This window comes from Macrosteles quadrilineatus, unplaced genomic scaffold (assembly GCF_028750875.1).
Source record: "Macrosteles quadrilineatus isolate MER2022 unplaced genomic scaffold, UCM_ALF_1.0 Scaffold_4__1_contigs__length_99947679, whole genome shotgun sequence".
In the NCBI taxonomy this organism is placed as follows: domain Eukaryota; kingdom Metazoa; phylum Arthropoda; class Insecta; order Hemiptera; family Cicadellidae; genus Macrosteles; species Macrosteles quadrilineatus.
In genome coordinates this window covers 52125303-52192591 of record NW_026542597.1, presented here as the reverse complement: position 1 = coordinate 52192591, position 67289 = coordinate 52125303, and the positions used below count along the sequence as shown (strand labels likewise).

The window sequence follows — 67289 nt, the reverse complement described above, 5'->3', positions numbered from 1 at the left end:
AGTGTTCATTCAATTTTATTTTTAGCCTATATCAAATTGTCCAAGATTTCTCGCTCTTTTCCATTGTATTAATTACACCAACCCAAATTTCGTCTACAGATGCAATATGCCAAAGAATATCACCTACGTACAATCTTCAAGAAGTGGTAAAAAAGGCAGAAACCAACCCATACAATAGATATAAGTTAACTCCATAAGAAATAATTTTAAGAGTCACTGTGATATTAGGATTTTCCACTGATTTGGTAATAGAACATTATATTGCAAAACATGACACGATGCAGAAGAAAATCAATTTTAAAATCAGCAAAATCCATTTTTGACAAATTCAATAAATCACAATTTAAATATGAACAGCTGTTGCATTAAAAAGTAGTGTAGAATTGTGCATAACGAAATTTACTCCATGCATCTTGAACGAAGCCGTCTCGCTCGGAACACCACCCGCCACCACACCATCCCCCACCACCGCGCCGCCGTCCAAACGCTACTGCTGTCAGCTCCTCAGCTGTCTGGAAACGGCTGTGTTCGCGGCATATTGTTGTTGTTATGACAGTGTCAAACTCAATCGGCTTAAAATCACCTTTAATAAATACTGATATGAACGAAGTAGGCTAGCCGTTTAATGTTAAATAGGTCTAAATAATGTGTAATTAATTTTTGAATTATTTCTAAAATACGTAATTATTAAAAATTACTAATACCTAGCCTATATAAGTGAAAATAAACATTAATTAAATTGATATCGTAACTTAAATATAAACTTATTACTTGTTATTTCCATTCATTAAATAACAAATTACAAATTGTGCAGGTTATCAGAGGACTAGGTCTAGCTTTTCGGTTTCTGACTCTCATCGGCGGTATACTCGTGCACTTCACGGAAGTGACGGTTTACAATCCACCGCCTAGTATATGATTTGTCACAAATTGGACATACAAACATTTTAACTTAACTTAAACGAGATAATAACTAACCAACACGCCGCGAACACAATAACACATAGACAGACGACACAGACGACAGAGACGACACTAACTAGTAGCGTTTGGACGGCGGCGCGGTGGTGGGGGATGGTGCGGTGGCGGGTGGTGTTCCGAGCGAGACGGCTTCGTTTATGCATATGTCTTATTTATGGAAATATTTTAGTAAAAATGTAATCAAACAAGTTGAAATTCGCTTTTTCTGTAGGATTGCTGCGGCGGGGGTATTGTTAATGTTAACGTCATCATTCTAATTAATCTATATAATTAATACGCTACATGAAAATTTGTCGGTTTGAACTCCTCCGCCATTTCTTAACCAAATTTATCCATTTGACGTCTCATTGGAAAGAGCGTGTCGCGTAGCTTTGCAAACTGGCCTTACATTTTTGAAAAAGTCCCTTGGGCTCTGCCCCAGTGGCTTTGAAAGTTCCCATGTTATCCTTACGAAGAACATAATTGTTTACATTTTGATCAGCTGTACAGGGTGAATAAAATGTCAAGACCCCCTCTAATATTTTTCCAAGTAAATATACAGAGATATCCTTTTGGTGGTCGTGCAATCTTAGCAGGAAGTTTCATTTTATGATTTTGAAATTTTTGAGTATCTCCCCAAAAGGGGGGATTTGGGGGGCAATTCAAATATTTTAAATATAAACCCCCTTCAAGTGACACCTCATTTTGAAGTGTTTACAAAAACGTAAAGAATGGTGAAAACTATAGAGGTCGCTTTCTCTTCTCTATCCAAAATGGTAGCCCGTCAAATGTTGTGGAAAATCAATGGTAAAATTGGTTCGTAATTGTAATATTGGCTACCATTTTGGATAGAGAAGAGATAGCGAACTCTGGTTTTCACCATTCTTTAAGTTTTTGTTAACACTTCAAAATGAGGTGTCACTTGATGGGGCTTACACTGAAAAAGTTTTAGTTGCCCCCCAAATCCCCCCTTTTGGGGGGACACTCAACAATTTTAGTTAAAGATGGCCGTGGGTGTAGCGTGTAGCGTAGCAGAAGCCATCCAGCCATCCCATGCGGTGTTGCCACTTCGAACGCCGCGGCCTGTAGATAAAGGTGGCCGTGTCCACCTACACAGCCACATACAGCTTCAAAGAATTAAATTTGATGGTTCGCCACATACAGCTTCAAAGAATTAAATTTGATGGTTCAGGTGGGTCGCTGTCAATGCGCCACCACGTCAAACCGCCACCTCGTTGTTTTGGTCAGAGGCGTCAACCCGCCACCACAAAAAAACCGTGGTGGCGGGTTGACGTGTACGTACAGGTCAACCCGCCACCTCGACAACAGGCCACCACGACAACCCACCACCACACAATTTTCCAAGGTGGCGGGTTGTCGTACACACTCAAGTCAATAAGCCACCACGACAACATGCCACCACGACAACCCACCAACACCAGTTTTTATCAGAGGTGGCGGGTTGTCGTGAAGCTCCATGTTCGATGTCGGCAACCCGCCACCTCGCACGTAGGCGACAACGTGCCACCCCGTCAACCCGCCACCACTCTTTTACGAGGTGGTGGGTTGACGGTACGCTCCGTGTTCGGTGCCGTCAACGCACCACCTCGCTCATAGGCGACAACGTGCCACCTCGACAACCCGCCACCATGCACTCTTGTCGTAAATCGGTTAGATTTATATTCTGTAGCATTAAATATATTGTACTTTGATTCAGTTAATTTAGAGAAAGTTAATGTAACTCTTAAATAGCATTTCTGGAAACAATTATTAACATGGTGAAAACCAGACATTTGATAGGGTCTTACGCCCTTAGGGGTAGGAACTTTTAAATTATAAAAGTATAAAACCTTAATTCAAAACTACGAATTGAGCCGAATCTTTTAACACCTTAAACGTTGAAATTTGTCTACAAATAAGGGAGGAGTAGTGTTCACAAAAAACAGTATAAATTTTTATGATCTCTTATATTAATACATGAGATATAAGAGATCATAAAAATGTATACCAAAAACAAAAATAGAATAAACCATTTTTTTCGTTAGGCGTATAAATATATATATATATATATTAGTTTTTATGCTTACCTACCACCACGTGCGTACGCAACATGTGAAAAGCGTGCATTTTATAAATTTAAACCGGCGATAGTCAGGGATTGCCCATGTGCCATATAAATGGTGATTGCGAAAGCAAGACGCAAAGAAAAGTGTATTCACTTGAATTCAAAAGGTAAAATGATCGGGTGAAATGATCGGTATTCTGTGATTAGACCACGAATAGTAGAAAAAGCCCGGTATGGATTATAAACATAAACAAATAATGTTTTAATCCCGAAATTAAACAAAACCATATCTTAGTTAATGAATTAGTATAGGGGTTTTGTTTAATTTCTGGCCAAAAACGTAATTTGTTTATGTTTATGATAAATACCGGTATTTTTCCAGTATTCGTGGATTAGACTATTTCACCTTTAAACTTACCACTGATGATTGTTGCTTCGTCGATCAAGTTTAAAAAAATCGTAAGTCTGGTTCCGTTGCACAGTTTCCACCGTAGTGACTTATTCTGACTACTTACGGATTATTTACGATGGAGACCAGGTCAAGTCCCTTCAAACGCACGCACCCCCACAGGTCTCTATCGGCACTCCCGTTTGGTTACGTAGCGCGAGCGCCGAGTAGTCCGAGCGCCGAGTGGCGCGAGCGCCGCGCGGACTACCTGCTACGTTGTGACAGATTTGACAGCGCTAATCAAGTATACTGTACACTTATAATCGTCAAATTATCCATGTTGTAGATAAATTGTGCCGTATATGCTAGCTTTAAAACCTTTTTTAAAACTTAGTGTTTAGAGCGTTCTTGTACCTAATTATAATAGCATAAACGTTTAATATTAACCTAACCTAACCTAATCTAACCTAACCTAACCTAACCTAACCTAACCTAACCTAACCTAATCTAAACTAACCTATCCTAAACCTAACCTAACCTAACCAAACCTAACATAACAGCTGGCTCTCCGAACTTGGACATAGTGCCGCGGGGAACCCGAAGTGACCACCGCGCGGAGTTAGAATAAGCCCTACCACAGAGGCTCGCGTTAACCTCGTCACTTCTGCTTCATTGAGCAGACCCTTACAAGATTTATGGCTTCGTCGCTCGCACCACTAATTAAGCCGCGGCGCTCACGCCACTCAGCGCTCGAAGCACGACACCCTCCCGTTTTGCTAACACTATACCTGTACATTAATTTTTATTTAACATATGATATGATTTTTTTACTATTCATTCAATTATTGTTCACTTTATCTTTCTACTAAATACACGTATTTTTTATTATCATCTTGAATTTGTGAGTTTACAACTTCATTTTGGTGACCCCGACGTGAAAGAACTTAGTTTCGTCGACCATATGATCCCCGCTAGAGAAAACTGGGTTTCGATTTGTGCAAACCACAATAATTCTGGATCTGAGAGCCCGAAAGGGGGGTAATCTTGACTTGAAAATTCTGTCTACTGATTTTTCTCCGTTTGACATCACGTCGGGGTCCACCCCTGGCAAGGTGCTGAAGTTATGGCTCTTTTAACTTTGAACAAAATGGTACAAAACAACCCCCATGACTGTGAAGGTTACAGTACAATGGTTATTATCATGTAAGAATGGTCAATGTTATTATTAACTTTTGTGATTTAAACCACAAAACTAACTAAGCTGAATTTTTATTTCCTCATTATCGAACCACAATTTCTCGAATGCTAAAATACGTATAATTCACTTATCTTAAATTAATAAAGATGCCTTCTCACATACATCTTGCAATTCTCAACTTCATTTGATATTTTGTAAAATAAATTTGAATAATCTAAAATACAGTTGATATGATCTGAAATTAACACGATGCTTTCTTTAGATTAAATCGATCGATTGTACCTATTATATCTATTGTAACTTAAGCTCATGTTGAAATTAGTCACTTTACGCCCTAGTTTTAAAATGTATTATAAATTGGTTATAATTCGATCATTTAGTTAGTCATTACGCCTTTTTTTATTTCGCCAAAATGAAAAAAAACACGAATCAACAAAGACACCAGCTAAGAGAAATGAAAGAAGAATTATTGTACCTCACAAGCGGGCCCAGCAAAATGTTTATATGTTACGATTAATGTTCATATTTAGTCCAGTCAATGAATCATCCAAAAGTAGGTGTAGAGTGCGTGAGCAGGTAACTAAGCGATTCCTTCAGAAACTTGTTCAGGGGGCTTAGGGTGTTAACATACCAAAAGTCCTGACTCCTAGGTGGTGAGCCAGTGGGTGGAGGGGGGAAAAAGGGGGGGAAAAAGGTACGCATTTTGGTTTTTTTTATTATATCTCGAAAACTATCAACTTTTTGTATACTATAGTAAATTATAAAATTGAAGAAGATTAGATTTTCTACAAGAAAAGTATATAATGTGTTTATTTTGGTTCAACAGATTACGAGTTATAACTTATTTAATTGATATCTTATTAAAATACTCCTTCCATAAGAAATACATGTAAATTAGTATGCGAAATGGGGCGAATCCTATCCGCCCAAAGGAAATATAACTGATATTCTGGAAATATTGACAAAATTTCCAGTAATTTGACACTTTAATCATGAAATTTTGTCAAAAATTAAAGCGAGGGTGAGCGTTTAAAAATGGGATGATTTAAGGATTTTTTTTATATTTCCAATAAAAAAACACCAAAACTCGAAATTTTGTTACCTCGCCCTCGCCTTAATTTTGGATCAATTTTAATGATTAAAGTGTCAAATTACTGGAAATTTTGTCAAGATTTCCAGAATATCATTTATCCATTTCTCATACTCATTTACATGTATTTCTTATGGAAGAAGATTTTAATTAGATATAAATTAAATAAGTTATAACTCGTAAACTGTTGAACCAAAATAAACACATTATATACTTTTCTTGTAGAAAATTTAATCTTCTTCAATTTTATAATTTACTATAGTATACAAAAAGTTGATAGTTTTCGAGATATAATCAAAAAACCCAAAATGCGTACCTTTCCCCCCCCCTTCCCCCCCCACCCCTGGCTCACCACCTAGGAGTCAGGACTTTTGGTATGTTAACACCCTAAGCCCCCTGAACAAGTTTCTGAAGGAATCGCTTAGTTACCTGCTCACGCACTCTACACCTCATTCCTTGACTGGACTAATTAAGTGTTTCATGACAGTTGTTAGTCCTGTTCTTCTGGCCGAACACGGGAAATGCTGCAGGTGTTACCTTTTCAATCATTTCAATTCATTTATCTTTGAAATATTATTGAACGGCTTGCGAATTAACGGCTATTTTATTCTCCCCGTCAGATATACGGACTATATAACCTTTTGTGTTTATGGAAAGTTTTATGTCAGGATTTATAATGAATCTCATAAAACCATGTTTTGACGTTTAATAATGTCACACCATTGTAACAGTACATAACTTACAAACCAACTAAAACAACTTGTTGAAGTATTTGAACATTTTAAACCAGTGCTTCCTCCAGATATTATCACTGGATAAATTAATCACAATTACACAAGGAAATATTTCATTGAACACCCCATGTTAACTCTCGTCAACCCGCCACCTCGCATGTAAGCGACAACGTGCCACCGCGTCAACCCGCCATCACTATTTTATGAGGTGGTGGGTTGTCGTGTACGCTCAATGTTCGGTGTCGTCAACCCACCACCTCGCACGTAGACGTCAACCAGCCACCACGTCAGCCGCCACCACACTAAAGAGGTGGCTGGTTGACGTGTATGAACACGTCTAAGCACCACCAGGACAACGTGCCACCACGACAACCCGCCACCACACAATTTTCCGAGGTGGCGGGTTGTCAAGCACGCTAGAGTCAACGTGCCACCCCGACAACGAGCCACCACGTCAACCCGCCACCTCAAACTTCTTCTTCTTTTTGATGGCGGGTTGACGTGGTGGCTGGTTGACGTGGTGGCGCCTTGGCGCGTTCCCGTTCAGGTCAGCGTGGGGTCCCAGTTTATCGACATCCCAAAAGATCGACACTGAAATAGTCCCACTTTGTCGACAACTCAAAATGTCGACAGTGTCGGTAATATGGGATGTCTGTAAAGTGGGATGTCGGTTATGTGGGATGTCTGTTATGTGGGACGGTTGTGTAAATTTTCCCACTTTATCGACACGCAAAATGTCGACAAGCAAAACAGATCGACAAAGAGCGGGAGATTCAAATTGAAGGTGAACAGCTCTTGCTGAACAGCTCGGTTGAGTCCGGATGCATATGTAATGGAGAGTCGTTCTTTTTCTTAACTCCGAACGACTTCTATTCACCGCGCTTGCAGTCTCCTTCAAATTTGGCAATGCTATCCCAACTATCATGTGTATATAAATGAGGGGTTGAGAGGCCAAGGGAGATATGTGACTTTTTTAAAAATGTTGTCATGGTAACGGGTTTTGTTAAAAAAGGGTGGAATTTCAACAAATATTTCACTTATATCCCTTGGCCTCCAAACTAGACACCTAAGAGTTGGAAGCCAAGGGGTATAAGTGAATTTATTTTTATTTTTATTTTATTTTTTATGACTATGAAAAAAATACAATGACATTTTTTAAAAAGTCACATATCTCCCTTGGCCTCTCAACCCCTCAAATTGTTTTCTGTTGTTTGAAGGCTTTAAAATAATCTGACATTTTGTCAAACTTGTATTATTATACTGGTTTTTTTTCGTGTAAGAAGAAGGTAGTTAAGACTTGCTATCTAGGCCAAACTTTGCTTGAGGATGATTATGATATCCATCCAAAGTTTTTTCAATCATAAATTTATATGAAATAGAAATATATAACGATATAGTAAATAGCTTTTTCATTTAACTTGCTAGCTTAGTGTTAAAACAGATCAACCCAAATAACAATTTTACGTTCTCCAGAACTTACATCGGAAATGAGGAAATGAAAAACTGCGTTAATTTTCCTAAACAAACTGCAGATGCTTTGATTCTTTTGTTAACCTTTCCATTACCAATATGGCAATCCATAAAAAGCAGTGACAACATAACATTTTGCAATTTCTTTCCAAACTATTTTGGAGAGCTTTAAAACAAATTATTTAGTATATTGAAGCATTGTTATGCGCCTAATGGATACGGAGAAAACTCAAACAGTTTAAAACTTAAACGGGCTCGAACGGGAAATTTCGTTACAACATACTGACTATACATCACTGCATTTACCTAGCAGTGTAGCCATGCTGCGGAAGGAAAGTTGAAATCAGGGGCGTAGTCTAGCTGAATTGAATTAAAAATCATTATTTTTATCCTTAGCCAATCTATTACCGACCCTCTACGACCAACACCAAACTATACGTGACATTTGTTGTTCTACTACTTTTACTGAACCTCTTAAATTTTATCTCTAAGGTAGTATGTGTTAAAATGAAATTGTATTAGTTAAATAATCATTTGTCTAAAGAAATTTAACTTAAGTTAAATTTAGCGTTCGTTGGTACCATTTTATTAAAACGAAAGGTTCGTAATTGTTTAAAAGTTGTTATTTGAGTGGAAATTAAATCGTAAAAGAAATTCATAATCATATTCTTAATTCATTTCTAAAGATTTGGATAGTTAAAAATATACTGTAATATGCTAACTGGCTAATGGTTTTTCATGATTTTTCACAGTTAGTAGGACTGCTGTCGGTGGACACGGTCATACCGATTATGACGGAGGGTGAGGAAAATTGGACCTGTGTGTCACATTATATCCAGGGTATTCTCCGCGCCAAGAAGATCGACCTTGACCGGGATGCGGTGTAGGTCATTAAGAATCTAAATGCCGGAAACGGTGCGAGCCCTGTGGGCTTAGGTCACATGTGGCCTGACTTGAAGTAATGTGACAAACAATTCCAGGTCTGTGTCCAACAGAGTAGAGGGGGTTTTTTAGTGAGTAGTCTGATAATTTTCAGGAGTCTCACACTACAGGCTGGCTACCTGTGTGCGTAAAAGCATTTTTCCTCCTCTCCCTAAAAAAAAAAAAAAAAATGGTTTTTCATGATCTTGTATTTCTGTAGCAGTCAGTCTTCCAGTCACTTAACTGCATTCTCCGTAAAAAATATAACACTTTATAGATAAAACATTAAATTTAATGTACTTTTTCCATAGGACGTCATTACAAAATGTAACAACGTCTATATGAGTTTTGCATGTGTCATCATAATGAAAACGAAAACTATGTTTGCGAGGGATAGACATCAAGTACATTTTTTTTCAGAGGCTTTTTGGTCGATGCGCCATACTTCCTTAATAATATTCATCAATTTCGAAAATTAAGGCGCCACTTCAAATTTTGTATTAACTGCCACGCTGGAAAAATATTTCAAATACTTACATTTAGAACAAAAATAAATGTTATATCACAGTATCTCCATTCCGCCTTTTTTACTGTCTCCCCTATACACAGTATATGGAGTAAGTATTGATGTAGGCCTATTTGTTATTGATGCACTATTTGAATCTATGGTATTGTTTGCCAAAGCTGTCGAGTTTGTGGTTTGAATAAAAATATCCATTTTCGGTCTCCTTTAGCCCAATCTAAATATTCATAGGCAAGCATGTTTGTTTACAACTTTTTTCATCTCGTGTGCATTGCAGGGAAATTTTACGCATACTGCTGAAAAGATATTTTCATGTAGATGTGTAGAATCTTTTAGCGAATTTCCCATATAGGGAATAAGCTATTACCGTTACTCATGGTAAGACCTGGACCCGGGACCGATATAATTTTTCGTTTTGAGGCCCCTAGAGGTAAAAACACCATCCGTTCAAATTGATATATAGGTATTAAATATGTGTGTCCTTAACTCGATAACTCGAGCAAAAATGATCCGATATTGATGAAATTTGGTACAAACGTGCTAACCTACGTTTATTCGAACGAATTCACGAACCAGCATAATCCGACCATGGGAACGGGGTTTATTGGGTAAAAATAGGACTTTTCCATTTCCCCCCCAAAACAATAAAAATTTGCAATTTATTTTTAAACCGTTTTGTAGAGCTTTAAAAAAGGAATAATTTAGTATATTGAAGCGCTGTTGTATGCCTAACGGTCACGGAGAAAGTTCAAAAATAGTGTAATTTATACCCATATGTTATTCTTATGGGGAAAATGAAAACTGTTGTAGTTTACTTGTTTATGGATGTATGTTGATAAAATTTGGCTTTCATCCTACACTACTGACGTATGGTCGAAAACACTTTTTGCCTTCCCCGTAGCAGCAAACCTAAGCACTCGTTGAATCTAATGATAATTAAATTGGGAATAAATATGTCTTATTCATGGAAATATTTTAGTAATAATGTAATCAGACAAGTTGAAATTCGCTTAGTCTACAGGTTTGCTGCGGTGAGGGTATTTAAAAATTAAAATAGGCTCAAAATAATCACAAAATGGATTAAAAATTTAAACAAATTTGCATAATGGGCCATATATGGGTTGTCATGCTGGTGACGAAATAACAACGAAATATAAACAGCAGAAAATCAAAACAAATGGAAGAAATTCCAATCACATGTATTATTTACAGTGCGGGGTGGAAATAGAGAACTCTGTACCTTTAGATTATATTGGGTCTGATGATGATTGGAGTGTCCAATCGAAATCGATCACCACTTACCATCGTTTTTGTATATTTACCGTCTTGTGAGTAACAGTATAAGCGTAAATATATGTTTTAAGTGTTATAAGACGTTTATTTTATTTACTTTCCGTAAATTTAATAACACGTACAATGCTGATCAAGAAGTTATTTAATTTCATTAATATCTTGCTCAACATAAATGATGTTACCTTTGTAGTGAAACTGGCCATCCTGACCCATTTGCTTGTACTTTGTAAATGCTCATAGCGGGATGTACTCGTGCAATCAACATTTGTTCTACAATCCTTAGGTCAGTTAATTCGTTCGGGACACTTGACACATCCATATTATTTAACGCCGTGAATTTTGTTGCATTTGAACGACAACCCGGACAAATCGTTGATTGGTTTGAAGCTGTTAGTTGTTGGCGATGACAGTTAGTGCAAGTGTAAAATTTTAGTGCATCTAATTCATGTTGGAATTGATAAGCTAACTGCCTATCATTATCAGCTTCTTCCGCCACTGCTTCGTCTAGTTCTTCTTGTTCACGACGCCGCTATCTTACAATATTTGCATTATTGGTGAGCACGATTACTAGAAAAATACTATTTTTCTAGTAATCGTGTTGGTGCGACGACCAATATTACGACGTGGCCTAATTGAGGCATGCTCAAAACAAATACTGTATAGCAAAACGCGTTACTTCCATTGATAAACAGTTACATTCCAACTTTAACCTAGGATGAAAGTAAACATTGAAATGTAAGCAAAACAGTTACAAACAATTAACATATGTTTATCTTATTTAAATGAAACGAGATAAACCCAATATAATTTTTCTTTCAACTTACATTAAAATGACAAGCGAAATTGCGTGACCCGTAAAACAAAATCCAGAAGGAAATTTGCAAATATTTTTTACCAAAACATTGTGCTCGGTATTCTTTAGCTTTTGGCCAAATTTTATATCAATTCTTCAAGCCGTTACATTCTGATGCTCTTACAAAGAAGTTACAAAGTGAAGGAAAGTGAGCTTCGCCCAATAAGGATAATTTGAGTAAAACTAGTCGGAAGTGTTTCGTTAATTCAACTTTACAACTATCTACCATATAATTGAGCGTCAATTATATATCGGTTTGACAAACGATGTGTCAAAATTAAGTATTTTTTGTGTAGATGCTCCCTTTCACAAATTCCTGTAATAAAAGTCCTCGGGCTTTGCCCCACAGGCCATCAAAATCCCAATGTATTTCTTATGATAAAAAAAAAACAGACAAATAATATTTTTATTGTATTAATTACAGCTGTTCATTAGTAAACACATTATACACACAATCGTTTTCAGATTGAGTTCGTTTGCAGTTTCGATAACTAGAGTGGAGTGATTGATTACATTATCTTTGAGTTGACTCTTTTGAGTCATAATCGGAAATTATGACTGTTATTCGTTTTGAAATAACGCCTGTAATACTTTACAATTGCTCGAATTCGAGCAACAGGTGCTCTAGTATTCATGTATTACGCGTTTTTCACAAAGGCCATTCAACTTACAGTTCTTGGACCAGAAGAAAAATTAGAAAGAAGCTCTCTGTGTTACTGTTTACACACGCCTCTATGTGGAGTCTGTGACTTACCCAAAATTCCCTGAGGCCTTATTCAACCAAAAGTACTAGTGATCGTGATGAGGAAAATTCTCGGGTACCTAGCCATAGTATGAACGAATAATATACTAATTTGAATATTACTTCATCTATGGCTACCTATAGTTCACTAACGCAGATTTTCCAGACTTGTGTATGGACATAGATAAAACATACTCATCAACATACTCCTTGAGGAGTATGTTTTTGTTTTATCTATGGTATGGACTTGGTGTGTATTCGGCGAAAAGCAATTTAGGTTTTATGTATTTTTTCGTGCAATGTATAATCAACCTGATAATGTTTGTTATTTATTAAACAAATCAGTTTTACAGCTTTAGATCATTTTAATACTATAGGTACTGAAAGATTAAAAGTATACAAACATTATTAACGGGTACCCCCAAAAAGGGCTGTCGGTGCAATCGTAGGGTGGACCTAATTCCTGACCAGGTGCAATCGGGCAACTACAGGAGGAATAGTACACTTCCTGTATATTGTTAAATGAAAGTAGTAGCCTTACAGATTACGTTACTGCATGTTTTATTGATTTGGCGAATAAAACCAACCTGAACTTTTTTCTGACACAATTTTGGATATGGAGCTTTAATTATATGTTGTGGGGTATTTCTGTATTTTAAATGCACAATTATTAACAGGTTTCAACATTATAGCACTCTTCTTTTCAGTTGGAGTTGGACTTTTAAATATTTTATATTGTAGTGGAAACCAATAATTAATTACGTTATTAATATATGTCTGAAGCTGAACTTAATTCCATGATCCGTTTTTCATTTTCATTTTTTTGATTTTGAAATATTGACATTTTTAACAAAGAAATTGCAATATTTCATAAACAAAACTTGATAACAAATCATGGATTGCGGCATTGAGTTTAGCTTAAAAAAGTAATTCGAAATGATGGGTCACAACACCCCCTTCATATTTAAAATAATTTATCACATTTCAAAATGGTGGATCCAAGATGGCGGCCGAAAAAAATACATCAATCATAACCAAGTGAAAATAGGTCGACAATTACTGGTAGTGTATACTTATCTTTATCTAGCACTATTTTGAGATTATGGTCTTAGTTTGTAAATGCACAGTGTTAAAATGGGCTAAAAATAAAGTTTTAAAAAGCCCTCATAACTTTAGAATGAATCAAGATTTTTAAAAACGGTTTGCGGCATTGTAATTAGAGTAAAAATTTAATTCGAAATAATGGGTCACAACCCCACCTTTACATTTGAAAACAAATTTTGCATCTAATATGGCGGATCCAAGATGGCGGCCGGAAATGACCACCTCGTCAAAATGAAGTACTTACTACCCAACAATGTTTGGAAGTGGTCTGGGATTGATATTTGAAAAAATGTAGAAAAAAGTTTGGGGGGGGGACAATTAAAACTAACCCTGTATATATATATAGGTCTATACAAACTTCCTCTTTTATCAATATAGATGTGAGTGAAAATTTTGAAACGTACGTTTTCAGGAAAAGCACTTGAAAAACACTTGTGCGTCCGTCCGGAAACTAACTTGAGTAATTTTTGTCCGATTTTGATAAAATTCGGTTTTAAGGTGTAAGGCCGGATAAACTTGAATGAGTTCGCGTACCAGCATGATCGGACCATGGGAACGGGGTTTTATGGGGTAAAAATAAGTTACTCTTAAAACACAAAATTTATCAATTTGTCTCCAGACCTTTATAAAGAGCTTAAAAAAACAAATAATTTAGTATACCAAAGTGTTTTTTGTACAGTGATTGGTTACGGAGAAAATTCAAAAAATTGTTAATTTAAAATTCCCATGTTATTTTTATGGAGAATATTGTAAAATGTTGTAGTTGGCTTGTTTATGGATATATTTCGATCAAACTTGGTGAATTTATTTCAAACTAAGCTATTGATATAAAAAACATACTTTATTAGTTTCCCTGTAGCAGCTAACCTAGGTACTCGTTAAACATGATTGTTAATTTAATAGATTAATTGAAAATCAATCCAGGCAAATGGAAATTTGCTTAGTCGGCAGGTTTGCTGCAGCGGGGGTATTTTTTTATTTCATTAACATTTGAAGTTTACTCAAATGGCCATGGCAGCGCAATACCTTTGGTAACTTTTCATTAATAGAGCATCTTTGATGGAAAAACACAAAATTTTATCATGACCATCTTGGACATAAAACTGAATATTAAAAATGGTCAATATTATTGTTATAACTATTTTTTGCTATAAATTCATTTACTTTTAGGGCCATTATACAATAAACAGCTCACTAAGGTTTTGGTTTATTTGGTCTTTCTAAAAAAAATAAAAAAAATAAAGAAATAAAAAAAAAGCCAATAACATTTTTTTAAGTTTGTATAACTTAGAAAAAACTTACCTGAGATCCGAAAAATCGTTATGTTTCTATAGAGGTGTGCTTCTTTTGTGTATAAAATATTGAAATAAATATGATGATATTTTGATTTTAGAAATTTATATTATAGAAATCATAAACGTAATGGTCAGAGACAAGCGGTACGGTAGTGAATTGTCTGGAATAATCTAAATCTCTCCAAACAATCCCTCAATTATACTGTTAGTTATAATAACTAGGTGGCGTTAGCAGAGGCATCCACAAAATTGAGCAGGATTATATTGTTTTTGTCATACTGCAGTAAAAACAGTTGTTTTTAATGCATGCCTTGCTGGTCTAAAGTAGCATTTTTACTCTTTAGGGAGTAAAAATCGTTTTTAGCCTCAATGGAGTAAAAATCAGCTGTTGTCAACTCAGTTGTAAATTTCTATTACAAACGATTGCATGTATCGAAATATGTATCGATTCGTGCTTTATAACCATTTTGACCTACAGTCTACAGTCTCTCTTTCCCATAGCATTTTAGCATTGCAGATACATTGATCCATTCCCACATTCAACACTGCTCGCCTTTACTACTTCCTTCACCACCCCCTACGTCGTGGACCTGTTTCCCTCATCTCTTCCCAATCCCATAGCATTTTAGGATTTTAGATACGTTAATCTAATTGCCACAAACATTGCCCACACTCTGCACTGCTAGCCTTTACTACTTCTTTCGCCATTTTCTATGTCGTGGGCATGCTTCCATCCCTTCTCATAACATTTCAGCATTGCAGATACATTAATCTAACTGCTACAAATGGTTTCCAGTTCCCACACTCCACACCTTTACTACTTCCTTCACCTCTTCTTATGTTGTGGACTTGTTTCCCTATCTTCCCATAGAAATTTAAGATTGTAGATACCTTAATCTAATTAATCGTCATAAACAGTTCCCATACCCCGAACAGCTCGCCTTTACTACTTCCTTCACCACTTCCTACGTCACGGACCTGTTTCCTTCCCTTCCCATAGCATTTTAGGATTGCAAATACCTTAATCTAAAGGTCATAAACAGATCCCATACCCCGAACAGCTCGCTTTTACTACTTCCTTCACCACTTCATACGTCGCGGACCAGTTTCCTTCCCTTCCAATAGCATTTTTAGGATTGCAGATACCTTAATATAATCGTCATAAACAGTTCCCACACTCCGGACAGCTCGCCTTGACTACTTCCTTCACCACTTCCTATACATCGCGGACCTGTTTTCCTCCCTTCCCATAGAATTTTAGGAATGCAGATACCTAAATCTAATCGTCATAAACAGTTTCCAGACTCCAGACTGCTCACCATTACTACTTCCTTCACCACTTCCTACGTCACGGACCTCAAGCTAGTGTCGTCATTTGATTATATTTACGATTCATACCGTTTCTGTTCTAATATCTGTGGATTTGCTATCAGCTATTTCTTTATCTACTGCATTCAAAAGTCAACAGCTGATCATATGTTTTTGTTTATGTGTCAAATACATCTATATTAATAAAAGGCAAAGCCCTCACTGACTGACTGACTCACTCACTCACTCATCACTAATTCTCTTACTTCCCGTTTACCTAGGAGGCTGAAATTTGGTACACTGATTCTTTAGGCATTAAATAGGAAAACTAAGCTGTTTTTATCCTGATCTGACTCTCGGGCTCCGCCCCAGTGGCTCTGGAGTTTCCCATGTTAACCTTATGAGTACTCATATTTAAATGGAATTAATGAATCTTAACAGCTGTTTCAATTAAACAAGTTGGTTCTGTTCTATGATGTTCAATAGCATTAAAGTTACAAGGATTACCAACAGGGTGCAGCACTATTATCTCTTTTACATTAATGACAACAGCTAATTTGCAACCAAAAGGTGAGTGAGCGTAGCGAACGAACTTCAACCTGGAGGCGAGTTACCGTAGCGAACGAGCTAACCTGAAGGCAAGTGAGCGCAGTGAACGAGCTCCAACCTTACGTGACGTGATTGAGCCATGCGAACGAGCTCATCTTGAAAATTAAGAAGTTAAACGGGGCTAAGCCTGCGGGTACAGCTAGTCGAACTATATAACACAACTGGAACACCGGGTAGATAGGAGATTTGGGATAAAAAGCGCGCCGTTTCAGCAACCTTCCCCCACCACAAAGGGGGACTCGACGCAGATATGTCAGTTCCTCAAGCCGTGTACGCGGTTGTTAATAACCTCCTGGCCGTGCATACAATAGGTTGACTGCAATTAAAGTTATAAATTCGGAATCTGTATTAACTGAAGAATCTGGCAGGGCGTAGCCCAAGGGAAATATGAAAATTAAATTAAATTATATAATATTGCATTGTCATCCATTTGTGAGCTATGTTTCAAGTTTCAAGTCTCTAGCTCTTCGGGAACTTAGTATAAAATTGATTGCAAAATTTGTACAGGACTAGAAAGCGAGCTAATAAAAACGTTTTAATATATAATTCTGAGCAATGTACAAAACTCTAATTGTATTTATGAAGATTTATTGTTTGTTTGTTTACTCTATTACTGAATTAATAATTATTAATAATCTATATATTAATTTGAAACTGTTTTTCTTTGTGACAGCTATTTTGAGAGAACGGCTGGGCGTAGAAAATCGGTAGGGGTGTCTAAAGAAAGGTCTTGGTCTGTAGATGAGCCATCAAAAGAGAAACGTGGTGAATTCCCTTGGGGCTCTGCCCCAGTGGCCTTAAATTTCCCATCCCATGTTATTCTTATGGAGGAAAAACGGGGTTTTTGTCGCAGCTAATTTGAGAGACCGGCTGGGCGTAGAAACTTGGTAGGGGTCTCTAAAGAAAGGTCTTGGTCTGTAGATGAGCCATCAAAAGAGAAACAAGGTAAATTCCCTTGGGGCTCTGCCCCAGAGGCCTTTAAAGTTCCCTCTTCAGATTTGTTTACATTACGACCATATGCATTTTTAATGCAACAGCTGTTAATATTTAAATTGTGATTTATTGAATTTGTCAAAATAAAGTACAGCATTTGTAATGGATTTTTCTGATTTTAAAATTGATTTTCTTCTGCATCGTGTCATGTTTTGCAATATAATGTTCTATTACCAAATCAGTGGAAAATCCTAATATCACTTATGGAGTTAACTTATATCTATTGTATGGGTTGGTTTCTGCCTTTTTTACCACTTCTTGGAGATTACAATACCTAGCTGATATTCTTTGGCTATTGCATCTATAGACGAAACTTGGATTGGTGTAATTATTACAACGGAAAAGAGCGAGAAATCCTGGACAATTTGATATAGGCTAAAAATAAAACTGAATTAACACTGTGCTACATTTCTTGAGCAATCATTGATATAGGTAACCGATTTGCAAACAATGGAAACATAGAAAAAGTCATAGAACACATCCAGGTAAAAGAAATAGAAATATTTTTTTACACTAAAAACATTAAAAAAACAAGATCAGCTTTTTGAAAAAAGATAAGATATTTACAAAAGATTTTGATATCTAACTGTTGTGTAGATCGTAAGTATTTCCATAATCTTTGAGTCGCCTGCAATGCTCCGCAATTGCTCGAATTCGAGCAACAGGTACACTAGTAATATTATTATTATGATTCTCATTATAGATGTTTGCATTGGTTTTTGTTCTGCCACACTGTTCAATGCAAACACAAGAGATGTCTATTAAAATAAGTATTAAGAATGATTGAGATTTGCCTGTATATTCCAACCATGGTAAGTGAGTGTAACTTATTCAGTTATAGGCTAGTTTGACTAGCCAGAAAACCGGGCTGACACTAACAATGACAGGTTTTTACTTTCCTGACCCTATTTTCACAAGGTCAGTTTGTGTGGTATATTTTCCAGGGTGGCTCTTTCAGTGACATCCATATCCATGTTAATCAGACACACAAAAAAACATTGAAAATCTTCAAAAATATTGTTCAAAATGGCTCTTCATGCTGGAAATATGTAAACACCTACACCTTACCTACCCTTTAGGTTTTCACCCTACTAGATTTGCTGCTACGGGGAAGGTAAAAAGTGTTTTTTTGACCATACGTCAATAGTATAAGATGAAATAAATAAATTAGCCAAATTTTATCAACATATATCTACAAACAAAACAAGTAAACTACAACAGTTTTAATTTTCTCCATTAGAATAACAAGGGAATTTTAAATTAAAATATTTTTGAATTTTTTCCGTGACCGTTAGGCATAGCTCTACAAAACGGTTAAAAAATAAATTGCAAACTTTTTGTTTTGAGAATAAAAAATAGGTGAAACCAATTTTTACCCCATAAACCCCTGTTCCCATTGTCCGATTATGCTTGTTCGCGAACTCGTTTGAATAAATGTAGGTTTACACGTTTCTACCAAGTTTCATCAAAATCGGACCATTTTTGCTCGAGTTATCACCCTAACAGACACATATATACAAATATATATTATTCTTGAGGAGATCTTGATAGAGTTTATGATAAATGAAACATGAAACATTGCAAATTTTCTTTTAATACAAATGTTTTCAAGCAAAGAGAAATTAATGAAAAATGTAAAAATGAACAAAATAAATAAATATGAACTGTTTTTTCATAAATATATATATATATATGAATTTTAACGGATGGTGTTTTTGACCTCTAGGGCCCTCAAAACGAAAAATTAAATCGGTCCCGGGTCCAGGTCTTACTATTAGTACTACAGTAAATGGGAAATTCGCTAACAACATTTCATTTCATATAATTTTATTCATTTCAGTACATCAATACAGGAGAAGCGATCTACACTATATAAAGTTGAAAATGATTAATTTACAATTTATCAAAATATAAGAAGGTTTCAACTGACTTATACGATCCCCTCCTATAGAACAGGCACCCTGCTAGTTAAATATCAAGATATCTCTTTTCACCCAAGACAAGGTCAGTTAGTGAAAGTAATCATTTTAACAAACATACTAAAAAAAACAGTATTTTTTTTACCAGACAGAAGTACAAACAAATATTAAAAATTTAAGAAAACATTTTCATAAAAACAATAAAATGATCTTAGTTTAATAATCTAAATGAGAAAAAATAATCTAAATGATTAGATATCTAAATAAAAGTATACTGATATTCCAAATAAATATTAAACTAATCAACATAATGAATCTAAACTGATTTGTCTCCACTTCTTCAGCCTCCTCTCCCCCAACCACCATGCCTCCATCACCTTCTACCCTGTCATCAGGCCTGGAAAACAGAACAAAAATTAATACAAAAAACTGTATTCTGAACAAGTTTAGTCTTTTTATGCATACTTTTATTATTATTTAATGTGCTCAGTGGCGTACTGAGGGGGGGGGGGGCGGTTCGCACCAGGCCCCACACCAACATAGGTCTCCAAATATCAGGGCCGTATTCCCCTAACGGCGGACACTGTGATTTCCGAGAGCTTCGGCCTGGGAAGGGGACTCACTTGCGGCCTCAAAAGAATGCTTTTTTTCTCTTGGAAAATAAATGTTCCCACAATCTGTTAGAATTAGGGGGTACAATAATCCAAGTTTAACTTGTATTCTCATGATAGGCGAAAGCGTCTGCAAAGATTGCGTGATCAAAATTTACGACTACCAGCGATCGCGGGTGACGATAATCAGGCCTCGCAACCGCGAAAGATGTTCACGATTGCTCCGAGGATGCCCACGATTATAACCACTGGCGACTATGGAAGACGAAGATGATGACCCTGCAAACACGGAAGACACTCACGATTTGGTCATTACCGAGGACAATATCGTTTAATTTTGCCACAAATGCAGTAGTCGTTTGTTTCAATATATCAGTGCAGACACCCATACAACCCATTTTGTATAGGACAAAATATAATGTACAGAGTGTGGCAAAATTATCTGATACGTTTTCTTCTCTTAGTAGGTAGTGCAAGTGTTTTTTAAAAGTGGCAATTCCGGTGTAGCTGTTCAGGGGTAGTCCCGTACACGTTTCAACATGGGTCCAAGGGGAAAAGTCCCAACTTGAAACAACATTTTGCTGTGGGTCTGCACTTGGATAAGCTGTAGCTGTGCACATGTCTGGCCACTCAGTAGAAGAATTTTATGATATGACCTGCACTTTTTATTGATACAAAACGGCAAGAGTGCAACAGTTGAAGCCCAGTGGCTAAGCAAAGTGCATCTCATTTTCAGAACCAGTGATTGATTTGATTACATGTGACAAAATTACGTTATGAGCGACGAATCACACTTTCAACCACAACACATAGTCTTTCTCCCTCACTCTCTTGAAGTTATCTAGTATCTGGGCTGACCTTGGATGGCCTATTGATTTTAGTTTCAATGCTGAACTAGTAGCTCTAAAGTTGCTACCCAAAATGATGTTGCGAGTTGGGACTTTTCTTCTTTGATTCACATTGAAACATCTACTGTAAAGCTACACAGGTATAGCAACTTTTAAAAACACTTCCACTACAAAAATACATGGTGCTCAGGAGTCCACAGCTCCATGGCTACTAAAAATTGTTCACACGTTGGCTTTGTAACAACCCTATTCCCACCACCCTCCGCCACACACTGGCTTGACAGGGCGGCAAAGAAAACCATAAAATAATTTTGTTTGTCAACCGCCCTGAATGACCTTTTTTATTTCTTAAGGTAACAAATTGGCTTGGTGGACAACATTTTATGTCAAATGATCATCAATGAAACAGAAGAGTATTTTTAAGGCTTTTCAAGTTTGTAGGGTACTATTTATTTGAACAGCATTTGAAGGAGGTTGGAGTTAACTTTAAGATAAGATAAATTGAAGCACGCTCGTACTAAATACCTTATTGATCTATCAGAATTTTACTACTTCTTTCAACTGCTTCTGTTGACAACGCTTTTCCATTTCTCTAAAAATAATTTTTGTTTCAGTACTTACCAAATGTAAACACTATGACATATTCAGAATAATTATGTTGTCAAAAAATATAGCCTACATTTTCTAAAAAACAAAAGCAAATTTTGGGCACCTCTCCAGTTAAAATGTTCGATACACTAGGAATTCAGGAGGGTTATGCAACATAGGTTTCAGGACACGGCCCTGGATTTATAAGTATTAAATTTGAGGAAATGGCAAAACTTACCATAAGTTAGCTCTCTTCAATCTTCGTCTTTACTTCGCCCCATCCTCCATCTCCTCTTCCTATAGCACCTCTCCCCTGTACCCTCCAATGTCGGAGGATATTAATTACAACGCCCCCATTCTACTGGTAGGGTACAGCTCTGTACAGAAATATTGCAAAAAATAAAAAATAGTGTTATACAAATAATTTTAGTCTAATAAATAATACAAGAGTGTACACTCCTTTCTAGATTTGCGATATTGAAATAGGTACAGCTAATAGATGAAATTTTTTGGCAATCTGGGTCAAGTTAATATAAATGTTAGAACTTTTATCAATAATTTGGTTTGGACAAAATAAATTGCTTCAAACATTAATTCATTGTTATTTCCCAATTTGGAAAAATGCAAGCTATAGCCTAATTAAGACATTTCCAAACAACATGTTTCGTGATGTAATCCAAATAAATTTTAAGTAGGGGCCTAGTTTTAAATTGTTATAAAAACTAAAAATTTGCATACAGATTATAAATTATCCTCATGTTCCACCAAAAACTATTGTAACTAGTGGGCAAAGTGGCACTTTGCTACACATGAGAGAAATGTTTAAACGAACGAGCCGTAGGCGAGTGTGGAAAGTATCTCGAGTGCAGCAAAAGCAGTTTGCACTTGTGTTACAATAGTTATTTTATTTGTGTAACTAGTGGGCAAAGTGGCACTTTGCTGCACACGAGAGCAACGTTTACGCACTCGCCTGCGGCTCGTGCCAAGTGCAGCAAAGGCCTTTTGCACTCGTGTTACACATTATATTTTTCCTACAGTCACTATAAAGCATATAAATAAATGATTAGTCTTTCAAACACTATACAACACGTTTTTAGGTTCAGCTGGCAACACAAATAGGTGCCCTAGAGAAATAGAGAAAGTAGTACCCGGTCCGTATCACTTCGCTATTTTTCCTGGGCGAGAAATGTGCTCCGTGTTTTGAGAATATAGTTCCGTATGTTTTTGTAATTTGAAGTGGTTTCCGCGCCTAAAAAAATGCTTTAAAGGTATTTTCTTGTTTATTAAGATCGTAGGAATGTTTCAAAAACGTTTAAAAGTAAAGTCCAGAAAGTTCAGAAATACCGAAACTATAAACACGAAATTACAGGTTAAATCGTAGTTATAATAGTCAATCAGCTGCTCATAGTATTTTAATCTTTAAGTGTTGCCAACCTATTTCCAAGCGTACACGGATTACGTGCATAATAGAACCACGCTGTTTTGTGTTGTTTCGTTGGAATCCTGATGTGCGGCTAAGTATAAACCGTACGGCAAAGTATAAATAAGCAGCTTTCTGTACTATAAACAGTACAAGGAAGCCAACTTTGTCGGTTGACTGTAGGAAAATTATATTTTTCTTACAGTTATTATAAAACATATAAATAATTAGTCTTTCAAACTCGGTTCAACACGTTTTTAGGTTAGGTTAAATCCAAACATTGGTGAAATGGTAAGCTGTACCAGTTGATCCTAACATCTAGTACTAGGATTGCTTTCAGAGAGGTGAAAGCCAGTTGAGCGGAACAAACGTGATTTGATATTTGTATAAGTAACTAAATGTAAGAAAGTCAATAGATGCTGGTTTTATTGATTACAATTATAATAATTCAGATTTGTTTTTACTACATCTTGTTATTCAGATACCTCTTACAAAAGTGCATTATGGTAGTTTTGACCAGGAAAATATTATCAGTTTATTTTGGTGCAACACAAATAAACAACTCGATCACCTACCTATAACCTACACTTTACCTCCCTAATCTAACCTTACTTCAAAACACTTAATGTAGCCACGAATACTCATAAACCCCGACCAACCTTCCCCACATGCCTAAATTAGATCAGTGTTCAATCTGCGTTTTATTAATAAGTGTAATAACTTACTGCACCGTCGATGTAATTCAACATAATATAACCTGTGATGTATTATCGGATTAAATATCGATTTAGATTCGGTTCGATATATCGCTTATTAAATCCTGATTTCTAACATTGGCTGTTTCTAATCAGCTGGCAACACAAATAGGTTCCCAAGAAAGTAGTCACTGGTCCGTATCCCTCCGCTCCTTGCTTATGATCCGCGCACTGAGAAAGTAGTTCCGTATATTTTCTCGATTTTCAGTGAATTCCGCGCCTTAAAAAAAATGTTTTAACGGCATTTTCTTGTTTATTGAAATCATAGGAATGGTTTAAAAACGTTTAAAATAAAAGTCTAGAAAGTTCAAAAATACCTTATGATTCTCTTGTTTACATTTTTCTTGTAAACAAAAAACCGTCATATGGCTACTATAGTCCCATAAGCCTAATGTTAAAATTTGGAAATTTTAAGTTCGTTTTAAATTGCATTGGCATTATCTAATTGGAATTTGTTTGTTTATTAACCATCTCACTATTAGTCTAAGTAATCTTGTTAAGTTTAGCTGAAATGTGTTCTGCCGTTATTGAGTGATGTTGCTTTATTTGTTGCATTGAAGTTGATCCCAAAGAGCTACGCTCGCTTCGCTCGCTCCGCTCAATAATATCTAGTCGTAATATCTTGAATGGGTAGCCAACTTATTTTCAAGTGTACGTATGTATTACGTGTCTAGTTTAATAAAACCAGGCTGTTTTGTGTTGTTTAGTTGGAATACTGGAGTGCGGCAAAAAAAGAGTGCGGTAAAAGTAAGTAAATGCAGCAATTAGCAACTTTCTGTGCTATAATAAGTACAAGGAAGGCCACTTTGTCAGGTGACAGTTGGAAAAATAATTCACATGCGCTTCATTTTGAAAACTGTGAATGACTGACTTAAACAACCTTTTTATTATTACTGTTATTATGTTAAAATGTGTAATTTTGCGCTAATGCTGCCTAGTTATTAGTTTATAACTAATGTGATAACTGTATACACACATTTTTTTTGTCCTAGGACGCTACAGGCACTAGTCCGGAATTTTAATTCACATTTCACACTTCAGCCTAGGTCTAGGGCTGTGGTATTCAGACAAAAAATAATATAAAAATAAATAATGAAATACATTGGTCATCTGGCAGAATTTGAGCCCCAGCCCGGTACTGAAGTTTGCTCCCCTAGGGTAAAGAATTTAGTCAATTGTAGGCATTAGGCAGGCCTATAAAATACGTAGAGGAGGCTATGACTTAGAGCATTGGAACGCTGAGAAATATGATCAGTCATTAATATTAATCGGGGCCAATCGATGTGACGTCAATAGGCCTATGAGCGAAGACAGAATCATATTTAGTAAATAAAGTTGTCACTTCCAATTGCTTGGTGTTGAAAACAATCAGCTGTAGGCTTAAGTTACTTCACCCACAGTTCATTCCACTTGTTAATGTCATCCACCCTACCTTGACTATTCAAACATTTTGAGCGGCGATTTATTCCGTTTCCGTAATATTCATCTGCAGTGAAAAATAGTGGTCTATTTGGATTCAGTACATAAAAAACTACGCAGAGGATACGGGCCCGGTAACCGGACGTGGATTAGGCATCCGGCAGCTACTGTCATAACCTAACCTAACAAACCAAACTTGCTGATAATTGAAAAAATTGAATGAAGGTTAAATTCTGTCCATAAAATAAATTTATAAAAGCATAAAATTTAAACAAAAGATAGCCTATTGTACAGTTAAGAATAAACCCAAATATGGACAGTAGGCCTAGGACATAAAAATGTTCTTTCCATTTATGATAACCCAACCTAACATAACCGCCGCAAAGCGCTGTATATCTGTAGCCTCCGGATAATACTTACCACAGTACCGCTTTGAACATTGAATAACTTCAAACATAGCCTAGAATCTATCCCAAAAGGGGAAGAATATTGACTCACCTCACTTAAGTTATGGTTAGACCAAGGAACATTATCACAGCAGTATGGCAATTATTGCCTCCAGGGTACGGCTGATTCTCAAATTATGGGACAATTTATGTCTCCATTAAATAAAAGAGTAATAAAGAAAAATGTTGTGTATTTCTTTATATTATATACCTTATCCAACCATTAACTGTTTAGATTTAACATTATTTATTCACAAAAAGGGTAAATTTATTAATATTTTTTAATTTTTATACTGTAAAACGTCATTTCGGTCACTGTCGGTGTTGCAACTTTCACTTTATAACTCATCATAAAATGTTATTAATGATTGTTAATTTTGTTTTAGCCAATATAGTTTGTACACAACTCTGGTCTCTCTCTCATCTGCAGTGATGTCGATAGCAATGTCGTCCAGAAAGGTCAGTCAACTCTTAACTTACAATATTTAAAATAAAGACCAATTTGGGTTCAGGTCAAATTACAGCCTTTGCTCCAGGATCATCTATAAAATTAACATTGAAGTCATCAGCAATGAATGATATAATCCAAGTCAGCTCTAGAATATTTGACAGCACTTAAGTTTACGTCCTACACTCATTCCAATGAAGGTATTTCTTTAATAGGCCTACTTTCTTTCTTATTATTTGACGACCATACAAAGTAGGTATTTTAAGCCAAGTATGAATGGAGATGAGTGTAGGATGAGTGGAGCGATCCTGTAGTCTTGTTAGTGACTAAGACCGACATTCCTTAGACACAACTGTTAAATAATAGCCCAAACAGCTAATGGCAACTAAGGGACATACAGTTTATAGTGGAATCCGAACCACATTATTGCCTTGGTATAGGCCTACTATACGAATTGGTCTAATTATCAGGATAGTACTGGGGAGAGTCGTAGTAAGTATTCACTCGTGTGGACGTTCATCCACACCAGGGAGTGTCGAATCCACAGTGCATGCCTATAAATATCCACAATTCGTGACCTCCTAGTAGCTGGATTACAGGACAGCGCCACCCGTCCCAGTCATATTGATTATTTCATTTGATAAACTTAGGCCTAGGCCGGCTGCACTTTACTTTACGTCCTACACTCATTCGAATGAAACTAGGCTATTGATTGTTCGATTGTTTCATTCGATATACCGTTTCGTTAGTTAGGCCTACGTTAGGTTAACCTTACCTAACTTACCAAACCATATATCGAATGATACAAACGATTAATCGATATATCGATCGATATTTTCATTCGAATGAGTGTAGGACGTAAAGTAAAGCCCCTAAGCCTAATATTAAGTTTGGTTAGTTAGGGTAAAACCTAACCTAACTAAAGGAATGAAATATTCAAAATACGGGTAAAGTTTCTTAACTGGGCTATGCTAATATAGATTGAAACTATCGATTCGATTAGTAAACCTTCATGCGATTTTTTTGCCATCAGCAAGTTTTGTTACATAAACAAATTCTTAAAGTTGACACTGGGTCAGTGGGAAAAAGAGACTATCCTAATAGCCTAGGGATAGTGCCTATTCAAACATTTGCTACAATATTGTTTGATGATCCAGAATTAGCCTAGGAATAAGCTGTATCTTAGGTTCTTGTTGGTGACTTACCTAAGGTAGTGTGTGGTAGGGTAGGACTAATGTTATGAAGTTATCATGTTGATTACGTTTTTTATCCTATAAAAATTAACTTATTTCACATTATTCCTTGAAAACTATTGTTTGTAACACTCGAGTCATCTATTTTCTTGTAAAAAAGTAAAGAAATAAAAAAGATAAATATTTACAATATAGGCTACTTAAAAGTTTTTAGTCTTAGTCAATAAATAACCAGCTTGAAGATGTCCGTCGGAATTCGGAATCAAATATTGCGACTCGTGAGTTGAGGAACTGAACGATGAATTAGAACAACTCCTTTTCAAGAGTAGCTCCGAAGAACGGGAGCTTGTCGATATACTGGGACTATTTCAGTGTCGACATAGTGAAACTATTTCATTGTCGACAATATGGGATGTCGACAATTTGTGGTGTCGATCATTTGCGACGTCGGTTATTTGGGATGTCGGTTAAGTGGGAATATTCCAGTGTCGACAAACTGGGAATAATTCAGTTTCGATCAATTTCTACGGTTGTCGATATTATGGAACCCACCCCAGGTCAGGTTCACTGTTCCAGTTTCCTCGTTTCCTTTCCTTTTACGTCGCTCGCTGTCAGTAGTGCTGTCAAGTCAAGAACTGTCGAAGTCGAAAGTCGAACTACTGTCAGTCAAGTGTTAGTGAATTCATTCAACAATATAGGGATAGTGCGGTATGCCTATATAAATTACAGTATTTTAACTTAAAAGCACCCTTAAGTTTCAATAAATTACTCAATTGCTACTGACTTCAAAGAAAAATTAAACTGTTTTTCAAAGGTAATTGACGTAGGTAACTTACATGATTCATTCTTGTTTATGTGAAAATGACGGCTTAATTCATTGTGCATGCCTATGCACAGCTTAACTTGTAGATAAATATGTTATTTATGTACTTTACTATGAATTTGTTAAAACCTCCCACTACTTTAGGGTCAATCTTAAAATAGGTAAAGATTCAATATGCCTAAATAGGCCTATTTGTATTTCAATGGTTTGGGCCTAGGCCTAGTTTTATTTTGGAAAGTCGTCAAGTAGACTATTATGCATAAGTTCTACAGGGTGACACAAAGGAACCAGACGTTTTTTAAACAGCTTTTCCATTGTTGTCGCACGTGGTAGGAAGATTTAGGTTACCACCATCGTTTTCGCATAGGCCCTAGGCCTACTATACTTTTGTCCAAAATGGTGAATCCATCATCAAAACCCAGCGGGAATTTCATCGACATTTAAATATTGAACACCATGGAACGGTTCCAAGCCGAAATATGCTATATTAATAAGATGGGTCTCAGGGTTCCGAACAACTGGGAATATAACAAGAAATAAACCAGCAGGCCTTGTTAGAACTTTGAGAACACCCGAAAACATCGCCAGAGTGAGAGCAGCATTGATAAGGAGTCCATGCAGGTCTGCGCGAAAACATGCTCAAGAGCTGAACATGAACCACGAATCGAAGGAGAATTCTTCAGAAAGATCTTAAGTTTCATCCTTATATAATACAGGTAACTTACCTAGTGCAGGAACTTAAAGTGACTGACTATAATAAACGAGTAAACTTTATCATGATATTGTTAATGAGTGATGAAGCCCACTTCCACCGTAATGGCTCGGTAAACAAACAAAACTTCCGTTACTGGTCCAGTCAGAATCCCCGTAACATTCATAAAAAACCTTCACACTCTCCCAAGGTTATAGTTTGGTTGAGCGGTATCTTATTTCTGTTTTATTGGGCCGTATATTTTCGAGGCAAATGGTGTAACAGTCACAGTGAACTCTCAAAGCTATGTTTACATGTTGAACACATTTCTCCGTCAAGAACTCTGCAGACGTCAAATAAACCGAAGAAGGGTTTCTTTTTAACAGGACGACCTGCTACAGCTCACACTGCAGACCAATCAATGAGAGTCTTGCGGCAAATATTTCCTAACAAGGTGATTTCTCGCTTTGGTAACATACCGTGGCTGCCAAGGTCACCTGACTTGTCCAGGTGTGATTACTTCCCTTGGGGGTTTCTTAAGGAGCGTGTTTATGATCAAAACTCACACATTCTAGAGGATTCGAAGTTGGCAATCACAGAAGAGATCAATGGCATTGAACAAGACCTCCTGACCCGAGTTTCAGATGATTTTCAGACCAGAATGAACATTTGTAGAAAAAAGTACATTGACGCCATATGTGTGACGTCATTTTCAAAAAATGACTGTTTGGTAACAAATGGCAAATGTTTACCTCACTATTTAGGCCTACAGTATTAAAACCATTGTATACCTTTTAACTACTGTGTAAGTTACTACTTATTTTAAAAACGTATGGTTTCTTTGTGTCACACTGTATGAGCTAACACTATTTTAAATTAAATGAACAAGACATATGGTAGGCCTACCTAATAGCCTAATAAATCAGTAACATTGTAGCAATGGCTGGCAATGTTTTCACAAAATGCTACTACGTATTTACCGTTTGATTAAACTTATTGTAATTAAACACTTCTTTCATTCCACTTTGTTCTTCTTTACCAGCGTTTAAGTTAAATAATAAGACTTACGTTGACTTATTGTTAATGTTAGACAGTAAAAAGAACAAGGTGTACCGGTAGAATGTATATTCTTAATCTTGTGGGTCTTTGAAATATCAGACTCTAATGCCGGACATATGCTGAGATGCTCGTTAAACAACGAACGCAAGCCCTGCAATGCGGGAATGTTTCACTAGTGCATGTTGGGGCATAGTACACACACTAAGTTCCGCAGTCGTCAAGATTGACGGTAGTAGCAACTCATGGAGTCCTATATGGGAATTTAAGTTTCCCTACAGTATTTATTTGAAATAAAATTACGGTTAACATTTTTGTTTATGCAAAATGTTCACAGCTAACTTACAGTATGCCTAGTCTAATAAGTTAGTGATAATAAACTCGTCAAATTTAAACAATATATAACTTATCTATAAACAAGCCAATTACAACATCAGTTTGATTTTTTTCCGTTAGAATAATGACTTACCCGGGATTTTTTAAAATGTTTTAGTTTAGTTTCAGTTTTCTCTGTTCTTATTTTAAAAGCTTTCTATAAAGCAACAATATACTAAGTTAATCAGTTTTTGGTTTTAGGCCTTAAAATGATTTTTAAGAAATTTTGCAAAATGTTAGTTGGGTTCAAAAATGGCAAAATCTAGGCCTAATTGATTTGTTGAATTATAAGTAAAGCTCCGTTCTGATAGTCGAAACCTGCCATTTTACATCTTTGTGGTTGACACAGCATACATAATTAATTCACATACCACAACAGGCGCTCGTTTGTTGTCATCACAAGTTGTGTGGGAAAATCTGTGTCTGTGTTACAAAACTGTGACATGCAGGCCCACGTGTGTGCTAGACACTTAAACTTATGTCTTAGCTAACCTAGGGAACTTAGCCGTTAGGGAATATACATCATGAAGCCCCCATTATTTTTTGTTCTGTGCATTTTAGATGCAAGCTGTAGAAAAAGTGCTGCAGGACCAGGTATTGAGGGTCGCACAAACTGTTGAACAACAGTTGGATGCAGAACTTCAAAAGCTTGATGAACTTGACTCTGATGGGATTGAGAAATTGAGACAAGATAGATTGGAGCAGTTGAAAAAAGAGGCCAAACAAAAGCAACACTGGTTGTCAATTGTAAGTAAATATTTCAATCAGTTTTTATTTTACGTAGCCATCAATTAATTAGTTAAATCATTAATTTCCATGAATTAAGTTATTTGAATTCAAGTTCTCAAGTTTAGTTCAGTTTAATCTTGACATAGGTAGCTTAAAAATTTGTATGTCACAAATATTGGTACTGTACTTTCCTGTCAAAGGGAACATTTATTATTATCGATGATTTTTTCTGATACATCAATATTTTATTTTTTGATCTGATCTATATATATAAAATCCAATTTATGTTTGTTTGTTTGTCCTTTATGGACTCCGAAACCGCTCGACAGATTGTAATGAAACTTTCAGGCATTATTAAGCATTATTCAAGGATGGTTTGTGTGAAGTTTGGTGCAGATCCGTCAAAAGGGCTCCGCCCCAGTGGCTCTGGAGTTTCCCATGTTAACCTTATGAGTACTCATATTTAAATGGAATTAAAGAATCTTAACAGCTGGTTCAAACAACAAATTTGATTCTAAGATGTTCAATAGCATTAAAAAGTTAATAGGTTTACCAACAGGGTGCAGCACTATTATTTTTTAAATTTATGACAACAGCTAATTTGCAACCAAAAGGTGAGTGAGCGTAGCGAATGAACTTCAACCTGGAGGCGTGTTAGCGTAGCGAACGAGACAACCTGAAGGCATGTGAGTGCAGCGAAAGAGCTCCAACCTAAAGGTGAGTGAGGAAAGCGAACAAACTTCAACCAGGACATGATTGTGCCATGCAAACGAGCTCATCTTGAAAATGAACGAGCATTTGACATAAAACCGCATTAGGACAGGACAACGTCTCTCGAGCCAGCTAGTATATATATATATTAACTAATTGAAACATATCAGCTGACAACCACGATAAATACATATTGTTCAGTAGCAACAAACAATTACAAAAAATATTATATTGAAATGAAACTGTTCTTAACTAACCTAACATAACCAACCAAACTTGGTAAGTTACCATTTTAAAATTTTGTTTGATATTCCCCATATGCCTTTTCTGTTACTAAACGGAATTTTGAAATGGTACAGCAAGTTTGGTTAGTTATGTTAGGTTAGCTTAGAACAGTTTAATTTCTTAAAAATTGGATTGTAAGAAAATCAAAAATATCTATAGATCGAACAAATTGCTAACATTCAATGGTTGTTTTTACTTCTTGATAGTGATAAACTGTGATATTTGTTTAAGAAATTTTTTTTCTTCGTAGACTTTAAAGTACACTCTGTAACACACTACTCAATTTGACAACTGCTCTGCATGAAAAATGTTTGACTCTTCCAATACATTTTAATGTCTCTACTGGAAATAAACACGTCTTTTGTCTGCTTGGCCACATACAAAAAAGCTCTCATACACACTCTCGAATCAACTTTTGTTTTTGCACTAACAAAAATTTAATGCTGGTAGACCTGTCAGGTTTGTCTCACTCAGTAGGGTTATTGAAGATGGACATGGTTATTCAGAAAGACAAATTTAAGCTGTGGGGCAGTTAGTTATATTGTTATAATTTTAGATAACTTTGCTGACCTCAAACATAGTAAAGTGTGCTTACCAAACAATTTCTGTAAAATGGGAATAGATGAAATCTCAATCATTAAATAATTGTTTTACAGTATGTCAATTTTTTTTTTCGGAAACTAAACATTTATTATAAATATTACAAGACAAATAAATCTAAATTACAGATATTACTAACAATTTTGATTCTTTCAATATATATATTGGATGCCTGCACCATCTTCGAATTCTCTAGCAGATCTCCATTTTTTCCGAGATCTTCTCAGACACATGCTTGTTGCCCTTAAAATTGAGCAAGTTTATCCAATTGACTACTAGGCTGTAAGGCTTAACCCATTTTTCTGACAATCTTTCAGCTAATGCTCTTATTAGTGTTTGAAAATCGTTGCCTAGGATTCCGCAAACTGATGTAATCAAAGGGGTGAAAGAGGCATTCCGGTTCTCACAAGCTGTCATATACTTTCTTTTCTTTTCTTCTTCTACATTTTTTATGACATTGTCATGAGGTTTGGAAACATATGAGGGAGCATCGGTGTTTACGACACGGATATCAAATAATGCATCCCTCTGTGTTTCCCACACCCCTCTACATGTCAAGTCAGCTTTGATTGCAGGCCCGTTTGCATTTCCATTCTCTGCTATAGGTTTAGCTAAGTGCAAGTTTTACTAACACTACTTAGTGTATTAAATACTACTAGATAACCTGTTGCTCGAAATCGAGCAAAAATGCAACTTGAAATAAAATAATGAAGAACAAAAAACACAAACAGCAAAACCTCAATCAAAGAGTCACTCTAAAGTAATTTATATGACTGATTATTGGAACGTGAAAAATATTACGTTGTAAAAAATTATAAAAAGTAATTTAAGGTACAATATTTAAATGATTTAATTATTTTGGTTATCTCTTATGTACTGTAGGCCGCGGGTGCCCTCTATGAAATCGTAGATGTCAACTATACACTGTAAAATAAGCTTTTCAGACCAATGTAATGTAGCAAGCTAAATCCCTCTCTTGACGCCAACCAGTACGACACGTACGATAGCATTGTTAAATTATTTCTACGATATGTTCTGTTTTAGGCATGTTTAAATTAGGTGTCCGAACCAAAGTCTCCGGTTAGGAACATAAGAGTAGATTTAACGACGTATCTAGAACGGATTCACGTTAAACACTATTAGTTTTTGAAATTAAGAAAAAAACAATGATTTATTTAGCCAGGTGGTGCTCTTTTTTCAGCATTAAAATAGCTGCGACATCTATACAGCTAGCATCATTGTAGAGAGGGAAGCCACTTCTTTGGTCTCTTACTATGCACATAAGAATCTAACTCGACTCCTAGGAGCTCTCGTCCCTATTAATTTCTGCCACAGTTTTAAAAGATTAGGCAAATGGCAATTGGGCACTGTGACCCTATTTCCCGCATATTTTTTTTCATTTTTGTTTGAATGGTTTTACATACGCTGTTGGGTTCCAGTGCCAACGTCGTACTTATAGATCTGTGCGTATTCAGGATCATGGCCTTCTTGAGGAATTAGATTACCTACTCGGTGGTAAAACTTGTCATGGATCTTGAAATTGTAAATACCCTGTATGATCCTCTCGTCAAAATGAGCTTCAGAGCTGACCATGGCAAAGGCGCAATTGAATTGACGAATTTTACCCAGATAATTTCTGGATCCAAGCTTCACAGCCCTGTTTTCAGATTGGGAGTCTCCAATAAGTTCCTGAAAGTATGGGGAAATTCGCAAATGAGGTAAATGAACCTTTCATTTATGGCAACAAAGAGTAAAAATTGAACTGTTTCGGCCAGTCTTTTCTTGCTTAAAATGTAAGCCACCACAATGTAAAAATTTAACGTTCATTTGTCCGAGATTGGATGTATCACGACGGCGGTACTGCCACTCTGTATCCGTCAAATTGGGAGGATGATGCAAGCGGTCACGTTTGCGATCCCTCCAGCCACTCACAGTCCTTTGTCTTACTGGTGGCATTTAATTTTAAATTTAGATGAAATAGGAAAGTTAACCAATCAACAGAAAACACTACAAAGGAATTTTGATACACGTTGTAAATTACATGATAATATTGTAATGTAACGGGTAACTGCCCTGTGAATAATCACTTTCAAACAATCACACCGAACTGTAACGAAAGCTACATGACAATTCAGTAAAATACTATGTAAGGTAAATAAATTCAACCATTACAAACAATTAATTTGTTGTCAGGTTTAATTTGTCAGGCTTTAATTTGTTGTCAGGCTAGTAAACTCTTTATTTATGAACCAGACTTAGTTAACAGATTTAAAATTTTAAATACAATATAAATATTTAAGGTTTAAATACAAATATAAAATTCCAGCTTTGCTCTGTAAGTAATAAGTCCTGCAGTCTGTGGTTAACCTTAAAAACTATTTCAAACTACGTCCATATGTTATTTTATTTGTAAACAAAAGAAAATGAGTTTGATCTAATGTCAACAGATAGCGCCACCTTCCAAACTTTAGCCCTTAAATGTACTTAAGTGGTGCCCTTTCTTAATATTCTGAGACGTATTTGCACATCTACGTGAAAATACCTTTGATTTGACACCTCAAACGTTAAAATCCATCAAGGCGTTATTGAGTTATGACTGTGAAAAGAAAACTGCTTGCGTATTAATATATAGATTCTCAGAGTGTTGGGATTAATGATCTTGATACCCTCCAGATCTCAAGTTACTTATACTAAGATGTTATTACTCACATTATAACAAACATAAGTGCTTTAGCAAAACTTTTCAATGGATTAATTTTTTTAGGGTCATGGAGAATATGAAGAACTCACAGAAGAGAAAGAGTTTTTTGCTGTAACCAAGAAGTCTCCTGATACCATAGTACACTTTTTCAAGCATAGCACTCCTCGTTGCAAAATTGTTGACTTCCATTTCAACATTTTGTGTAAAAAACATTTAGAGACAAGATTTTGCAGGTTGGATGTTGAGCGAGCTCCATTCCTGACAGGTAAAACCTCTTTGAAAATGTTAACGAAAAATCCAAGTTAGGAATGTGTAATAAAGGGTTGATATACAGTACCTAATAAGTATAAAAGAAAATTTTTTTATTAATAGAAAATTTACAAACAATTAATAATTTTCAACCTCTAGATGACTCTTATGATAATAAGTAGCCTAAAGCAATAAAATACTAGAGTACTATCTTAGTACTATCAAATGATGCTAGTTTTTAACCTGAAGGTAATTTTCAAGTAGAGTAGTCCTAACTGGCTATAAGTAGTCCTTTCTATTTTATTAGCAATTTCTCGGGACGATTCTTTGCGGCCCCCAGACTGTTAGGAACAAAAGCAAAATTCACTTCAGGTAGGCCTAGCTTAAAAACATGTTTTTAGGCTTTTATTTTCAACATTTTTTTGGAGGGCGGCCCCCAGACACCCTTTTTATTGGTATTTCATATCGTCCCCTCCTCCCCCCAAATGCAATCACGAGCTGCCACTGCTTGCGGTCCTTTAAAAATGTAATGCAAACAATGGCTCTTTGAGAAATCCCAGTGAGTATTCCTGTGTTAAATTATATGTGAAAATCTACTTACGTAGGTATGCTGAAGGCGTCAACTGAAGTAATTTCCCATGCTCTACATGTTTTACAGCTCATCATCAGCAGCATCATACATTATTTACATGAATCCCATCAGGCGATGTTTGTTGTTTATTTGCAAATCTGTGTTAAGTATGTGTGTATGATGACCTACAACTAATTGACTGAGTGAATTATTTATAGCATGGTATTATACAACTTTAAAAGTGAACCCCTTAGTTCAAAACCAAACAAGTATCTTCTCATAGTACACCAGGTATTTTACTATTTAACAATCCTTTAGTGAGGCAATTAACATTCTCATGATGTTTTTAAATTCAATTCTCTTTTATGTCAGGAATTATTCTGTTGCTTTGTGTAGATATTATTGCTAATCAGTTCCGAGACAATCCCAAATTTTCATACCATTCAAATCAGTAGAAGAGACATTTTCTTTAACTTTCTGACTAAAACAAACTCAACAGAATCTATATATTAATAGGCAAGCATGTTTCTTTAAAACCTTTTTTCTCAGCTCGTGTGTATCGTAGGGAAAATCTACGCATACCGTTAGAAAGCTATTTTCCTGTAGGTGTGCAGAATCCCTTTATAAATTAAAATAGGCTCAAAAATAAGCACAAAAAATGAATTTGAAATTTTAAAAAATTAACATGGGTCTTATGCGTTGCTATGGTGATGACAAAATAACAACACAATATAAACAGAAAATCAAAACAAATGGAAGACATTCCAATCACATGTTTTATTTACAGTGTGGGATGAAAATAGAGAAGTTTGTACAATACATACTTTTGGTCGATTTTTCGACCACGGGGCGTGCTCTCGTATTCTTTATTGCTCACTCAAACATGTGATTCCACAAATGTTTGCATTGTTGGCTGACTTCTGTTTCAGAGAGATTGAAAATCAAAATGATTCCTACCATAGTTGTGCTGAAAGACAGTGACTTCAAGGACACCATCGTTGGTTTTACCGATCTCGGAAACTGCGACGACTTCTCAACCGAAATCCTAGAATGGCGGCTGGCTCAGTCAGGGGCTATCAACTACTCTGGTGACCTACTTCACCCACCTGATAAGAAGAAGCGATCAGACAAACAGGTGTTTGTTCACAAGAAGCACACAATCCGTGGCAAAGAAGATGATGACTCAGATGATGACTTTGAATAACAGATATTTGATATTGTTTCATGTTTGCTTTTAACAAATTTTTTTTAGTTTACTAACTTATCTTTTGTACTAATAAAATTGTCTTTAACTAAATGGTTTTTTTCTTTTTGAGATTTTGTTATTTGTTGGTTTGTGCAGTTTTACCTTACAGTTTTGATGACAATAAGAACTAATTGATATGCCTTTCTTCCCGTTCTGTGTAAAACAGTTAAATGGTTGTGAATATTTCTCTAACAGCTTATAAATTTGCCATCAGAACCCCTCCTTAGTTGTACCTTTACTATGCCCTAGCTTTAGAAATTTCGGCGTTTGAGCTCTTCGTAAATTTTTTCAGCAGTAAATTACAGATCGGCCCTAAAAATTTTGACACCAAATAGATCAGCCATCAAATACAGTTCAGCCAAAGTTTCTGTGTGCGCGACCAGAACTGGTTGAGTCTAGGTGAGGCGGTTGGTGGGGGTATTTTTGTGAAAACATTTGTGTCTTGCTACTCACTCACCCTTTTGGCCGAACTGTACTCTTGTACTGTGTTACTAGTCAGCCAAACTTTTTTTCATTTTAAACCTTAGCTGGCATAGCTCAACAAAGACAGCTGAAAGCTGTGTATTCAACATGTGCTAGGAGTCAAATTGTTTAGAATTAGAATATATGATTAATTGAGATGGGGACGCCACCTAGGTGCACATTTTAACCCAAATATTAGTGAAGCATGAGTGGAGAATAGCATAAGATGCCTTGTACAGCTTTGTTACTTAGACCACCTGTTTCATTAACCAGGGACCATCTATTCAAAACCCATTGATCAAGGACAGCTGGTTCCAGTTTCAAACAATCAAAAAGCTATGACACTTGAGATGTTTAAGGTTGCTCCTACATTGAAAACGGAATTTGGCGGTCTGAGGGTAGATTAACAACAACAGCCCTGATAAAGCTGAAAGAACACGTCATAGACCACGTTATAGACTGTTATATGACGTGTCTATGACTGTCATAGAACAGTCATAGAGGAAGGATGTTAAGTGACCAGCCTAGCCTGTTGTTTCTTGACTTCAGCAAATCGTTTGATTGCCTCAATCACGCCCAGCTACTACAAAAACTAAGAGTCCTAGGAGGAGGTAACGAAGCAGAATGGTTTAAATGCTATCTCAAGGGAAGAAAGCAACTGGTAGAAATAAATCACATCGAAAATAAGATCAACTACAAAATTCAATCTCCAACAACTAATGTAAAAAGAGGGAGGGGTGCCTCAAGGATCTGTACTGGGGCAGTGCTATTCCTCCTCCTCACGAATGTTATGCCAAACTGCATGGATGATGCCTGCTCTACTATAATGTGGGCAGACGATACTGTGCTTACCATCTCTAATAAAGCTACTGAAATGCTTGAAACAAATACGATCGCATGCCTCAACCAAGCTAAACACTACTGTATAAAAAATGACCTATTTATTTATTTTGAAATCTCAACTTCAACTATGTAAAAGAATTCGCTGTTTAATTTTGATCATATTAACCAAAAGTTGGCTTCAATGATCAAATCCTGAGAATCGAATCTCAAAATTAAAATGAAAAACCTGTTCGATTAGTTGATGTTACAAATAAATTAAGATAGGCTACTTAACAATAAAATTTTTACTATTAAATTAAAACTGAATGAAGAGAATCAACCATTCTCACAAATTTATATATCTGGCCAGGGGGTAAAAATCCGGGGGGGTAAAATTCTGAGGGTAAAAATTCGGGCCGTACATTTTGAGCTGACCTCATGAAGGGGGTAAAATTCCGGCCCGTATTCTCTAAATTTTATAATTTGATGTGTTCTGATTAAATTCACAACCTTGAAAATGTACGTTTAATCCATCCAACTGATGTCGCAAAACCCAAAAAGTTCGCGGCCGGAATTTTACCCCCTGGTTTGTGACGTCACGTTTGCCCAGGGGGTTAAAAATCCGCTACCCCACAAAAACATTTTGATACACTAAATTATTTGTTTTTTAAGCTATTTATTTATATTTGTGTTATGAGGGTAAAAAATTAGAAAAACCCATTTTTACCCCATAAACCCTCCGTTCCATGGTCCGATCATGCTGGTTCGCATACTCATTCAAGTTTATCCCGCCTTACACCTTACCTTCAAACCAAGTTTGATCAAAATTGCACAAAAATTACTCAAGTTAACGCCTCATGGACACATATGTATCGATATACATAAATATTATATAAAAACTAGTGCACCTGTTGCTCAAATTCGAGCAATTGCAAAGTATTATAGGCGATATACAGGGTGTTTTTTTAAAAACTTGCATCTTTATTTATGTAAAAACCGCAATAGATAGAAATATGCAGTTTGCAGGAATCATCTATTGACGTAGGGGGCCCAATTGTTTTGAATTCTACGTTACATTCACATTCCCCCCCTGCCCCCAACTTAATTTTTTTAAATAGCAAGGTACCCCTTGTGACATATCAAATAAAACAGCATGAAAAAAGAAAATGTTTGATGAAAAAAAATTGAAAATCGGTTTATAAATTTGCGAGAATTTCCCCCTCCCCGGAACTTAATTTTTTTTAATAGCAAGGTACCCCTTGTGACATATCAAATGAAAGAGCATGAAAAAAGAAAATTTTTGGTGAAAACAAAATTAAAATCGGCTCATGAATTTGTGAGATAATCCCCCCCCTTTATCCCTACCCATAACTTGTTTTTTAATAGCAAGGTACCCGCCCTTGTGACATATCAAATGAAAAATAAATTTCACCAAACATTTTCTTTTTTTATGCTCTTTCATTTGATATGTCACAAGGGGTATCTTGCTATTAAAAAAAATTAAGTTCCGGGGAGGGGGAGGGAGAAATATCTCGCAAATTTATGAACCGATTTTCAATTTTTTTTCATCAAACATTTTCTTTTTTCATGCTCTTTCATTTGATATGTCAGAAGGGGTACCTTGCTACTGTATTTAAAAAAATTAAGTTGGGGGCAGGGGGGGATAGGGGGGGAATGTGAATGTAACGTTGAATTCAAAACAATTGGGCCCCCTACGTCAATAGATGATTCCCACAAACTGCATATTTCTATGTATTGCGGTTTTTACATAAATAAAGATGCAAGTTTTTAAAAAAACACCCTGTATATATATTAAAACAAATAACAGTCTGATAACTTACATAATGTAATCATTACTCACTTCACTCCACTCCAGTTATCGAAACTGGAAATGGCACTCCACTCCTGTTAACGAAACTAAAAACGAAATCACTCTGAAAACGAGTTCTTGTGTGTTTACTATGAACAGCTGTAATTAATACAAACAAATTATTCGACTGTGTAAGTAAACAAAATCTTTTCTTCATAAGAAACACATTGGGATTTTGATGGCCTGTGGGGCAAAGCCCGAGAACTTTTATTACAGGATTTGGGGGCGTGGCGTATACACAAAATATACTTAATTTTGACACATCGCTTGTAAAAATTAGTCCATTAATAATGGAGGAGTAGAGTTTGGTGGAAATCGCCTTCACATATTATATATAAGGATTCAAGAATAGTGCTTTTGGCCTCTGGGGACATCATAATAAAAAGTAAATCGGTCCCGGACCTAGGTCTTACCATGAGACCTACGATAATAGCTACTTCTCTATAGGGAAATTCACTAAAAAAAATATAGTGTTACTACTGTATCTTGATTTGGGATTTGCATTAAAAAACCTTAAAAAAATGTGCTATGCAGTGATGTAATAAAATCGTTTTGGGCCATTTTTGAGAAAATTCTATTTTCCCGCTATTTCATAAGGAAATCACCATTAAAAATATGAAATAAACTCCTGGAGATATAATCCGGATTAATACCTTCATACCAAATTTCATCAAAATCGGACTACAGGTGTGGTCTGTAGCTCTGTACACATCCACACATACAGACACCACTTCAAAAACCACTTTTTTGGGATGTAAGGGGACTTGAAATGGATATATCCACTAAAACTCAAACAAAAATAATACTTTCACCATACATACTGTGCATGAATAGGGGGAGAAAGTAACAAAATGTTTACACAAGCTAGTTAGTGAGTCGGTGCACTATTCAGGCCAGATTAGCCAACATCTTTTTAAACTAACACACTACAGAGGCAAGCTGTGTTTCTCATGAAACTGCCCCAACTGGCCGCATCTACATGCCAATGTAATCTAGTTATGTTGAATAACTCGAGGGTAAAGGTGAATGAAACAGGTCGATGACAAGTATGAACGGTTTTATTATCCTAGCATATGACTTCACATTAGTGATATTACTAATACCAACTACAGTGTTTATATTTTTACACAATGTGGAAAAGATAATGTGCTTCAATTTACACATTTTTTTCATGAGCACTAGATTGGCAAGATTAGAAATGACAAATTTTTAGATCATGACTTTATATGAGCAGACTACAAACTAAATAGAAATGCAATGGTCGAGGACTTGCACAATTTTTGTTAGTACCTCTTTAAGCATATTCTTGTTCTTGTTATTTACAATAGTTACCAAGCACCTTTCTAATGAACTTAAAATTGACAGAAAATCAAAGAGCCAACAACTTGATTTTGTTGGACAAAAAATACCAATGACACTTGATATGCATAACAAAATATGCAGGTATATAGTTTAAAATGATTTTTGTTTTTAATTAATTAACTTAAATTTAAAAATTTTCCCTCAATCATTCCCTGCCAAATAAAAGCCAACATCGAGCGTACTGATAACATTATTTATCCTACAAATGATCAAAACTGCTTAAGGGTAAGAAAACAATGTATTTACAAAAATCTTATATTAAGAAAATCTTTCTACACATTGTTAAAGAAGTAGGGTATTTGAACTTAAAGAACGAAAACCTAAATTTGAATGGATTAACCTGTGACAAATAAAAATTAATCCAACAAAATATGATTCTTACTAAGGAGTTTGGTAATATACATATACAGATTTCAGTCAAAGAATTTAGGACAAAATGTGATGACATCTGTAAAAATGGACCCAAACAACCAGCCTGATCTCAACCAACCAAACTACAAATAATTCTTTATGCATAAAAAATCACAATCATCAAACAAATAAAAAAGTTACAAACAAATTCAATTGTCTTGAACCTCGGGTGATCGGTCTCCATTCTTCTCAGGTGATCGGCTCTTGGACTTTGACTTTTCTTTGCTTGGGGAGCGAGATCTTTCTCTGTAACAAAATATCATCAGTAACTGATGATTCTTTAACTAGTGCAGTGTGTCACAAATGAATGCTCAATTGGTAGGCCACGGCTCATATATACCAAACTGAGTTTATTCAACTGGTTGAGCAAGGGGATATTAATATTTAAAACTTATGTTTCAAGAAGAAATTGAGTTAACAAGTACGGTAATGTGATAAGTAATGACTTAAAAAAAAAAAAACTTGCCACAATGGAAATCATAACAGTTCTTTTCTACAAGGGTGTTCTATTACATTAAAAATGCAAAATGTATTGACCAATAACAAAATTACACAAATATTTTACTTTAAGTAAGTGATTCTATTTTATATGCTCACCATTCTTTAGCAATAATTGAGTCCTAAAGATTATTCACAGCACATGGTTCAGATATATGCTTATATGTTAATATTTGAAGCTGGAAAATTTTATTTATGTGATGGAAAATTATATGGATGCACTGAAGATTCAATTTAGAAAAATTTGGATGTTAGTTTAAGTTGAATGAGTTTAGCAGATCAAAGCGATTAAAACCAAAACCAAAACATGCTCATGCTAAAGTAAAGGATAGACAACACAACCAAAACCCCTGGTTAGTGGTTGTGCTTTTGAAATGGATGTTATTGTTGGTTTAAGTTTAATTAATTTAACAGATCAAAAGGATTAAAACAAAAAAATGCTCATGCTTAAGTAAAACCTCCAAGTTAAAAGATAACAACACCACCACCAAAACCCCTGGTTAGGGGATCTACTGATGAGTTGGATGTTAGTTTAAGTCAGTGTTGGGAAGTAGCGCGCTACTTTTTTTGTAGCGTTAGCTGTAGCTACGCTACTTTTAAGATTTTGTAGCTTTAGCTGTAGCTAGCAACATTTTTCAAGTAGTTGTAGCGGAATTTTAGCTACTTTTCTTGCTACATTAACATTGATTGAGATAGCGACTTTTATCATAAGCTTACGTGAAACAACCTCTTTCAAACTGAGATTGTAAAAAAAATTAGGCCTACTTTCTTGGCTTCATACAGCCGTTTCATTACCTATTACAATGTTGCGTGGACATGGAGGCCATTATCTGAGTGTTATCCACATTTTTAGCTCTCATTTCCTTAATTTGCTATTCTAGGATTAGTGACAGATAAAATAAAATCACTAGATGCAGACGACGTTTAAATGTTACCGGTGACAAGACAAGCTGCAATGCTTGCAAGTGATTGACAGGGAAATTAGTCAATCAATTTAGTTTCTTTAATATATCGATGGTTTCAACTTGGGTTTTAATGGAAACCAGACCTTAAAATAATGATAAAGCTGGTCTATTAACCTTTGCTTCAGCTGTTGATTGTGGTTCATCATCACAAGCCCTTCCTTGGTTAGTTACGAAGATTTTTCAAAGGTTTACTAAATTAACGAAGAGGAAATTACCTGATGAGATTTAAGATATGCCTAGACTACATAATAATTGTAACGAAAAAATCTCCATATAACATGATTACTTACATTGAAAAAATACCATAGTTTGCTCCTTCTAACAGCTCTTGTATGGGACTATTCCTAGGCCATGCTATTGGTTTAAGACAAATACTAAGTTCAATTATTAGGAATATGTCCGTTTAGTCCTTTTAAGAACAGACCTACTAAAGCCAACTTCTTACATAGCCTAGTAGACCGACATGTTAATTTTACTTTACAATTTTCAACATGTTTAAATTAAAAAGCCGATTTCAGGATAAGTTGCTGAATACTGTTTTCTGCACCAACTAGGTTGAAGAAGAATTTGCCATATGCATAATGACAATAAAGGACGATTTCTTGACATTGAAAAGTGTTATTCATAGAACAAATACTTATCACTATAAAAGTTTAAAGTTAAAGCAATGTAGTTTTTTAACATTAAAAATAAAAAAAAGGCAATAATCTCCAATTTTAGTAGGCTAGGCTCTGTAACACAAAAAGTATTTTTAAATAATCGTTTTACAGTTTTATTGGTCTTAATTGTTGATATAACACCTGTAAATGAATTAACATTAAAGAAATAAAATGAGCTTTTAAAATATAGTTTGGTTGTAAGTCCTTTGAACTTAAGAAATTTACATATAAGATCTTACATATAAGATCCTTAAAAATGATTTAAAAATAAGTACTAAATATGATGGATCACCCAACTATTTGGTTCTGTTGTTGTAATGTTAGATTTATAATGGCCAAAAATTAAATACAATCTAGAAATAAGTTGTTTTCCAAGTAATGTTACAATACCGACATGTTTTTGTTTAAATGTTTGTTCAATAAAAATGTAGTTGCAATTAATTTTTTATTTACATAATATGTGTGGAATAAAAGTAACGTCTTTGGAAAAGTAGTTAAAATTGTAGCTATAGCTACATTTCATTATAGCTGTAGTTGTAGCAAGCTACTTTTTCGGAACTGTAACTGTAGCTAAGCTACTTTTTTGGAAATGTAGCAGTAGTCTACATTTATCTACATTTATCTAGCTACATTTTAAAAGTAGCTTCCCCAACACTGGTTTAAGTTGGACTAATTCAACAGATCAAAAGGATTGAAACCAAAACATGCTCATGCTAAAGTAACACCACCAAGTTAAAAGATAGACATCACCACCAAAACCCCTGGTTAGTGGATGTGCTGATCATGATTAAATCAGGAGAGGGTGATGACAAAAAGCAGCAAGAGCTACAGAAACGACACAAGAAGCATTAAGCAGCCATAAGAAAACTACTTACTTTGGCTTTCCTTTAGATACAGACTGAGATCTGGACTTTGACCTGGACTGTTTCTTTGATTCAGACCTGGAGCGAGACCTAGATTTAGACTTTGATCTATCTTTTCCGCGAGATCTATTAAAATAAAAGATGTCTTAATGGGGGCATGACATTTATTATCAACAAAACCAAACCAAACACAAAATGTTCATGCAAATAAATGACAAAATGCAAGACTGTTGATAAAAATTTACTGAAGATATTTCGATACCAGGATTATACTCCCCACAAAAAATTATTACAACTACTTTTACATCTATAGGATAAGAAAGGGATCAAAAATTGAATGATAAGCATATGCGTATATGAATCATAGATTCAAGATTGATACAATAATTATAAATCATAAAACTATAACACTTTGAAACAGTTTAGCATTAGTAACGCACAAGTTATATTTTCAAAGATAAAACTTAATTTACTCACTTGGATCGTGAGCGGGAGCGAGACTTGGACTTGGACCTGCTACTTCTGCGAGATCGGCTCCTGCTGCTTCTTCGGCTACGAGACCTAGAAACAAAGGGAGATTATAGTTTTGGGAATTAAGTTTCACACAAGTTAAACAAATTTCATAAAGCTCAAGTTTTTTTTCTTCAATGTAAAAGATATATTCCACTCACCTAGAGCGGGTGCGACGAGAGCGTGACCGAGAGCGGCTGCGGCTGCTGGAGGAGCGAGAGCGTCGTCCGCCGCCCCTCCTGTCCTCTACGAGCCGGATCCTTCGACCATTTAACTCTGTATCGTCCAGCTTGTCTAAAGCATTCTTCATGTCTGAATGTGTGGCAAATTCCACAACTCTGAAAACAGATTGAGAAAATATTATATGATGCTTAAAAGAAAAACAGATAAAAACTTTAACAGTGTCTATAAATGAAAAAAGTTTTAACTTGTCAAGTTTGTGTGGGGACAAGCTGTAGATTTATCAAGACTAGGGGTCGTCCAGTGGTCAAAAACTCGCCCAAAAATATGTAATGTACACGCATTGACTATTGGATACTGAAGTACACATCCCATCTATATGGACCAGCTGTTGCTATTTTTTAATTTAAAAAAACATGTAGTTGTGTGAGCCAGTCACAGAATGCTTGTCTAAAATTATATTTCCTACCTAATATTTTGTTGTTGACAAAGTTGATGGGTCGTAACAGTTGCTTTGCTATAGCTCATAATAAGTCATTCCATAAGTTTGATTTGGTAAAAAACCTCGTGTATTCACAGAAATCAGTGCAATCTATTGGTGGCTCACATCAACTACAACAAATTTAATTAAAACTGGCAAAAACTTTACATTGGGATGGAATGTCTACAGTAGTTGTAATTCAAAGGTACAAGGTAGGTAGGGCTTCTCTATATTTTTACCCCTCGCTGTAAATAAAACATGTGATTGTAATTTCTTCAATTTGTTTTGATTTTCTGTTTATATTTTGTTGTTATTTCGTCACCAGCATGGCAACCCATGAAGCCCTTGTTAATTTTTCTTAAATTTCAAATTCATTTTGTGTGCTTATACTTGAACCTATTTTAATTTTTAAAGAGATTCTGCACATCTAAAGGAAACTCTCTTTCTAACCGTATGCGTAGATTTTTTTGCGATACACATGAGCCGAGGAAAAAGGTTTTAGAAACATGCTTGCCTATTAATATATAGATATTAATATAGATATGGGTGTATATAAACAATTTTCATTGAAGCAATCATGTTTTGGCAAGTTAAAATAAGATACAGGTACAAATAAAAATTTGTTTATTAATTAGCCTATTGTTGGACCAAAATATTTATATTGATTTAATTTAAACCCCGATTTAGTTACATTATGTAAGAACTTTTTAGAAAATTTCCATAGGGAAGTAGGCCTAACTATTACTGCTGGCAAGAATGCTTACCCTTCATTTCTACGATCTTTGTGAGCATCGGCGTATGTAACTTCTCCTGCCTGGCGCATGTAGTCCTTCAAGTCCTAGAGCACAAAAGACAGTTTCTTACAACAAAGTCATATTGGGCTAACATTTCACTACGAGCTAAGTGAAGTTTCTAATGCGAGTTATATGAGATGTAAATGAGCAGATTCATTGTTTTTTTCTATGTTTTGAAATGATAACCCAAGTGAGTATAGACTACACAAGAGATAATTTCAGTGTAACACGATGCCAAAATGGCAGAGCAAACATATTTGCCATATAACACAGTGGTAGCATAAAATGGCTATGCAGTATCTTTTTGGTGATGCGAATGTCAAAATAAAAATAGGTGGGAATAGGGAATATACCTTTTTAACTTTGCAACTGAAATAAACCATTATATGAAAAGAGATACAAATGAAGACTACTTCTCTCAATGTCAGCCAAGTTAAGCATTGAATCTAGCCATCTTTTCGGTCACATTTTTCATCAAGCAAGTATGTTAGGCCTATAGTTTATTTAGTGAATCAGTTTTATAACAAGACCCTACCTTATAGTTGATTTAACACTTTGACCATATTCAATGGTTCTAAAATTCATCTTTGCTAAGGAAATTGCTGTGAACTAAGATTTCCTAAACTGCCCTTTAAAGGATTTTACTGCATAGCCATTTATACTTGTTTACATTTTTTTGTCAGTAAGATAAACAACCTCGACTTTTAAATATTCCTGCTATTATAGATAACTAGATAAGGTTGTCTACAGAACAAACTTATAAAGTGTACAGTAAGGAAAGAGAACCAACAAATCTGGAGCTTTTGGTTCCTCCTGTCACTCCACAAAGTCACAGAAATGTGGTCACTAACAGAAACAAGTTTCACAACACGGTTTACTTGATTTTATTATAAAAATACAAACTACAAAAATACATATGTTTATAAACTACATTTTGTTAAGAATATTCACAATTTAAGCAAGATTACATGAAAATCAAAAGCCTTTTTAGGCATGTGTAATAAACATAGAAAAAAAAATTAAATACATAAAAGTGAGAAATTTATAGGCTTAACACATTCACTGCTAATGATATGTAATACTTTTATAAATGGCTAAAAAACATAAACATTAACATGATCATGTTAATTGAGTGACAATATATCTTTAATTAAATAAATTTTATACTATAAATTGTGGATTAAAATATATTATGTAATTATATACATCATGTATTATATATCTGCTAATATACTTATGACGCACAAGTGCGTCATTAGCAGTGAACGTGTTAAAGATAAAACAGTAAAAAAATATTTGGCTTGAAACAATCACAGTGTTAGCATAATACAGCGTGGAAGATAAGTCCCGGAACGGTGTAATATATTTGTTACCAGTGTAGATAAAGTAATGAGACTGGATATAGGCCTATCAATAAGGGGGACGGCCCACGAGGAGTCAGACAAAATTCTTAATTAGCAGCATAGGTCGAGTTTGGTATCAACCAAATAATAAATAATATAAATAATATAATTATATAAAAATAATAAAATAATAATAATAATAAAAACAATATAATCTATAAATTAGAATTTCCTCCAGCCAAAATGAGTTTGAGAAATTCAATTTTTAACAATATATTCTTAAATATTGTTAGGAACTTTAAACTACACCCTCCAGTTCCTACTGTAAACAGGCAACACAATAACAATACTAATGAGAATATGAGGTACTTGAGTTTGGGGGGTTGAAGTACATAGACAATTTCTAGCCAGCAGACATTCCTAAATGATGCATAGCATTTTCCCTTAATTGTTGTTTAGGGCAGACAAGCTTCTCACAAATATACCAGACTTGATCTGTCAGAAAATGCAATATTGAATGTAGAATGGTTTTACATTCTACATTCAATATTGCATTTTCTGACAGAATAAGAATTTTGTAAAAAAAGGTTACCAACTATTAGTCTGTTTCATTTTTGTAGGTGGGAAAGGTACAAGTTTGTGATTTAATAACATTAACAAAACACAAAATTATAACAGCTCAAAAAATGTGTTATTTTAATTATTGATTCCTTTTAATTCTAGGTTACACAGTAAGCTCATGTAAACTGAAGATAATTCTAACATCTAGTTAATGTGTTGAAACAGTCAAATCTTGATTATCATATAGCGAAATTGTGAATACTTCTTAAGACCACAGTGAAACCGGGATTACCATCTACGGTCGTTCACACAATCTCGTAGTACTCAATTAATTATTACCAGTAAGGGTTGGCAATCCTTAGTCTTTTACTTCAGGTTGTGTAAAAGATTTTGGCTTTTTGTCTTGGGTCAAAATTGGGTTGTTTTGGAAAGAACAGTAGGCGTATTGATTTTTTAATTATCAAAATTGTACTTACACAATTGATTCATAAAATAATATACATCATCTCCAGTGAGGGTAATGAAATCGTGATAATCTTCTGCTGTCAGGGCTAACTTTACCGGCAATCGTGGGGCTATTGTCCATTTTTTATCATAGATCTTTGCAGATTCTGTCACTGATTAAGGATTATAAAAGCTCAGCTTGCACACACCCGAAAAAATGATTCCACCCAAGCTTGGGCTGAAATTTACCAACGCTCTTAACCAAGCCCTTGGGGGGGAATAAGAAAATATTAGGGACCCGCAGGACTTCAGTTGAAACAAACAGGGCAGATAATCAAGACTTCACTGTGCTTACAAACAGTTCTTTGCTAGTTTAAATATACAATCAATATACTTGATAACTATTAACTATGAGATATCTGAAGTTGGTTCGACTTGGACATAAGTATCAGTGGGTCGTGGCACGCTTGGTGGCAACCTCTACAACAACTCTGGTTTGTCCTCCCCGGGTGGTCAACTGTCATCTTTGGATCCTATTCCTACCATGTAGCCTAGTTGTCCTCTAGAGCCAAACAAATGTGCTTTTCTTTTGTCAGATAGCATCCTTAACTCTTGAAGCTTTCCAAAGAGGAGATATGGTTTTGAACTATACAGGAGTTTCCATGTTAATGAAAGATAAATTTAAAAGAAATCAAGGTTCTTTGAAACTAAAATGTAGCGACTTAAAGATTTAATTTTTAGTCGACATGTTGCTTAAACCAAAATGGATTAGCTCAGGATATTTAGAATTGATACTTGATTTAAAATAACCAACAACAACATTTCTTCTTCTCGTTATTTTTTATATATTTTTTAACATTGTTGATAAACTTAAGACTATTTATTTAATTTGCAATCACCTCATTTATTACTGTATACAAACAATAACTACAATTGTTTAACATAGGAACTTTTAAATCCATTATAGAGCAAGAACCTAGTTTGTTGGTTATTGGTTTTCCTTGCAATTAACAAAAACACTTAATAGAGACTAAAAGCATTCATACGTTATTAAATATTTGTAAAACAAAAATCCCAGTTGAACTTAATAAAAATGTCAACAAAAATTCTCGAAATCTCTTCAAATTAGCTGTACAGTTATATTCTGATATTTTGGTATCTAGCACCAAGACTACAATGCCATAACATACAGTACAACTAGCCTAATATTAAGACTTGTGATAACAAATATTATCCTTGTGACATAAATCTATGAATGAATTGTATTGAAGACACCCAGTTATGACACAATCTTAAGCATGTTTGGTAAAATATTGTCTGCCTACCTGAAGGCGATAAAAAACAAAATAAATACACAGGATTTTTCGTGAGGATAGCAGGCCTGATTTGGAAGGAATCCAAACTGGAACAAGAGACACAAAACATAAGAATATTTCCATGCCACTGACAGAAAGAATTTTCAACGAAGGAAGAGTTTTCTTCAGGTCCAGATAAAAATGCTGCCAATGACTGTGAAATATTCTAATGTTTTGTGTATGTAGTAGTGATGGTCAAATCCAGGAATTATTAATCTCAAATCCGAATCGTAAAAACGAACCTCAAATCTTTGAATCCCGAGTCCCAAAAACAATTATAAATGGACTTATGGTGATTGAAAAAGTAAGAATGGAATAGGATTAGGAAGCGTTTAAAAATAAATATTACACTAACCATTATGTTGTATTATTATTTGCAGTGAAAAGTTACGTACTTACTTAATTACTTTTGACACATGGCAAAAATAACAGACGACTAATCGGTTACATCTTTTAAAACATATTAACCTAAATCAAATGGTCAGTATACTTTATACTTTATTTGGAAGGCAATTAGGCCTATTCATTACTGGTTATTTAAATGATTGCTGAAGGTACAGATGTTAATTTTAAATACGTTGATCGATAATATACTGTGTTAATACAATTTTAAATACAGTAACATGTTAAATAAATACTAAACATCAATTCAATCCAGTCGAGCGTCAATAGAGAATCGTATTGTGTAAATTGTTGTTTTGTCTGTCTATTGTCTACAGTCTGGATGTTGTACAAACGCATCGGATGTACAGTTCCGCCATTGCTTGCTACATGAATGCAGACAAATACATATAGTGGTCAAGGTTAAGTCGATACCGGCAATAGTTGCTCACACTGAACTAGATCTACAACCGAAGGTAGCGCTGAATTCGAGAATTGAGACATTGGCCACCATATGTACTAGGGGAATAGTACTTTGGAACTAGGGGTTGATTCTTCTAGTGGTACCAACATAACATTTTACGGCATCTTGACTTTCTAGCAGAGTGCTACCTCCATTTGGATGTTTTGAGTCTATGACTATTTCGTTTTGTAAAAAGCAAGTGCGGTTCCCTGATTCCATTTACTTATCAGACTTGGATACCATAAATAAATGTGAGCTCACAATAATTTTGGGCTGGCATAAACTAAACCGGTTGCCTGATTCAGAGTTTAAACTACATAACAAAACATTGACCATGGCAACTTCCTTAAAAATTTGAGTTTTTATTTGGGATTGGTATCGAGAATCAAGAGTAATATTTCGGAACTGGTAACGAATCGAGAAATTCTGTTGTCAACCTATCCTTATTTAAAATAGTTATTAATATTCGACTAGGACGTAATTTAAGCCATGGCCTTGAGTTTTGAGGAGTTTCGCTTTGTTCCAGCTTTGCGTGGATCGACACTGCTGCTACATGTTATTATAGACCTGGCGGCGAGTCGGCATATTCTCTGAATCTTTTCTTAGAATTCGGTGGATTTGAGATTCGGATTTGACACATTCCTAGTAATTAGTGTTAAGTTTTGTGTCTCTTGTGCTAGTTACCTAATCATGTGAGCCTGCTATCTTCACAAAAAAAAAACCCTAAAAACCTAGGCCCTTGTGCCCTATGTTACAGTCTAAAATGAATACCTTATTCCTATAACATTAGTGATAAATTATTAACAAGATTAATTTACAAGTTGATAGTTTTAATCTAGTTGTCGTACAACTGGAAGTCTTACTTCTTAAATAATGAGCTTGGGTTAACATTTTAAAACATACGGACAAATCAACTTAGTAACAAAATTTAATTTTGATTCAAAAAGTGAAATTATAAAACGTGACTTTAATAAAGGAAAATTAAATTTATTTTAAAATTCTCAATAGAGCCGTGGGTATTGGAGGTAATGTGTATTAAGTTATTCTATAAATTGATTTTTATGAACATTGTTATGTACTAGGAGGGTCAAATATTGTAAAAAGGAATTGTTTGGCAATGTTGTGTGAGTAGGCTGGTAGTGTTGTTAAACAATAACTTGTTGTGCTGACCTACTGAAGGCACCCGGCTATTACAGTTAAATGAGTTCAAAACTATCTTCATCGGAAAACAACACTAAAACAAGGAAATCATTTAGTTGATTGTTTTAGTGCTACCTAGTAGTTTTTGTACAGTCCAATAAGCAAATTAAAGGCTTTTTAACATTTACTTTGTTTTTCTATCAAATATTTAAAAATAATCTAGTCTGTTCTGTTAAATTATATAAGTTTGTTGGCCAGTAATTTACATGATTAAAAATTACATGAAGAGAAAATACTGCAAGTGCTGAATTTAGCTTTTTGGAATAAAAATTTATTATTTAAATTATATTTAAGGAGATATAAGAATAGATAAATGAAATAAACTGAATAAGTGGTTGTTGAGTTCAAGGAACAAGTAAATTGAAAATAGTTTTTTACGTTATTATTCTTTATTACCCTAATGTTCACTTTTTTTCTTCTGGCTGAAGCATCTATCTCTATTACTACAACTGGATTGAGCGCTGTGGTGCTCAGAATTAGGCTTGTATCGGTCCGGAGGTCCCCCCACCATCCAAAGTATGAACTGTGCCGCTGTTTTCATAAACTTAGTCATAGTCAAGAATCTTTATTCATAAGTATACATGGTTGTACATGAATAGTGTCAAATCAATTAAAAGCTAATGCTTAAGATTTGTGTGATACGGGGCTACAGTGTTTTCTTTCATTGATGTTGATTTTTGCTTGATTCAATTGTGGTTGTACTTGTCATATTAAGTAGGTTTTGATATGGTTTTACCTCGTTAAAAACACCATTGTACCAAGTAATGCAAGATAAATGACTGACTTGGCATTTTTAAATTTATTTATTATAAAACGTCAGTTAAAAAAAAGTTTAAAATCCCTACAGCACCAATTAAAATTGATTTAATGACAAGTGCAACTTAAGTAAAAATAATAGTTAGAGAAGCTAATAAAAAAAATAAAAGTTAGGATAGAACAAGTTTTTTTTTAAACAAGTTCATTAATAAAAAATTTAATTCAAAACATAACATTTAAAAAATAAATCGCTATCCAGTTGAGCAATAGAGATCAATGATTAAAGTTATAAAATCATAACGTTTATTTTAGTTTTACCTAGTCAATTTAAACAGTAAAATTTTATTTAAATGCATTATTTTTAAAATACCTGCATATAAAAATTTGTTCAAACCATTAAAAAACATACTAACATACCCGGCAAGCTCTAATTGAAAAGTTGATAGTCCATGTACCACTCCGAATCTGCATAAAATATTTTACAAAAGTGAAAGTTAACTCTAGAAAACCTCAAGATAGAGAAATAGCTGTCGATATATAAACATAAGTATACCTTTCAAATCCATTGACATGCTAGAAATTAGTGAACGAGGGAAGATCGGGCTTATTTACCTTTGGCCTGGTAAAACGTTATTGACCACCAAACACAGCACAATAGGGGGGGCAGGGAGTCCAGAGTGGGGTCCGTAGTCCATCTAATCCCTAGCCTGAGGCCCGACCACGTCTAACATGTGACATCGGTAAATGCCCTTTGGTACAGTCTGAGTGGAGGAACCAAGCCCCTTGGCGGAGAGGGAGGACTAGTCTCTTGCGGAAAAAAACAGCAGATTCATTTAAATTATAGCAATCAGAACAAACACATCACCACTTAGACAACATTTTAGTTTAAACAACCTATAATGTTCCACTACGCTAACTTAAACATGCAGTACGGAGAATTTATACAAAATGAGAAAAATTTCAATGTATTATAATGAATTGAAGGCTCAAATAAGATCATACAATTTTAATCCTTGTAAAATTAGCTAGTTCTCAATTGATATTGAAAGGAGTAGTATTGCTAATATTTTGGAAGAGTGAACAATCAACAAAAAGATATAACTGCAATTAAAGGGTGTAGACTTTTCCCTCTTATTTTTACAGTGTTGAGTGGATTGAGCGACATATAGAAAGCTAATTAGGCTATTAAATGTGGAACAATTATAGGCCGTGTCTACCATTCCACACTTGGCGGCAACACTTTCATGTGCCGTTCTTTCTCCGAAGACAAGCGAGAGGTCCTTTCATCATAGATCCAGTAGAGAGGTTGAGATCCCGAGTCCTACATCTCCAATTTCCCCAACACCAATGATTTTCTTCAGGAACATTTTGATTTTGACTCCCTCGTTGGATTTACAGAAGGATGATGATGTGATGGCTTCACGTAGGTTGAGGATGTCTTCACATTCCACTTCATGTGATGGTCTTCCATTGGCTTCTGTTCCAAAGTGTAGGTTGAATGGGGAAGTTTTGTGCACGCCAAGTGTGGTTTGGACAGTATTGTAAAACTATTATTTGTGTTTTTATGAATTTGACTTATCGAGTATAAAGATAAGAAGATACATGTAACAGTAGCAATTGGCTGAACTTACCTGCCAACTGACTCTGCTGGACAAGTTTTCAACTATCAGCCTGTATTCCGTGCGAGTTGGTGGTCCATATCTAAAACAAATAGGTTCAAAGTAAGATGTGAAAGGTGGATAGCTTATTTGTTATAGTTTTTTATCATCTGTTGACAGAAGAATTTTTTCATACCAGTGTTGAGGGTAATTTCAGGGTAAAGAAAACTATACTTAAATAAATACATTACAACAGGGTGCCCAGAAGTTTACTACTGTATTTACAAATAACAACAACAAAATCTAAGTCAAATTAACTTGTAAATAAACAAAAAGGAAATGGAAACTACTAAGGAATTTACGTTATAAAAATCATAAAATAGACAAAATGTTAAACCAAGATCATAGGTGAGGGATGATCCTACAACAATTTCAATGTAAATTTAAATTTAGTGTGAAATAAAAAAATACAATTGCCATAATCTACTACAGTAAATAAACTCTTTCTGATTTGGATGTTTTGGTAAAATAGGTTTTTGGACGTAGCATATTTGCTTACAACTTCTGTATAGTTTAGAGTAGTTTGCTACTCAATGTCTCACACTGGACACCCCGAAGAAATATCTTTAACCATGCAAATTACAAAATTTTTTGACAGGATGAAATAAACATACCTGTCGTTACTCCGGTAATCTGGTTCCCTGAAAAAAGATGATATTCTCATTGGTAATGGAATTTTTCAAGTATAATTGTTTTATAATAGCAAACTTTGTAATTTATAATCAGTAAAATGAAAAATAACAGTTTGCAGATATAATATAATGTCATCAAGGAAACAATATAAAGCAGAAAAAAGTATGTTGCACCAAGTTGAAGCAGTGCTATAAGCTTCTCCATAACACCAATGCGATATAAAAAGCAGAATTTTAAAATCAGTTTGTAAAATCAGAAAACAATTTTGTCTCCCTTTAAGAAAACCATAATTGGCACCAGGGTGTCCAGATAGCTTTTTAAATCAAAATTTATTTTTGATTTCAACTGTTTTCTGCAAAATATCTTTATTATTTGTAAATATTATTGGTCAAGGAACAGACCGCAATAGCCTGATTATAGTGCTTATGTAATGAAAAAACAAACATTAATTCAGCAATCATGGACAAAAATATTGAAAACACTCATGACAATATTCAAAACAAAAACTATACAGAAGTTATCCTGTCTAATGGCATTATGGTAAAAATAAAACCCAGAAGTAGGTTTGTGATAGAAGAGGGTCATTTTTTTAAGTAAGGGCTGTTTGTGTGTAAAACTTATTTTTTCAAGTATGCTACGAGGCCCATTTCCACTGTCTTACTGGCACGATTTGCGAACAGAATGGCTCTGCTTTCAGTTCTGTGGCCAACATGTACACTTTGCTGAGAGTCTAGAACATTTTTTTAAACAATTGAATCTACAGCCCCATGTGAGATGAGATCAGTGAAAACCTTCAGACCTCAGCCGATGCATTTTGGTACTGGATTCGGATTATGTTCCTTGTTATAAAAAAAACATCACTGACTTGATCTTGTGCATGCGGCAGGAGATAAATGTAACAAATTTTCTGGACACACAAAGTGTACTAGTCATTAGCCACAGAGCTGCAAATGGCTCAATTCTGTTCACAAATGATGCCAGTTAAGCAGTGCTGAGCCTTGTTGGGGCATAGAAGGAATCTAAGAAGCAATAAAAACAAATGGCCCTTACTTAAAAAACAACCCTCGTAGTAACATGCTCAGGTGATAATACCCAACCACTGATTGTTAGTAGCTGTATGTGAAGGTTTCATTTCTTATAATTCTGTAGACCCTACATACATTGCAGTAATTTAGAAGTTGAAATAAGGTCTATACAAGAATTTTTAAGAACTGTTCTATATTGTATAGCCTACTAATCCATTCACATTTTCAAGAAATAAATTAAAGAATATGAACTATATAATATTGCCATTTGAATTACTTGACTTAATTGAAATTTGTAAATTTGAACTATTCAAATTTCTACTAACCAATAACAAAACTATGTCGCTCAAAAACCTAATAAGCATCAAAATATTAGTCAAGAATATTTTAAAGGCAACAAATTAAACAAAAATGAAGGAATTATAAATTGATAATAATTACAATTGATACAATTGCAAATACCTTTCATTAACTTACAGTAAGCTAGGCCTTTACCTAATAATTTGGAAAATAATTAAATGTCACATGACAATCTTTAAATTAACATGTAATTTTACATTTACAATAATCTTAACAAAATAATGTCATCAAAATTATAAAAATAATTTCAAACGTTAACTGAAGGAGGATGTTTGTTAGGTTGATGAGCAACAGCGACACTCGGGAAGTGTAGACGTGTACCTGTCGCGCACGCGAGACGGCCGGCGCGGGAGAGGCGCCAAACTGCGGCCATGGCCCGAGCCTCGCCAGACATCACTCCCCCGCGGCGTACCTCGCGCTTTCTCTACAGACACTCTGCAACAACAAGCAATGTCCACTTACTTGCCATACCAAGAGGAGCGGCGTCGGCTGGACCCGCCGAAAGTGCGGTCACCCCGCCTTGCTGTGCCCCTGGCGTACTCCACTATAACCCTAGAACCGAGAACAGACCTAATCTAGCCTGTTCCTCTTCCAGGGTGTCCCAACTAGTGGAGCGAGGCACCAAAATAAACAATACAGTGGGCGTTCTTGTGACATTTACAATATCGCCCTTCCCATACTTCCAAGGCAAATACAACTAATTGGATTTTTATGTTTAATTCTTTAAAATTTAGGAGCTATTCTCGGCCTTGTGATCCAAATCCAAAACATCCCATACTTCAAGGCAAATACAATTAATTGGATTTTTATGTTTAATTCTTTAAAATTTAGGAGCTATTCTCGGCCTTGTAATCCAAATCCAAAACATCTCAAGCAAGCTATGTGTGGTTTGGATTACAGAATTAATTTAGGAGCTAATCTTGACCTTTTGACCTGAATCGTAAAACATCTTAAGGCAAGTTAAGTTTACCTAGATTTTTAGTTTGAATTACAGAATTAAACACAAAAACACCCACTTCTTGTACGTAGCAAAGAAATAGTTCAAATTAAAACTTAACTTTAGCTAAACTAAATATATATAGCCATCTTTTTTATTACAAAGATTCAGATGCTAAATAATAAAGCACGTTTTCTTTGCTGTTAAGGTGACACACCAGCAAAATTTTTCAACTCCATGGAAGAATGGATTGCTTACTAGTTAAAAATCATTGTACAATGAGTAAAAGCAATATGCCTAATTAAATAAACATTATCTTAACCTTGGTTAAACTTGCAAAATATATGCAAATTACTTTCTGTTTGTCAAATCGACTTGCTGCAGTTTACTAGGTTTCATTCCACACTAAAATTAAAGGTTTTTAATTAACATTTGTTTGTTAGATCTCATGTAGGTACCACCAAAGTCTTCATAATTTGTATTATATTTGTCTATTAATATTACTTTGAAAAAATAAATATTTTAAAATTGAGGCCTACATACCTTTCCCCGAGTAATTCCTTGCCATTCAATTCATAAACAGCATCATCAGCATCTCTATGGTCGTCAAATTCCTATAAAAAAAAAAAACTAAATAAATAAAAAGCTCTTTTATGTTAAAAACCATTTGAATTTAAAACATGAGACGTTATCTAGAGGTTTGTTTAAGTGTTTGAAACAAAATAGGTTATATGCTACAACTCACAAAAATGCGGAAACTAATTGAAATTTTGATCTGATATCTTTGCAAAAACTAAGTAACAGGACTAATTGTTTGCTAAGAAAATCTATTGTTGAGAGAAAGTCAGTAATCTATGAATTGCATGCATTAACAAACCATAGATAGATACCATAAATAACTATTAATAGCCTACCTACAATTAGACATTCCATCCCCCCAAGTTAAATTCGTAGCTAGATTTTTTTATCAAAATCATATTTGATGTGAGCTTCCGAATGATTGCGCTGATCTAAATTACTAATTTCTAAACCTGTTTACCAAGTCAAACTTAGGGAATGACAAGGTAAGATATAGCAACTGTTATGACCCATCAACCTGGTCAGCAACAAAAAATAAGGTAAAATAGAAATTTAGACACTAGCACATTCTGTGACTGGCTCACACAACTAAGTTGTTTTTTAATAAAAAAATGGCGATAGCTGGTCCATATAGATGGGATGTCTTCTTCAGTATCCAATAGTCAATGCTAATATCAACCAAGTTACATAATTACAAAATGCATCTTTTTCTTTTCTTCCATAACTAAAGATTTATCATAATACTCAGTACAATTGAGCCTATGAACCAGCTAGTAACTTGTGTGCTTTTTTTGGATACAAAAGTATGGATTTCACAAAAGAATTCTCCTACAGGAGATTGCACCAGTTCATTTGTTTTAAGTGACACCATTAACATCTAGCCATTTTATGGTTTTATCAGGATTTAAAATAGCAAAAATGATTGTGTCTCAAAGGCAAGGAATAAATACAATCAATTAGTGAGACAGGTAAGTATGAATTAACAATGACAACACTGAAATATCCTGGTTAAGTATTTTTTTAATAAATTAAAGCTTGCAAAACAATTAAAAAACCATTTCTACTAATAATCTAACCACTATAGTAATGTACCAATCAACAAACATGCTAGCACAATAAAACGGTTCATACTTACTTCAATTATGTAAAATAGCAATCGTCTTTTTTTTATTGAAATTAATTTGGAAAAATAACTGTAGCTCTTGTTTAGTATTTACAAAATGGCCTTCTATATATTATTGATACTAAAAGTATTAACTAATTAATGTTAGTACTTACAACAAAACCATAACCGTTCTTGAGAAGGATATCTCGCGTGCGGCCATAGCCTTTGAAAAACCGTTCTAGATCCCTCTCTCGGACTCCGTACGGAAGGCCACCGACATAAACTCTTGACCCTACCATGCTGCAATGAACAAAACGTAAATTAAATTAATTGCACTTACCACAAATGCAAATCCATTCTTCATTGCCACCTCCTTGACTCTACCATATTTGCGGAAGAATCGCTCAAGATCACGCTCTCGCACACGATAAGTTAGGCCACCAACGAATACTCGGGTGCCCATTCTTAAAGGAAATAAAATCAGCTGTCAGCAATGAATAGTGCAATATTTAACTTTATTGGATAAGTTGATTGCAATTTACAATTCTTACATAGAGGGGAATTAAAATGCACTTATTAGGCAGAATGGTTTTGTAATTTGTAATCAAAAATTAAATACAATTTGCTACAAACTACTCCACCACAACTATACACTTTGACAAATAGTTAGGTTTAAGTGACATGTTTTATAAACAGAAGTTTTGGATACTGTCGGTATAGTAGGATTTATAAATATTCTTAGTAGGTAATCAGGAGTATTCTCTCACGTACTTACAAGATGCTGACACATATTAGTGTAAAAAGGGATTTAACTAGACTAGTACTTAGCCTATTTCCCAAATTTCCTGAGAACCCATTTGACATTAGTTGGGAGTATCTTCCTTATTTATAATCTATTAAATAATAAAACAAGGATGAGTCTATACCAATTAAGGGATCCTTCTTTATCTTAGCCAATAGGTCTAATAAAAACCTTCTAAAAATCCTTAAAAACATCCTGACAAGACCATTTGCTTAAAACAGGAGCCTACCAATTGGTCAACAAATTGGTTGTCACAACATTTTCCTTTTTAATTAATTTGATTAATACAAAAAGTACTACTAATAATAGGAAATACTTTTTACGCATTCTATCCTAAACGTCTTTTTCTAATGATTATAGTTTCGGGGCAATCTGTGCCATTATCTTTCTGTCTTGTCAATTACTGTTAAAAGCATTGGTTGTTACATTCCACATGTAGTTAACACACACTGTTACACAACAGAAGATTGCCCCGAAACTATAGTCATCAGAAAGACGACTGGGATTTAAGATGTAAAAAAGGTATTTTACCTAGAACCTTTGCTAGTAGGGCCTACTATTTATCAATCCAGGAGGAAAAACATGGATAAAATACTACACAAAAAAACTTTCATCGACAAGTAATTTTATCATTTGCGGTGCACAGTAAGCTGTTCAAGTCTACGATGCAATCCCATGGTTACTTAAAAGCCTGGCCCTCTATTAAAAAATATTTGTGTTGGTGTTGGTCGTCTTATTTATTACAAGAACCCACTTTGCCGACAAGAGACTTGATTGTAATGTGACTTGTCAACAGGGGGAATGGAGGTGGGGGAAATGATTCTAGAGGAAATCATGGAGTGAGATCTAAGAGGATTAAACATTAAGGAGGGGACATGCCGGAGTTTCATTGAAGCCATACCGAGGAGGGGAGGCAGCACTTCTCTCCTCCTACTCATAAGTTACTGTGTTCTTTGGGTTCTGTGCCACCGTCCGCAGTAACTTGTTCGCTGCTACGGACGTTCCGGAACGTCAGCTGGGCCACGGCGCCAGGAGCTAGGAACGTTTTAGAACGTCACCGTTCATTGTTGTTTAACGTTTCTATGGATCAGCCAGCTTGTCACGAGCGTCCTGTATTTCTTTGCAGCTCGTGGGGACGTACTTTTCTGACAATGCAAATATAGTTTCCAAAAATCACCACCAGGGTTGTTTAGAACAGGGCTTTGTCCCACCTCTTTCCTGCTAGATAGCGACACACTACTTTACCGACTGCAACCTGGGTAGCCGCTTAGTAGGCCTACTATGTACAAAGCCAGTTTTATTGCAGAACATTGCCATCCAGTATAACTACCTACTGTTGTTTTTACTTTAATTCAATGTATTGGCGAAAATGTTACGCAGCGGCGAGCGTTAGTTCAGCTCCTGGCGCATTCCCGGAATCTAGGGGTCAGCAGCACGTGTTAATGACATTACCTTAAGTTACACTGTATTGGTAAAAATATTTTGAGTTCAGAAAATGAGCGTTCAAATGTCCTGCGAGGAGTCATTAGTTCACTGAGCGGCCACACACTGCGCTAGCTTCACAAACCCTATAAATACAGTAGGCCTATAAAACAGCTTACAGGCAGTCGATTGCTAGGTGAACAGCCAGGCACATCTCTCCCTGGTAAGGGGAGTAGAGTAACATGGTGAATTCATAGGCTAGGGCGGAATAGCCCAGTAAATGATCCAGCGGTGTTATGAAATAACTCTGATAGCGTCAAATACTAGGTGTTAGGCTAGTCTCGTATCGCACCTAATCATGGCGGACGGGATCTATAGATCTCATAACTCGCACAATTGGAATAAGTTAATGCATGAAAATTTACTACGAAGCGAACTTGTTAGCATTGAGCAGAAACACACTTTTACACCTATAACTCAATGTTGGATAAACTTACTTTAAAAAAATAAACAAGTAAGTTACACTAAATAAAGTAAAAAAAAAAACCTCCAAGTTACTAACTTACTCCCGGAGCAGCCAGAAGACTGACGTCATTGAAACAACACAGCGCTTGTCGCTCCCCAAAACACCGTTACAGAGCGGTGAATTATTATACTTAACCCTCCGAGCGTCACTTGTTGACAAATCAACTCACGACACACTTTTGTTGATTTTTCGACACACGAACATCGTTTACGGCGAAGGCTCTATGACTGACTGAATCGGATTGAACTGGATCGAGTTAGGTATCGTTCTTTTTGTTAGATTCAGAGCTTTCTCCGGAGGTCTGTCTCTAAGCGCTATTCATTTTAGCTCCGAAAATATTGTAGCAGACAGCTGACGTGCGTATTTGTAAACAGCTTTGTTAACCTCGGATCGATGACTGATGTGTTTTATTACGTTTATCATTGTTTTAGTGTTAAAAATCAAAAGTAGTGATATACGTGGTGCATTATAAGAAGATTTAAGTGATTTTGAAGGGCTGGTTGATGATCCTGAAGAAGTACCTAGGTAGTGATATTGATGTAAATTATCAGCCAGATTCCTAGCTATGGTTAGGCTATGCATTCTTAGCTAAACGCTATGTACTGAAATCTGTTTTTTGCCCATAACTTATTTATTTATAACACACACACACACACACACTCGGAGGGTTACGTTATTCTGCTTTGATAAGTTAAGAGTAGGCCTACATTTATTTGAGTTACGTTAAGGCAATTAACCCTCCGAGTGTCCATAGTTTAGGCCTTAATGTCCACCAATTTTTGGCGCATTTGCAAGGTTTTATTAAAACGGATCTGAGAAACTTAAAACAATGTTAATTCTACTTTTCTATATACCATTTTGTTTGGAAAATCATGGGCTTCAATATCATACATAAAACAAGGAATATTTGTTTCAAAAAAATTTTTTAGGTAAAAAAAATTAAGTTATTTTGGAAAAATTGAAAAAAAAAATAAGTTCGCGCTCAATGAAATTGTAGCCTATAAATTATAGGCCTATAAATATTTGAAAATAGCCACTTTGTTCTAAATTTTATGAGGATTACAAATATAAGTTATATAATAATATAAGGAAGTAGATTTGCAAATAAATAAGTTATGGGCAAAAAACAGATTTCAGTACATAGCGTTTAGCTAAGAATGCATAGCCTAACCATAGCTAGGAATCTGGCTGATAATTAACATCAATGCCACTACCAACTTCATCCGGATCGTCAATAAGTCCTTCAACATCACTAATATCATCTTCTAGTGCATTACGTATATCACTACTATCCATTTTTACCACTAAAAACGACGATAAATGTACAAAAACACACAAGTCACCGATGTGAAATAACCAAGTTGTCTAAAACACGAACGTCAGCTGTCTGCTACAATTACGATCGGCTCAGAGAACATAAAGCGCTTAGAGACAGACCTCTGGAGAAAGCTTAGAATCTAACGAAAAGAACGATACCTAACTCGATCCAGTTCAATCCGATTCAGACAGTCATAGAGCCTTCGCCGTAAACGATGTTCGTGTCGAAAAATCGACGTGTGACACTACACAAAGTGTGTCTTTAGTCGATTTTTCAACGAGTGACGCTCGGAGGGTTAAGAGTAACCGGAGCTGAATCTGTTTATGGAGCTAGGCCTAGCTCCGCAACGTCTTCTTAGCCTAGATTTTAGAGTAGCATATTTTTATTCCTGTTTTAATCTAGTTTTGAGGTGGTCTAGGCCTACGTAGAACTAAGTTATTAGCTAGCTTGGAACTGTGTTAGCAAGACTAAGGATAGGCCTAAACTAGGTCCTAGCATACCCTATTTCGTTTGTAAATGTAAATTTTTTGTTTGTTGAATGTATGCAACTTAGGCCTAGGCCCTACCTATGCCCCAATTCAATCAGGTAGACTTGGCCAATTGGCCGTCAAAAGCAATAAGTTTACAATCTAGCCTATTAAGGATTTTCAAGCTGAGATAATATCCCAACCATTAGAGAGCAGTCAACTAACTTAGAACTCGTTGACGAAGAACGCAAAATAATCTACAGTATTTTAGTACCGATGCAACAAATCGTGACGGTGCGTCATAAATTTGTCTTGTCGACAGTCCTACATCTTACAGCAATAATAACATTATACAGAAACAAGAAACAAAAAAACACTCTTACCTTAAGTGTGACGGCTACAAAAGAAAAAGTTCTTCTCAGTTCAACTACTCAGAATTTAAATTGATAATTGAAACAACACCATGCAACGAAATTAACCGCTCGTAATATAGAATGCAGAGTTGACAAAATGGCGATTAATCAGAGAGGAAAGAAAAGAAGACGGAAACGAGTAGGAGGGCAGCGACAGAGATGGCGGAAGTAAGATGGGGACTACAATACTAAAAGTGCAAATATTTGTGGATTTTATTAGCCAGAAAAGTTATAAAACATATTAGTGAAATTCCCATAATAGTGAATAAGCTATTACCGTTGGTATTTAGTAACCAACCCCCATTAGGTCTCGTGAAGAAATAGGTCCTATACTACTGCTGTAGATCCAAGACCGATACACTTTTTCCTTTTTCGTTTTGATGTCCCTAGAGGCTAAAAACATTTTTTTTTTAACGCATATGCATATTTATATATGTGTCCCGTCCGTTAGCAAGATAAATCGAGTAAAAATTATCAAATTTTGATGCTATTTGGTACAAACGAGTAAACCTACGTAAACGAACTAGATTGTGAACAAGCATGATCGGACATAATGGGAACGAGGTATTAAGAGGTTCAAACAGATTAGGGTTTCCTATTTCAGGTAGAAGTTGAAGTATAAGATTTCATGGTTTATTTCCAAAACATTTTGTACACCTAAAAAAAATTATTTGTGAGATGGAAAGCGAAAACGTTCCTCTTCTTGGTGATGCAAAATTTTCAGTACAGCTAATAACTTAACCGATTAAGGTCGTTAATATCGAAATTCAGGTACCGTACCTCATTTAACATAGAACATGCTAGGTCTACCATAAATTTGATAAATCATACTCATCAAGGAGTACCATGTTTTATCTATACCATCTTTATAAGATACTTCCAAATAAACAAAAATTTTCAGAAATCAATACACCTAAAGCCGGGTTTTCCTAGGCGCGGAGTCGGCCAGCGGAGAGAGGAACGCGGAGAGCGGACTCAGCTTGTCTTAGGCAATTTAATGTTACTGTTTTCCTAGAAGCGGAGCGGAATGACATGTTAATTTCAATTCCGCTCTACGCGTTCCTCTTTCCGCTGGCCGACTCCGCGCCTAGGAAAACCCAGCTTTAGTAACCCTTTTAACATAAAAACATAATATTACAAGGTGAAAATGCTGTTTAAGAATGAATTAACTTTCTCTAAAATATCTTAATATCTTAATCAAATCACAATATATTTAATTATACAGGATATAAATCCAACTGGTTGACGGTCAGTGTGCATGTTTCGGGCTTTAGGTTTTTCTAGTGGAACCTTGCGGGGAGCACGTTGTCGCGTACGTGGAGGTGGTGGATTGACGGCACCGAACATGGAGCTTCACCGCGATGGAAGAAAAATACAGGTATTAGGTATATAGGTATTTTCCTTCCACCATGGATCTTCACGACAATATGCCACCTCTGATAAAAACTGTTAGTGGTGGGTTGTCGTGGTGGCATGACAACGTTCCACTACAGATAAATGTGTGTGGTGGGTTGTCATGGTAGTGTAGACGTGAACGTACACGTCAACCCGTCATCTCAGTTTTTTTGTGGTGGTGTGTTGACGCACGGCCGCTTTTAACTCCAGGCCCCGGCCTTCGAAGTGGCGACGTCGCAAGTGGTGTTGTAACAGCTATTTTGTTTGGTAGCAGCTAATGGTATTTTTGTATTTACGAAAAATTGGTTCCTGGACTATGACAATATTGACTCCGCTTAAAAATGTACAGATATAGATTTTTATTTCATATTGTTTCGGTTTTCAATTCTGTATGTTTTATCTTCAATATTTTAATAAATTTATGTTCATAAATTTAAATCAATAAAGTTCGAATTAATGAGCTGATGTCACCTGTCTGCCATGTTATCTTATGGGACGTCTGTCACTAAACAACACCACTTGCAACGTTGCCAATACTGGTCGCGGTCTGTAGTTAAAGGTGGCCGTGGTTGACACCTCTCACCGAAACATCAAGGTGGTGGTTTGACATGGTGGCGCCTTGACAGCGACCAATTTATGCAATACTCCGAGCTCAATTTACATAAATAGTTGTGTTAAATATATGAACTTCCGTCAAAAGAATGATGTGGCTCATACATAGCCCAGCTCCACGGACACCTTACCTCCAGGCCATGGCCTTCGAAGTGGCAACGTCGCAAGTAGTGTTGTTACAGCTGTTTTGTTTGGAGGCTATACATTAGTTATTTGTGTAACTAGTGTGCCAAGTGAAGTGACGGTTTGCTGCATATGAGAGAAATGTTTACGCATGACTCGCAGGCGAGTTTATGTAAAGTTTCTCGTGTGCAGCAAAAGCCCTTTGCGTGTTACTTATTATATTTTTCCTACAGTTACTATAATAAAGCATAGAAATAATTAGTCTTTCAAACACTAAACAACACGTTCTAGGTTAGGTTCAATT

General features: G+C 35.4%; 2 protein-coding genes and 1 long non-coding RNA gene across 11 annotated transcripts; 1 reads left to right on the top strand and 2 right to left on the bottom strand.

The window, feature by feature from the left end:
- Positions 1–19470: 19470 nt before the first annotated feature.
- LOC128992616 (uncharacterized) lies at positions 19471–27436 on the bottom strand. The gene is made up of 3 exons (XR_008490725.1): positions 27206–27436; positions 21751–21889; positions 19471–19862 (listed from the first exon to the last, which is right to left on the bottom strand). It is a non-coding gene; the product is annotated as an uncharacterized LOC128992616 (long non-coding RNA).
- A 413-nt stretch (positions 27437–27849) lies between these two features.
- LOC128992387 (thioredoxin domain-containing protein 9) lies at positions 27850–37281 on the top strand. 2 transcript variants are annotated; one of them, XM_054415941.1, is made up of 4 exons: positions 27850–28007; positions 30700–30885; positions 35228–35429; positions 36914–37281. In XM_054415941.1, the coding sequence occupies exons 2-4, from the start codon at positions 30700–30702 to the stop codon at positions 37186–37188; spliced, it is 663 nt and encodes a 220-aa protein (XP_054271916.1). In that variant the 5' UTR covers positions 27850–28007; the 3' UTR covers positions 37189–37281. The 2 variants fall into 2 exon arrangements, with proteins under 2 accessions (XP_054271916.1, XP_054271917.1); XM_054415942.1 differs by having other exon boundaries at positions 27852–28016.
- Positions 37282–41424: 4143 nt separating this feature from the next.
- Positions 41425–64984, bottom strand: LOC128991386 (serine-arginine protein 55). 8 transcript variants are annotated; one of them, XM_054414199.1, is made up of 11 exons: positions 64826–64983; positions 60081–60207; positions 58767–58837; positions 57608–57721; positions 55883–55909; positions 55242–55311; positions 47078–47151; positions 45814–45990; positions 45620–45703; positions 45155–45220; positions 41425–42403 (listed from the first exon to the last, which is right to left on the bottom strand). In XM_054414199.1, the coding sequence occupies exons 2-11, from the start codon at positions 60204–60206 to the stop codon at positions 42307–42309; spliced, it is 906 nt and encodes a 301-aa protein (XP_054270174.1). In that variant the 5' UTR covers position 60207; positions 64826–64983; the 3' UTR covers positions 41425–42306. The 8 variants fall into 8 exon arrangements, with proteins under 8 accessions (XP_054270174.1, XP_054270171.1, XP_054270169.1 ...); XM_054414196.1 differs by lacking the exons at positions 57608–57721; positions 60081–60207 and adding exons at positions 57749–57838; positions 60248–60371 and having other exon boundaries at positions 45155–45268; positions 64826–64982; XM_054414194.1 differs by lacking the exon at positions 60081–60207 and adding an exon at positions 60248–60371 and having other exon boundaries at positions 45155–45268; positions 64826–64982.
- Positions 64985–67289: the final 2305 nt, after the last annotated feature.

What these genes read in the sequence shown, in the direction of transcription:
- LOC128992387 (XM_054415941.1), top strand. Translation starts at nt 30,700, where the DNA reads ATGCAAGCTGTAGAAAAAGTGCTGCAGGACCAGGTATTGAGGGTCGCA. An exon ending in AGCAACACTGGTTGTCAATT is followed by an intron (nt 30,886 to 35,227) that starts GTAAGTAAATAT and finishes TAATTTTTTTAG; the next exon opens with GGTCATGGAGAATATGAAGA. An exon ending in GCGAGCTCCATTCCTGACAG is followed by an intron (nt 35,430 to 36,913) that starts GTAAAACCTCTT and finishes CTTCTGTTTCAG; the next exon opens with AGAGATTGAAAATCAAAATG.
- LOC128991386 (XM_054414193.1), bottom strand. Translation starts at nt 60,206, where the DNA reads ATGGTAGGGTCAAGAGTTTATGTCGGTGGCCTTCCGTACGGAGTCCGA. An exon ending in AAGGAATTACTCGGGGAAAG is followed by an intron (nt 57,722 to 58,766) that starts GTATGTAGGCCT and finishes TTGTTGTTGCAG; the next exon opens with AGTGTCTGTAGAGAAAGCGC. An exon ending in CCGTCTCGCGTGCGCGACAG is followed by an intron (nt 55,910 to 57,607) that starts GTACACGTCTAC and finishes ATCTTTTTTCAG; the next exon opens with GGAACCAGATTACCGGAGTA.